Here is a 72,089-nt window from a genome sequence, read left to right as displayed (position 1 = left end):
ACTGACTTCAGCCTGGTCCTTCAGAAAGGGGGAGATGAGCCTTTTCATCTCTCATCTCTTTGTCACTTTTGTCCTTGGTAAGAAGCCTTGAACTGGCAAAAACATACACATCCTGTGTGTTCAACCAGAATCTGAACCCCATGTTTTGACCTGCTGTATTGCACCTATAGTTAGGCATGCAGCCCAGTGGGGAAAGGGAGGATAAACTGCATAAAAAATTGGACATGAGCCAACAGCGTGCACTCACAGCCCATAAGGCCAATCTCATCCTGAGCTGCATCAAAAGAAGTACATTGAAAGAGGTGATTGTCTCTCCTCTGCTCTGGTGAGAGCCCACCTGGGGTACCGCATCCAGCTCTGGGGCCTTCAGCACAAGAAGGACATGGACCTCTTTTGAGCAAGTCCAGAGAAGGGCAACAAAGATGATCGGAGGGCTGGAGCATCTCTCCTATGAAGATAGGAGAAGAAAGGCTCTGGGGACACCTTATAGCAGCCTTCCAGTACCTGAAGGAGGCCTACAGGAAAACTGGAGTGGGACTGTTTCCAAGGACATGTAGTGATAGGATGAGGGACAATGGTTTTAAACTAGAGCAAGGTAGGTTTAGATTAGACATTAGCAAGACATTCTTCACTATGAAAGCGATGAGACACTGAAACAGATTACCCAGAGAGGTGGTGGAGGCCCCATCGCTGGAGACAGTCATGGTCAGACTTGAAGTTCTGAGCAACCTGACCAAGACACAGATGTCCCTGCTTTCTGCAGGGGGATGGAATAGATGGCCTTTAAAGGTCCCTTCCAGTTTAACACAGTCTATCATTCTATGACCTGACCAGCTGTGGTTTGGAGCTGATATGAATGTTAGTCTCTACTCTGGGGTCAACTGATTAGCTGACCAAACCTGAGGTCCTTTATACTGATCCAAAAGGAAACAAGAGATGAGAAAGCCAACAATAGGTTTGCCACAAGTGAGAAGTTATCTAACATAACCAAAACCAGGACACATTTGTACCCTGGGTTTAAGTCTGGAGGTGACATGGAATGTAAGTGCAGACACAATGTTGTGTATCATAAGATTTTGGGTTGTTTAGTGCTAGTCCAGCTGTGGGTTTTGACCACTAGGAACAAATAGTGTTCAGACATATGCAAATAAAAGTTTATTGATGGAGTAATTAGAATTACTACAGCTGTAGAAAAATAAACAAAGCACAGAGGCCCTTTCTCAAGCCAGCATAAGGTCTCTGAATCCAAATTCTATCTTTTTCCAGTATATGAGCTGGTATAATAAAAAGTAGTGTCAGCATCCAAAGATCTTATTCCACTTTGCATATGCACTTTGATTGACATCTTATAAAAATACCCCTAAACCAAACTGTAGGTGTATCTTTGTATCTTTTTTTAAACTATTTGGAAAAGTTCCCACAGTACTTAAAAGCCAAACAGTTAAAGAGGGACCAAATTCACTACTTCGGGGGCATTGTTACCAAAATACTCACAGAGGCCAGAGAAAATAATTCTAGTTTCCAACATGGTAAGTTGAAAGTATGACTACAAACAAGTTATAAACAGTGAATTCTCCTTCCAAACTATATGACTAACTAAAGATGTGATTAAGTCCAAGAGATATGTTAGCTTATTCACTATTCCTGGCTGAAAAACAAGGAGAAAAGTATAAATACATGTTCAGCAACATATTTTCTAAATGTGTGCCCATTTCAGTTAATTGATTTTGATTTGCAGTTTGTTGGGGTTTTTTTAATAGAAAACAAATTATGGTAAAAAGTCAATACATTTCACACTTTCTACTTTTATGTTGCACAATACTTCATTTCAACATTGATTTCAGTATTTTTCTCCTACAGGCTTTAATATTTGGCAACAAAGATGTGTTGTGTTTTCAGATAAGTCAAACACTACACTCGGTTTCTTTTTTGTTTAACTTAAAGTTTCATCAGGGTTTCACTGCAAGTTGATGTTGAATTTATCTGTTATTTTTGCTGTGTTTTCATGTTAACTCTCCAGTTTTGCTGAGCAATTTCTAAATTGTTCATTGTAGTCCTAATGGCATCACTTTTTAAAAAATACAATTAATCAGAATGTCATTTTATGTACCATAAACCACGAAATTATTTGTAGATCTAAAGTAATAAAATATTTGGTAGTTCAGGGCTTGAATAGGTTAAAGGTAATTTGTTTGACCACAATACCAAACAGTGCTGGGATTCCAGTCAAATAAAATGGTGGGTTTATGTTCTAAGCATTCTCTTCACTCTTTTAGTTTCTTTAGGGAAACCAGAAAATGTCTTAGAGATTAGCTGCATGAATCAAGTTATTTAAAGGAAAATGGCATTTCTTTTATAGAGATTTTAAGATTTTCCAGTTAGCCTGTAATTAAAATGAAAAGCAGAAGTGCTCTCTTTGTTCAGAGCAAATTCCAAATCATTAGCATAAAAAGAAGTGAAAGATGTTTCTATTTCTGGTGAAAGAAAACATTTTAACATCTGAAGAAAACTTGCATTCAGTATTTTACTATACTGTTAATAAATCATATTGATATTTTGAGACAAAACATTTTGTTTGCATTCAGATGTTAAAAATGCCTCTGATTAGATTAACAAGACATTATAAATATATCAGAACTGACATTTCCCAGCATATTTTTCACAGTAATATATATTCCAAGTTTGTGTGTGTGTGTGTGTGTGTGTGTGTGTGTGTGTGTGTGTGTGTGTGTGTGTGTGTGTGTGTGTGTGTGAAGAAATTTGGAACAGCTCTCTTATAGCTCTGTTACTTAACCTAGTAGTTAAGTAACATCATCTTTTTACACAGGACAAACAATGCTTTGCATAGATAGTCTTTTCAGTGGTGATAGCTTTTCTACCTTAATGACTGGGAGCAGAAGGATGTTTAAATTTCCTCCTTAACATATCTGTTAAAAAATTGCACAGGTTTCTTCTTCAGATTATACAGAAAATGTCTTCAAAGTTTAACGCAGGCAAATTAAAATATTTAAAATCCTATTGGTGTTACAGACTTGCCAGCTCAATAGCTGCAACTAGAAGAAAGAAGTCACTTGAGAAGTTCTCAACTGGAGAGGTCTACAACCTGATCATCAAACTTGTGCCTAGCAGAGATGAGAACTGCCATTTATGTTTATTCAAGGGCACCATGAAGGACAGAGTACTGCACAGCCAGTTGAGGACTTCCAACAACATTAAAGAGACAAGAAATGAGCAGCAATCATTTCCCTCAGCATGTTTCTTCTCTGTATGCTAGGCACTTTGCTTTGAATGCAAAAGAGCTTGGACGTGAGACTTCTGGATAGATACCAAAGGTTATAAACCTTTCAATTAGAAGAGTTTTCAATTAAGCACTTCCTTTGCCTCCAGTATGTGGCCTTTCATTTATTTTTATTTTTAAGGGCCATTCTATTCTATGAAATAAAAAATAGCTATAGTGGAAGTGTTTTTTCAGAAAGAGATCTCTTTTTCTCTTCCTTCCCCCCCCAAAAAAAAGGTAATTCATATAAAATTTTACAAAGAAAAGTACATACAAAAGGAGTGAACTTGCCTGTATTTGTCTGGTCTGAATGACTACATATTTAAGCCATATTCTAAATTACAGGTGAAAAAAAATAGGCTGCAAAATGAGAGTTTGAAGTTAAATATTGAGTTAAAAAGAAAAATAATTAATTTAAATTTTTAATAGAAAATTTAAAAAGGAAAATTATTTTTCCAGCTCTGTATAGGTATCTATTGAACCTATTGAACAGTAAAAGCAATCATTACAGAAAGTGAAGTTTCTTTAACGCATAGGAAACACTGTGAAAATTGTTATATTTTAGCTATTTGTTTGTAGTGTATAAAGTAAAAATAAAAGCTAAGCATCCCAACCCCCTTTAAAAAAACTAAATCAAACACCACAAACAAATTGGCTAAAATAACAAAAAACAGGCTTTTTTTTTTCCTTTTCCTTCCTTTTAATATTGTACAGATGGATAATTTGCTTAGAACTAAAGTAACTGAGTTGCTAGCATAGCTTGACCTTGCATCACCAGCGGTCTGCATATGGTGATTTGACTCTGTTAAAAGACTCTTTCCTCCATTTTTTCCACCTAGAGCTGCAGTAGAAGTTCTGTACCTAAACCAGTTTCAGTATATTTTAAGAATAAAGATGCCATGCTCCAGGCAAGTCTCCTGTCTTTTCTTCAATATTATGATTTGTAAATATATTTTTTTTTCTCACTATTGTTAGAAAGCTATAGAACTGAATGGGGCTTTCCAAATACTTTACAACATGCATATTTACCCCAGATATCACCCTTCAGTTGGGATTCTTGGCATGCGGTATACCTTTTCATTGTACCATATAGCACGATTTATGTCTATACTTTCTTTTCCCTTGAATTCTCTTGAGAGCTTTATGCTGAGCTTTTTTCCTGAGCTACAAAAAATGAAGCAAGTTATTAATATTACAGCTGCCACAGATGAAAAAACACACTTTGGTATACCCATTAATGAAGGCTGTTTAAAGAATTTCATGTTTAGATAGCGGCACGTCTCCATTTGTCTTACAGATTGTGTTGCAGTGACCTTTTTAGTTCAGAAGCTTATGGTAAGTCTCAGGCGCAGAAGGACACTGGGCTCAAGGAAAGACAAGATAGTTTCTGGCTGTAATTTAAAGTCTGGCAGCTGGCACCCCCTCACATGTTAAATTAAAGCATTTTGGAGTAATGCATCAAGCAGATCCAAGGGCAGAATATGGCCCTAAGGAAGCAGCGGTTTTGAGAAATGGAAGATGCCATCTGCAATTGTTTCCTTGTCTTAAAGACAGAGAGACACTCTGTTTTCCCTTTACTCTCCACAATTTCCCAGCACTTTGTGGTTTTATGAAAGCTCTGAGCATCAGATACATCAAACTCCATTCACTCCAAGCACCCCTAGATAACTCGCTTATTTCCACAGGCTCCAGTCTGACTTCCTGGAGAAGGTCTGCCAGCCCAGCCTGTTCAATAGCCATCTCCGTGAGTCGCAACACAGCGGCTCCAGATGGAAGACAGGGCAAACATCTCCCTCCAGAGTTATCACCCATTCAGTTCCCATCAATCAACCAGCAGCTGGGAGTGAAGAATCCTTCTCTGCTTTGCCTGTCTCATTCATGCCAAAGACTCGGCACATTAGAGCTGCGCTTTCTTGTGCATCCAGTCCTTGGGGAAGGAAAAGCCTGGAGCCTCTCACAGATTCCCCACATGGCTACTCAGCCCCCACTTCCAAGCATCCTGCCAAATTCAGTGTACAAAGGGGATTTTTGCCTTGGCACTTCGACTTGGTGTTTTTAATTCAGAGAATGAAGCTTTCTGGCTTGCCAAGCCAAGCATGTGGTTCACAGGTGAGATCTAGTCAGTCTTGCCTCCAAAAGACAGAGGAGCGTTATATGCATTATTCTAATGGCACCAGAGCAAGGGATTGGCAAGCCAAAGGCACGTCTGGGTTAACATGTGGGAAGCAAGCACACTGAATAAATGTGATTGCTCATGCCCGTTCTGCAGTTGGTAGAAGTAGTAGGAATTGGCTGTTGAACTGTGATAATGGTGAGAATCTAGTCTCTGCTCTGTAGTAGCAGACGTGGCAGGAGGTGGCTGTTCCTTGAGCCAAGACAAAAATGGAGAGTGAACAGTTGGAGCACTCTGGCACCCGAGTTTTGGCACGAAGCTGCACAGCAAATGCTACATCATGCCAGCGTGACCTGCTGAGTGGTGCTCTCAGCCATCACCTGCATGTGTGGATGGCTGCAGAAGCCAATACCTTGGAGGAAATGGAAGAAACAAAACTGCGTGGGAAACAAGCACATAGCCTGGATGGTATCTCCTAATCTCCTGCAAACACAAGCAGTAATCACCAGAGGCTAATTCTCTGTGCAGAACTACATAGGCTGACAGATAGTGTCCTTGGCCTCCTTTGAATTAATAACCTGACACCCCTGAATAAGGATATTTGCTTTTTCAGGAGATCATATGGGCCTGTCTGAGAGGGAATGGGAGCCTGTCTGCAGGGGAATGCCTGATGCCACTCTCAGGAATGCTGTTCCACACCCCAGATTTGCCCCTTTGTACAGTGAGCAGGCCTGGGAGTTGAAAGTTTTCTATTTGGGGATTTTTTTAAAGCATTAACCAAGGCATGTCTGTCATGCATTCAATAACAGTAGGGAGGTGAGACAGATCTATGCCACACATGGCATTTCTGATATTTCCATTTTAGGACCTTTTATTTGATAAAACTCAGTCAAAGACATAGTTCTGATTGTTACTTTTGGCTACCTATGCAACGGCCTTATTTTCCTGCACTTCCTGGACAGAAGTGGGCAGTTTTCATCATTTCAAATGTATTCATCTGTTAAAAATTTGACTGAAATATTATTGGCATTGCATATCTGGGGAAAAAGGAACAGTGAGCAGACAAAAAAGATCATATACTGTGGGACAGAGAGGACCAACAAAACTGATGCGAGAGGGAAAAAGCAGTAAAGAAATAAATTCCACTGGGAAAGGAAATAGTACTATATACAAATCATATATGGAAAGAAAAAGAGAAGAAGGAAATATACTTCTGTAGGGTAGCCTTTTGTGAGCATCACTTTTATCCCCAGCTTCTATATTGGAAGCAGACCTTGCTTTTGCAGAAAAACTCTGCATTAGGAAAAGAAAACTTGAATCACCTACAGGGAAAAAGAGAAAGGCCATAGGGCTAAATCATAGGAGTCAAAGAATTGAAATATTGAACTAAAGGTACAAAGGCAAAAAATACGATGACAAATTCATAAATTCCACATAGTTGCTCCATTCAACATAGCACGATGTACTCTCCCTAGTCCTGGGACATGTTTTATTCCCCTAGAAACCTGTGTGCAGTCTGTCCTAAATAGTATTTTAGTTCTAGAGAAACAGAGATGTCATTAAATACAGGGCATGTGACATTGCCTTAAGGCTTCCCCATTGAAAAAATGCTCTATCAGATGAGGGAATTTGGCATCTTTGTACTGTTACTATCTACTGTGCTTAAACAAAAAAACTATACCTCATTTCCACCTATTGTACTGTGGATTGTCCAGGGAAATCAGGCAGATCACAACTGATATAAGATTCCAAATTTTCAATTGGAAGCAAAAGCAATTTTCAACATTTTAAGTGGGGCGAGTGGATCACTCTTCAATTTTAACCAAAGGAGTGGAATAGCAAAGAAGCCCAGCTGGACTTTGACACTCTGATTTCCCATAGCAGCACTGAACAGATCTCTTGCAACCTATTGACAAGACTCTCTAAGATTTTAATATCCTCTCTTTCACCCTCATTTCCCTTTTTCCCAAACTCATAATCACTGGAAACCTGTCTGCAAGGCAGTGATAAAGCAGGCTTCCTTGTAGTTGTGTTTTTGTTTTGTTTTGCTTTTTTAAAAGTCTTTGTTTCCTTACAACAGTGTTCTGCTCATTCTTAAGCTTTCTTCTCCCAGCCGACCCTTCACATCTCAAAAAATGCCATGTTAATGCTTTATAGGCAGACTCCTCCTGGCTTCTTTGTAGAAACAGCAGTAGCCTTGAATAATTTATATTAGTGTGCTTCTGCTCTACTTTTTTTCCTAGACTTCAGTAAGCTTTCATGATGGAGAGGGAGGAGGAATCAAATAGGCAAATGTTAGCAAGTATCTGCTTCTGTATCCAGCATTTGTCCTCCATCATCCACTCCCAACTTGAAAGACAGGAAAGGAAATTCTTTTCTCAGAAATGTTAAAGGTTGAATTCAAGTTCAAGACTAGCAAGGCTTTCCAATAACAGCTACAAGGATCACAGCAGGTAAAACCAGGTTGAGCAAACACCTGCTTGTCAATATAGTGCTTAGCGTTGTAACCAAGAGATGTTTTAGTGAAATATTTAAAAACAAACCAAAGCAAATCAAAACCACATACACACGAAAGAAAACACATGCTCCCCCCACCAAAAGAAAGGAAAAAGATTAATATAGTCTGAAAAGGCTACAGAACTGCTGGTACATCCCTTCTTAAAGCTGAAACACAGCCTATGAGAAAGGGGGCAGGGAGACAGAGAGGTGGTGGGGCAGGCTGGAACTCCCTGGCAGTAGGCACTGATGGGCAACTGTGGCCTCCTCCAGCTATTTATTAGCCCACCCTAGAAAGTAAAAGCCTTCTCTGCTGGAAGGGAGAGCTGGCTGACCCTTGAGAGCAGCCCAGGCCTGCCACCCAGCCTGTACCACCTTGTACCAGCTGCTTGATGCAAAGCTGGCATCCAGGGCACTCTCCTCCCCAGGGCTAGTGTGTGGCCAGGGCTAGTGTTTGCCCCTGCCTGTTCCCTCAATCCCTGGTGTGCAACCCTCCATGCAAGGGCCCCACTTTGCAGTAACTGTCCTGCTTCTGCCAGGCATTTCTGCAAGGCTGCTGTCAGCACAAGCAGAGAACAGGCCATCTGATCCTGGAGTTTTGGGGTTATGACTGCTCCAAAGGGATGAGCATCTCAGTCACACTTCCTAGTGTGTAGTACAGCTACTTGAACTATATTATTATTTCATATCTTCCTATTTTTTGTAGCAGAAGTAAAGTGGTTAATGCAAGCTGTCAGGGGCTTAGTGACATGGGTCTGGTCCCCCAGCTCTGCCCTGTGCCGAAAAGCCTGGTTGTTCAAAGTGAGGAGGCAGAGGTGGCTCTTTCCAATGCCACATGGGGCACACCACTGCGCTCGCTACAGAGACTAGTCTAGCTAAGCTTAGCTGACCTCAGACACCACATAAACTTTGAAAAAGCCTTTTGTAAAGTTTATACCAGCACTACTATCTCCTTTGCCACACAAGGAAAGGTAGTCAAACAGCCAAAGGAATTTGTGTCTTTTAAAGTGAGATTGGTGGGTTTCTTTGAATTATTTTTTTTTCCTAGCTGAGCTCAACAAATGACATCTAAATCCTACTGGACTCCCGTGGTGTCACAAGGAGACCCAACCTTTTGGCTTCATTGTCATGAAATACCTGGAGGAGGACTCCAGGTATTTTGCTGTCATATATTCTTGACTGCACTGCTGGTTTTTAGACCAGAACACTACCCCTGTAGGCATTCTCCTTCCTTGCCTGTCTATTTATCTCACCTTCCTCCAGTCAAGGCAGATAAATAGTTTTCAGTGTTTTACACTGCAAGTCAAAAGTAGGTTTGCAGTTTTTACTGGCCCTTCCTAATCTACCTGTTATCTGAACCCAGTAACAACACATCCAGAGTAACGCAGGGTAAAAGCATCAGGCTGAACACCCATGACATACTGAACTCTGTTACCTGTGATGGGTAAGAAACAATGGCATTTTAAAAGCTAGTCCAAAGTGCTGCAGGAGGCTATTTATTAAATTTTCATCATTCTCTTTTGAAACCAAAATACTGAGCTTGGATGACTAGGGGATTTAGCCTTCTCCTTATCGGGTTCTCAGAAGCGCAGAGGATGTATCTTCATCGCAGCTGTTGAAACTAATTCTAGCCTAACTGATATATTTTTACCAGCTAGTGCAGGGGTCACTAATGCTAAGGCCAAAACATCACAAAACTGCAGAGACTAACTCTGTGATACATTTCTCCAGCTTTCTCTGTGAGGCTGGAAATAGATTCTAGTTTCCTCCAGCTGCTTGGTAGTGGCACCTAAGTTATCTTGTGATATAAAGCTTGCTCTGCTACATCCATGCAGATTCAAGTCACACCTTTGCCTGAACCATGGAAATACCATAATAAAAATGGCTATTTCCTAATTTCAAAAAGCCTATTTGAAGTACCAGAAGATTTCTGAACTGCCTTCAATAGCCACAAAAATGCATTCATATTGAGAATGTGCAACTATAAATTTTCATTTTAAAGGGACAGAAGTTTAATTTTACTCATAAAATATAGAAGATAATAAAGTAAGGGGTCAGATGTTTTCAGCCTTAAGAAACAGCACTGCTATGATTTAGATATCAGTCGTAAGTTAACTCCAAATCAATATTTGACACTTGCACTATATTTAAGTTACGCTGCTGTAAAGTACATTAAGAATTCACTGTTGAGAATAAAGTTATTCCACAGATCAGGCTAAAGAACAGTCAAAGTAATATACAATTCAAAATTTTGTTTCCCACATTAAAGTCCCCAAATCCTTTCTAAATGAATCTTATGTAAGATCTCATTATAACTCATAATTTAGTTATATGAAGAATTAAAGAAATAAATGATGGTCATTCTCTAATACTTTGCATATTTTATCTCTGCCCTTAAGAATGATTTCACGTGATAATTGACTGCTGGAGCCATATCTCTTATCTCAAGGGTGAATAAGAAGAACTTCACAAAATTATTTTACAGCTTTGGGACCTATAAGAGGATGCAATATGCACTTATAAAACCTCCAGAAACCACAAGTAGAGTGAAATCTTTTATCACCATATGAATCGGGGATTAGCAAATGTACTTCTTTTATTAGCATGACAATTGATTAGTGGAAAATCATAACTACATTGCATGCTCCTGAAGTAGAGTGAGTAAGTGTTTGCAGGGGTCAGACATGCAGTAATACAGCCATGTACCACTGTGGTGCCAGGATGGGGGGAGCTATTGGATCATCCTGAAGCTGTTTCATCCTACCGCTGACCCTACATAGCAATCTGTGGCAGTACTGAGCTGCACAGGGCTAAAGCTACAAGCACTATGGGAAATGAGTTTGGCATAGGAATGCTTCCAACTTTCAGCTAATTCAGTCAGCTTGGCACTAAAAGTTACCCTTGCCAAGCTAAATTAAAATTAACTAGAATGTTCTAGGCATTAGTAATGGCTTTGGTTGGGACTGTTTTCCTGTGAGGCCAAAGAAAACTTAATAAACTTCAAAGTGGACATAGTAAAATGAAACATCCATACAAACCTAAAGATGTAAATGAATACCTGATCCAAAATACAATTGATGTATTGCTCTGAATTCTCTGCCTCTTCCCTCATCTCTTTTAGTTACACACTCCTGAGAAATTGTGATAACTTACCCAGGTCCTTCATCTACTTCTGCTAATACAGAAAGACAACGGCACTAGGAAGGACCTTTCTGTTGCTGCATCCTGAAGCCTTGAAAAATCTCTCAAAGACCATGAGAATGGAGCTGAGGGGGCTATAGATGCTTGCTGAAACAAAGCCTTTCCCTGAAGAATTTCCAGAGCAAGAACACTGTCTTGGTTGTGTGTGAACTCTAACCACTGGAATGTCAGAAATCAGAGGTCTCGTCCACATCAAAAGTCAGGAACTCCTGACAGGAACTGCTGACAGCCAGATGACAGCAGCTGTCCCGTCCTGAAGCTGGTGGAGATGTTCCTACACACATCCACAGTGCACAAACAAATATTTAAAGTTTGTCACCAACGTTTGCTTTAGAGGACTGTAAGCAAAGTCAGAGGTTTTCTTCAAGGTAACTGACAGTGATGAAATTGCCTCTGGGTTTTGATCTCTGATGTGTTTTTGTGTTTTTGAGGCAGCCTGCCTGGGGGAGCAGTTTGCAGACACCCTAGAGTATAGTCATGCCCTGTATCACTGATTTTTTCCTCCACTTAAAGTCTAGTCCATTTTCTACTTCTAGTTTCACAGGAAAATGTCAGATCAATATTAAGACCCGGATGTCAGGAATTTAGGGACCCACTGCAATCTCTTGTTCCTTACCATCAATGAATGTCTCTTCCCACCACCTCTTCCTACAGAAACAGGCCTGTGCTTCTTTTTCAGGAAAAAACTTTTCTGAAGTTTGTGATGTAGCAGCTCTCATACTTTGATTCATCCAAATTCCACCTGACTGTAGTAATATTATTCATTCATAGTTGAGTCATTTCTCATTAACTCATTAACGCCTGTCAGTCTGTCTGCCATAGGAGTCCATTTAACATACGTGCATTTGTAGCAGAGTGACTCTTAAATAAATCAGAGAAGACCTGTGAGCTTCTAACTTGTTACTGAATGTCTCTCTCTGTCCAAAACTGATCTGGTGTCTGGCAGGAATGAGAGTATGGAAGAGAGCCAGGTTGCTAAGGATGACACATCAGCAACACTGATGGTGGGACAACTGGAAGAGGAGAGACAGTTATTATCAAAGAGCTGTCATAAACATGTGTCTTGAGGTGACATTGCTGCCTTTGGATAACTGGTGCCTACAATTAAAAGACGAGATAAAACAAACTTTTGATGTTGGTGCAAAGCAACCCAGAGCCAAGGAGCTCTGGAAGAATATTAGCAAGTTCAGTTTTCATTCTTCTGGCTTCTGAGAGAGATGTGGAACTGAGATGCTGGTGATGCCACAGAGTAGATAGGTAGTTGTCTATAAGAAGAGCTTCATTAAAAAAAAAGCACTGGATGTATTCTGTTCTATTTTTGGTCATTTTAAATATTTGGAAGAATAACAGAGCATGTTGGAATACAAACAGGTTTTGTTGTTTGCAAATGTAAATTAACTAATTACAGTATAAAAACATCTGAATAATTTTTTTCAAAATATCAAAAGGAGAAAAAAATAGTGATAGAAAAAAAAATGCTGAAACCCATGAACAACAACAAAAACTTTAGCATGTTTAGATATTCTAGGCAGAGAGATATAATTATCCAGCTACAGAGACAAGAAATAAATATAAAATTCTTTTGATATTGCTGTATGTATATTTGAATCCTCTACTATATTAAAACATCGAAGTCTAATCAATCGAGTCAGGTATTTGTATCAAAGTAACTAGAGAAAAGAATGCAATGCAATATGCTTTTCTTGAACAGCATAAATAGTTCAATGAACTTATCCAAAGAGTGTGTTTTACATATTCAGCAGCAACTTTCTCTTTGCTCTGAAATGTTTTACCATTGTCTTTTCTAAAGACATGATCAATTGTCGAAGTATGATCAATGCTTCCTACATCTCTTTGTTTTCTTTTTTTGAAGGATATTTTTGAAAATAATCTTCAGGTTTCAACCATTTTTTCAACTTCAGTAAAAGAACTGAAAAAATCTTGTTTCTATGTATAACTGAAAAGTATTTTTTCTCTGTGGGAGTTCTAATCCTCCTGTGATAATATTGGTAAAGAAATGAGGGAAGGGGAAGAAAGAACCTGTATACCTGTCTTCTCACATACCTGCCTAGTCTTAGCAGAATTTACTTTGTTGAACATAGTGGTGGGAATCGAGGTACAATTTACATTGCATTTCTCAATTCTAGTGATGTTTAGATCTAGTAATTCACTAAAATTCATTTCTAGGATACTGAATGCTTCAAACATACATTTGAATTTTCCCTGTATCAAACTGAATTCTTCGGCACAATGTAGCTGTGAAGATTAAAATGCCAAAGTACTTTTCAGTAATTTCCCCAGCTTGCTTATACATGTCATTTCTGATATTGATTTTTTTCTTTTGTATTAGTCATTCCTGAGAAGCCTGAGACTCAAAAAATAAATTGCACAGACCCACTAATAGCAAGCGTGGATAGAATTAAGTCTTTTACATAGAGCCTGGTTCAGTATTTTGCTTGAGAATATGCAGAGTTCTTCCAGGCAAACTTTTGCAGCATGTGACTGAGGCCTGCAGGGGTATGCCACACACTGGAGAACAGACATGGACCAGATGTTGTTGGAACAGAATGGCCACACAGCTTTCCATAATAACATACCACACATCTATATGTGTGTGCAGTTTTGGGCACCGCAGTACCAGAGGGACATAAAACTACTGGAGAGTGTCCAGAGGAGGGCAACAAGGATGGTGAAGGGTCTGGACAGGAAGACATATGAGAAGAGCCTGAAGTCCCTTGGTTTTTTCAGCCTGAGGAAAAGTAGACTGAGGGAAGACCTCATCATGGTCTGTGGCTCCCTGACAAGGGGGAGTGAAGGGGCAGATGCCGATCTCCTCTCTTTGGTGACCAACAATAGAACCCCAAGGGAACAGTATGAAGCTCAGACAAGGGGAGGTTTAGGCTGGGTATTAGGAAGAGGATCTTTACTGAGAGGGTAGTCAGGCACTGGAACAGGTTCCCCAGGTCACAGCCCCAAGTTTGGCTGAGTTCAAGAAGTGTCTGGACGATGTGCTCAGTCACATGCCCTGACTTGGCTGTCCTTGTGTGGAGCCAGGAGTTGAACTCAATGATCCGTACAGGTCACTTCCAACTCAGGATATTCTATGATTCTATGATGTCTCTGACCACAGTGGCACAACTCTTATGTGAAGCATTTTACCTGCTCCAATATCCATACATTGAAAATAGCTGACGAGTGAGTTGCAATGGCATGGGAGCACCGAGAGGACATGATGCCACAGCACTTTTTAAAGGAGCAAGACAGAAGCACACAGAGGAGTGCAAGAGCAATCACTTATTAATGAGTCATGTGCTCCATTTCTATGCATTGATAGTTTGTTGAGTCTGAACCACAATAAAATAATGCACTCCACTGTTTCAGTTCCTTGCTTGCTGCAGGATACAAATTTATACAAAGAAAGTTGCTGCTCATAGCCAAGACATTCAGAGAGCAAGTATGAGATATGGGAGGCAAAGCGCACACACACACATACAAGAAAACTCAAACAGTACAAGTGATTGAAGGTTCCCTGTTGCCCTATCATATGTTTAGTATCCCCGAATATGTTCTTGAAAGCAGATTATGTGAGCAAAGGTTCTCCAATAGGAGTAAAAAATAAACACTAGGGACTTGCTAAATGTTACAGTTCTATTGCAGTACACTCCATAACTTCCTGAAGAATGGAGATTTTAAGAAAAATAGAGGTTCTTTCTTTCTGGTTGGACATTTTTAAGTTCTCTTTTGTAAGACGACATAAAATGATTTAGTTCTTGAAGAATAACTGAATTACATAAATAAAACATTACATAAAAGATGTCTCAGTACAATTTATGTCAAGTGAATTTCACAAGGACCGGTCTATTGTAGAAAATTCAACTTATCTCTTCCTGATCCTTTTATTCTATCTAAACATAGAAATTTATGTCAGTTCAAAAAAAAAATCTATTACTGTTTCTCATAACTGAATCCATTATTTTCCCTCCATGATCCATCAGGTAAAAACAAGTGCAATAGATAGCTCTTGCAAACCTTGAACATAAAAGGCCTAAAGAATAGAATGAAATAAGTTAAACCCATCTCACTGTGCGCTGTAACTGGAAATGATAACCTTGATGTCTAATTTAAATCAAGACATATCAAAGATTTCTGCTATAATTGTTATCTGTCCTATACATAAAATTATTATAAAATGGAAATGTATTTAGAAAGGTATAGTTTTGCCTGTCATACTGCCTGTAAGCAAATTGAACTCTGTGAAGGTTTATCACCCTTTACCACCTTCTTCCTCCACTCTTTCTCAGTAATGGATCCATTTGACTGCAAAAATGTGGAAAGAGCTGAAAACAAATGATTAATCTTCCACATTACTCTCTATTTCCAGAGCATTGCTGATTACTTTGCGTTGCTGATTTTTTCCTCCTTTGTTGCCCTGCCAGCACAGGGAAAAAGACATCCAAAGTTAGAGCTTGTATTAGAGTGACAGCATTTCAAGGGTATAACAGCAATTTATAGACAGGCAAAACAAGGGACCAAGTGCAATTGCATGGATTTAAGCCAGAAAGAGGAACCGCTGGATCTCCTAGCAACATGTGCAGTTCACAAGCTTGGCCTCAGCTGGATTGTTGATAGCTGCAAAGGGGCTCTAGCAGGCATCATACTTCCTCAGAGCAACCCAGAGCAAGGCAAAAATTAACATCTTGGCCTCATAAATGTGCCTGCCTCCCTGCTTTTCCATGCTTTGCACTTCTGCCTAGAAAAGAGGGTGCACTGGCCACAAGACTCATATCAGTGTGGGGGTAAATGGTGTTCAGGCTTGGAAGACAAATGCTGATTGAATCTCTTCACCTTGTTTAGGGGAGGCCAAGTATGCACAGGCTGCCTCAAAGATGAATACAAAAGAAACTAACTTCTTTGATGCAGTGCCTATGGTGAGATGCACCAAAGTGAATCTACCCCCTGTTTTAAGCCAGCAGTGCTACTTGTCTCCCACCCTGGGACAGCTCATACTAGAGGCATCTAGCAGACCCAAACTCCATTACCTACCTGTGGCTGGGGAAACATGCAAGGAGGGAAACACAAGAGATAAAAGTGCAGGATGCAGCAGCAGGGGAACATGCCTGTCGGCAGCAGCCCAGCATGCCAGGCTGTATCACCTGGAGGCCATCACATGCAGCTGTCCCCTCCTCATGCAGCTTGGCAGGGCACAGCTCACTTGCAGCTTCTGCTCCATTCCTCTAAAGGTGGTTCATGAGGCCTCACTTGGTAGAGGGACATTGAAACAGCTAATTCTGGTTTGCAATGTGTGGGTTATTTTACACACCCCTCAGCAGAGTCTCATCTCTCCTGGATACCTTTACAGTAGCGAACAGAAGCTGTCAGGAGAGCTTCAGAGGAGAAACGCAATTTTGATACACTGACTCACCATCCTAAGGAGCTTCTCTCTCCTTTGACTGTAGGAGAATTTAAGGAGAAAAAGTATTCAACTTAGCCAAATGACCAGAACTTCTATTCCCTATGTGAAGCTCAGAGTACCTTGGGCCAGTTGATATAATCTGGAATTCTAAAACTTTGCTATTTTCCTGCTGTCTATGTTCTTTTCCTGACAACTCATGTCCTGTGGACTGCACACATCTGTGCTTTTTAAGATTATATTCTATTTTTTTAGTTGTGCAAACTCAACATATATTTGCAACATTCTTAATTCTGAAGAATCCTGTTAGAAATAGTGCTTGAACATCAAGGCTGCAAGTTTGACGTAGAGATCTTTCCAAATAACAGGATTCCTATTCTTTTTACATAAGTCTACTCTGTGGGATTCACTAACCTCATACCATAACAGTGTTAAACACAGCTCCTAGCCAGATGAGAGACACATGGATTGATGGAGGTTTGATAATCATAAATAACTGCTTGTTGGGGCCATGAGCCAGTAGCTAGCGTGAGCCTCATAACAAACATGGATGGAGGACAGCAGGAGATTTTGATTCCCAATTCCTTCCATGCCAATCCTTATCAGGATGGGTTTGGCAAGGCCATTTAACCTCTTCTACTTTCAGAGTGCATGACTACTTTCCAAAATCACATGGATGCTATGACAGCTGATTAATTATTGCTGCATTGAGCTTCACAAATGTAATTAGTATCAAGAGGGTTAGCAGGGAGAAACATTGCACAGAAAATGAAGGTGAACAACAACAGGATGCTAGAATGACTCTAAGTCTAGTAAGATAGAAAGAGGAGAAAGGCAATAAATAAGGAAAGGAGTTTTGAATAGCAAGTACATAAGAGATGTGTATAAATGAAAAACAAGGTGTGCTGCCTTCCGAAAGGAGAGGAGGGGAAAAGGAAATTAAAAATTAGAAGCAAGGCACTGAGATGAATGGGTTTGAAGTATAAAGAGAAGAAAAGAAAATGAAAAAGATGTAATAAAAGCTGCCTAGCCTTTAAATTAATAAATCTTTTCATTTATTTTTACCCTTTTTTATATTAGAGGAAACTGGTAACACACTTATACTGAGCTCACACTACTTTAACACAGTACAGCTCTTAATTCCTGGATTATGTTGTTAAATAATTAACTGATGAATCATAAGTAAATAATTGAAACTTGGTTCTCTAAGCCTCACAATTGAGAACACAAAACTGTCGCAGTGATATCAGATTTTAGCAGAACTGATATCCTAGTTAATTAGAAAAACTGGAAAAAAATATCTAAAAGCTGTAGCTGTAAAGACTGCTAGCAGAAGCACCTGGGCTCCATTTCCCCATGGAACAAGATAAAATGGGTCATCTATTATTTAAATGTCCTATATTGAAGTTACATCTGGAGAAGATGGAAGCATAGATTGCTAGTTCCTCTGCAAAATACCTAGACCTACCCTCGTCCTTGTCTTGTTGGAAAGGGTCTGTGATTTGGGCAGCAAGATAGGAACTGGCATCACTCTAGAAGGCTAAGTCAGTCTTGAGTTAATGTTCAAATATCTTTTCCTCCAATATTCCTAAAACTAAGAATTACAAACCAAATCCTTACACTTCAATGGACAGTAACTCATCAGTTCCACAGCACTATTTAACAATACTAAGAACAAACAGCTTCAAGAATCTAATACTAATATTGCTTATTCTTATAAAAGAGGAAAAGTAGATAAACTAAAAAGATTACTCTGCATCCACAAAACAAAATAATTTCTTTTCTCCCATGAACATCTGTTTTATTTTCTGATACAGCAAACACATACGTACTTAAAGTCTAAGTGATTAATCTGTGATGGATTCTGCCATCATCACAGTCAAGGGATTACTTTTTTTTTTATTAAGACAGGTCTTTAGAAGCACAGATCCTGCTGTGCAGAGCCATCACATTCCTTCATGAGAACACCTGGGTAGGAATAAAAACCTAAGGAACAGCAAATACTTATTCCAATAAAGAAATTATGAAATTCTACAATGGCTATTGAATAACATTTGATTTGTTCACTCTTGCAATCTGTTATTTAAAAAATAAATAGAAGGTGCTTTATTTCTTAGAAGCCCCCAACCCTCCAGCTTCCTGATGCTCAGTTTTGCAAAACACTTGCCAGCAGCAAACATTTCAAGTGTCTTTGAATATCAGTGTGAGGATGAAAATGTACCACAGTTCCTCAGCACCCCTTTGATAACCCCCACGTTGGTGGTTAGACTGGTTTGACACACACTCTTCATGCATGTCCACTGGCGTCTGTTGCTCAGCCCCATCAGCAGGGTTTATTTCACCACAGCGTCGGTGTGGGCATAGGAAGAGGAGCTGGTCTCAAAGTAACACTCCAGCTGCCCACAGAGTGCCTCGAAGGTGGGTCGTCCGCTCACCTCTGTGCTCCAGCACTGCAGCATCAGCTGGTAGAGTGGTGTCGGGCAGGTATCTGGCTGGGGAAGTCTGTACCCCTTGTCCAGCATCTGAATCACCTGGTGTCCTGGCATACCTGCAAGCCAAAAGAAGCTTGTCAGAGTACTTGGGCTCTACTTAGTGATGCCATATGTTCCCAACTCCTACTGAAATGAGGCAACAGGATGCTGCCCCCACCCCAAGAGGCACACATTGTTCCTGGTACAACTGTGCAGTAGCATCCTGCCTGCTCTGTCACCGCAGGTCATGGAGAAGAAACTCCTCTCCTACCTTTGAAATTGAAAGTGAAAATTCTTTTAAGACTCTCGTCTCACTCACTTTCAATTTTCTACTCTTTAAATTAAATCTGGAATTGCATAATCTTTACTTCTTTTCCCTGGATCTCTGAACAGCATTTCCTCTGTACATTACCCACTGCCATCATGGATGGACATAGCCTCTTCTAACTGATTACTGAGGGAAAACTGAAAGTAATTCTAAGCAGGCAAATACTCATGGGAAAAGGTAAACTATGCCTTTACTAAGCTATAATGCCACGCACATTTTCAGACAATACCAAGAATCATGGTGTTACATATCATTTATATTTTAATAGTTTAATTACCTCCGTGTCTGCATGTGCACACACTTATGGTTTATATAAGAAAGAGTTGAGGTTTTGGCTTTGTTTTATTTCTTTTCTTTTCAGAATGGTTTCATAGGAGATGAGGGTGGGAATGAAAAAGCAAAATCAATTTTTCCTTTTACAGGAAATACCAGTTTGGGACCCTGTGAAATGTAGTTTATGGTGAACAAGCCAACCCTCAGGCCTGTACAGATGCAGCATAACTTTTTTTTTTGCTTTAGTCCTTCCCTTGTGTTCTCCTCACCAGCACAAAATGAGTCACAGTCAATCATTTCACTGATATCTTGTGTTATTGGAGCCACAGTACCTTGAGCATTTCTCACAGTGCCTGGAATAATAGCTGCTCTCATACCATTAAATCTACTTTTCAGTTTGGTAACATTTTATTCCTAATTCCTGTGATCCTTCTCTTTGTGAAGACTCTACACTACACCAGTCAAATACAAGGGAAGAGGGTAAAAACATCCTGATTCATTTTTCAGGCACATTCTTCCTGAAGTGCCTGTGCAGCACTTCGCACAGAATAATTTGTTCTTCCATGAGTATCCTCAGAAAAAAAGAGGGAGGAGGGAAGACAGGATGGGGGGGCAAAGAAACCTTCTTTTTTCTTTTTTTTCCACATTCCAAAAATTAACATTTTTGATCTGATGCTGGAGGGAAAGAGCCAGTTGGCTTAGGTGCCTGTGAAATGCAGGTTGACTCCAGCAAGAGGAAGCTTGAATGTCTGCTAATCACAGCCTTTGGAAAGCTTCCAGGGAGCCTGGGGCAGCCAGAAGGTCTGACCCACTAAACCAGCCTTCTTTCTGTATTTACAGTTTTAACCCTTTACGTGCCCATAGTGCAGGCATTCAGGTTTTTTGTGAGTGTTGTGAAAGCACTTACCAGCATAAGGCATCTTCCCATAGGTGATTATTTCAAACAGAAGTATTCCAAATGACCAGACATCCGACTTAACACTGAATTTGTTGTAGCGGATTGCCTCCGGGGCTGTCCATTTCACTGGGAGTTTAGTTTCAGGCCTAGCTTCGTATATGTTTTCATTTTCTACCTGTCATGGGTAAAACAAAGCAAACCTGACTCAGATCTGCTTCAGCAAAGCACTTTAAGGACCTGGCTAAACTAAGCATGTGCTTAATCTTATCCTCTTTTAGCTGGGCACTTGCCTTTCATGGTATTAAAGCACACACTTACTGAAGTCTATTGTTGAATTGGGCTTCAAGTTGAGAAATGCTACTGTTCATCAGAGGCTTTTCTAAAGCATTTATCATTTCAAGCAAGCACGCAGCGCTGGAGTGGCTTGTGATTAATTATGACCTGCTACTGTGAATTCTGGACCTGGCATGCAAGATTTCAAAAGTCTGTCAGGAGTGGCAGTGTAAGCATCCTGCTGACACTAGAGACCAAATGGCTCCACGTCTGGTCTTCAGTAAACAGAAAAGGCAAGAGCAAGAGCTAATGAATTTTGTAACCTTTCTTCTGTGATTTATTACGTTGCTGAAGGGCCATTGACTTTGATAACAATCACACGGGTTTCAGGGGACCAAAGAACAAACTCCAAGTGATTCAAATTAACATATTACTTTACAGTGGGTCCCATTAATGCATGTAAAGTGAAGATGAAAGACACATAGGAAAAGGAAAATAGTTTACTTGCAAATTTGTAGAGTCGTGTCCTTAATGTTTTATAGCACTGCCATCTAAACTTCACTAACATTTATTCTCTCTTTAATTCCTAAATGTAATTTAGTGTACCTCAATCACATTCAAGCCTCTGTCAGGTTTTTTAGATGTAAATATATATATAACATTTTTTTGTTTGATTTTTAATGGAGTATGTACATTTCCCACCTGTAACACCCTATAGGTTTGAAAAGACTTGTTAGTGTTTTGTATCTATATAATGGCACAGTTGGCATCTTGACCATAATAATAATTTCTAGAAACAAGAAATTATTTCATTATGCTAATTAACACATACAGATTTCATTTCTCACACCTGCTTCTTTGAGATCTTTGCATGTGACTATGTTAGCGCTTTGGCTTAGGAGGAAGAATATCCCTAAGAAAGTCTGCCAAGATGACTCTATGACAGAGTATTTTACTGAAGTTCAATTTTAAAAAGAAATGTCAGCAGTTCTAAGTTATTACCCTCTCTAGTGAGGACAGAGGAGAAATATCCATTGTAAGCATTGCTCATTTAAAAATATATATTTTTCATGTTAAAAAATGTGCAGTAGGAACTTATGCATAACTAGGATAATCAAAATTAAGCAAAAAGCACTTTCAAAGTCTCTTGATGCCATTGTCAAGCCATTATTCTATACTTAGGTATGTAATAAATCTAACTCTGTAATGAACTTCAATTTCTGCTGCTTGAATGAAAAAAAAAACCACCCAACAAGAAGCAGAGGGCTTTTTTCTGCTTTCCTTATCAGTGTAAGAACATAAATCAATAAAAGCAATAATAAGACCTCAGAAATTATGGATTACATATTGAAATCCACAAAATATGGCAAATCAAATCTTTGCAACTCAAAACAAATAATTTACAGAGGTAGGAGATCTCATTTCTAAACCACAGCTCTTTCCTATGGTGATCTTGATGCACATGGGTCAGGTCTATCCCAAGCACAAATACTGGTTGGGTGGAGAATGGATTGAAAGCAGCCCTGAGGAGAAAGGCTTGGAGGTGTTGGCTGATGAGAAGAACAACATGACCTAGCAATGTGTGCTTGCAGCCCAGAAAGCCAACCATATCCTAAGCTGCAGAAAACCCAGCATGACCAGCAGGTCAAGGGAGGTGATTCTGCCCCTCTATTCTGCTCTTTCAAGACCCCACCTGGAGTATTGCATCCAGCTCGGGGGGGCCAAACATAAGAAAGAGATGGACCTGTTGGACTGAGTCCAGAGTAGGGCCACAAAAATGATCAGAGGGCTGGAGCACCACTCCTAAGAAGACAGGCTGAAAGACTTGGTCTTGTTCAGCCTGGAGAAGAGAAGGCTCCAGGGAGACCTTAGAGTGGCCTTCCAGTACCTAAAGGGGCTACAGGGAAGCTGGAGGGGGGCTGTTTACAAAGGCATCTAGTGATAGGAAAAGTGTAATGGGTCTAAAGGAAAAAGGATAGATTTAGATTAGGTATTAGGAAGAAATGCTCTACTGTGAGGGTGGTGAGGCCCTGGCACAGGTGCCCAGAGAAGCTGTGGCTGCCCCACAGAATCACAAGGTTGGAAGAGACCTTTGAAGATCATCAAGTCCAACCATTCCCATCCTATGCTAAACCATATCCCCAAGTACCTCATCTACCCTTGTTTTGAACACATCCAGGGAAGGTGACTCAACCCCCTACCTGGGCAGCCTGTTCCAGGCCCTGACAACTCTTTCAGTAACAAATTTTTTTCTAATATCCAATCTGTCCCTGCCCTGGCACAGCTTCATGCCATTTCCCCTTGTCCTGTCTCCTGTCACCTGGCTGAAGAGACCATCGCCCACCTCTCTACAACCTCCCTTCAGGTAGTTGTAGGTGGTGACCTCAATGTCCTTTTTATGGTGGGGAGCCCAGAACTGCACACAGCACTCGAGGTGTGGCCTCACCAATGCCAAGTACAGGGGCACAATTACCTCCCTAGACCTACTGGACACACTGTTTTTGATAGAAGCCAAGATGCCATTGGCCTTCTTGGCTGCCCAGGCACACTGCTGGTTCATATTCAGCCTGCTGTCAACCAACACTCCCAGGTCATTCTCTTCCTGACAGCTCTCCAGTCAGTCTCCCCCAAGCCTGTAGCACTGCATGGGGTTGTTATGTCCCATGTGCAGCACTCTACACTTGGCCATGTTAAACTTCATCCCGTTGGTCTCAGCCCATTGGTCCAGTCTGTTCAGATCCCTCTGAAGAGCCTCCCTACCTTCAGGCAGATCAACGCTTCCTCCTAGTTTAGTGTCATCTGCAAACTTACTGAGGGAGCATTCAATCCCTTCATCCAGGTCATTGATAAAGATGTTGAACAAGACCGGACCCAGGAGTGAGCCCTGGGGTACTCCACTCCTGACCGGCCTCCATTCACCACCACCCTTTGGGCCTGGCCATCCAGCCAGTTTTTAATCCAGCTGAGGGTCCACCTGTCAGCTGAGGCTGCCACTGTCAGTGGCAGCCAGTTTCTCAGTCAGAATTCTGTGAGAAACCGTGTCAAAGGCTTTACTGAAGTCCAGGTAGACACATCCACAGCCTTCCCCTTGTCCATTAAGCGGGTCACCTTGTCAGAGAAGGTGATCAGGTTAGTTTGACAGGATCTACCTTTTGTAAACCCATGTTGACTAGGCCTGATCCCCTGGCCATCACACATGTGCTGCATGATAGCTCCCAAGATGACCCTCCCCATGATCTTCCCCAGGACTGAGGTCAGACTGACAGGCCTATAGTTCCCTGGATCCTCCTTCTGACCCTTCTTGTATATGGGTGTCATATCTCCCAGCCTCCAGTCGAGTGGAACTTCCCCAGTCTGCCAGGATTTCTGGTAGATGATGGAAAAGGCTTTGGCCAGCACATCTGTCAGTTCTCTAAGCACCCTCGGGTGAATCCCATCAGGTCCCATTGACTTGTTAGTGTCTAACTGGCCAAGTAGGTTGCTAATCATTTCCTCCTTAATCATGGGAATTTTGCTATTCCTCCCCTTTCTGTTAGCCACTTCCTGAGGATGAGTACTCTGGGAATACCCATCTTTACTATTATAGACTGAGGTAATGAAGGAATTAAGGACCTCAGCCTTATCCCTTGTCCTTATTCCTTATCCTTATCCTTTATCCTTGTCCCTTGCCCCTTGCCCCCTCCCTGGCAGTGTTCAAGGCCAGGTTGGATGGAGCTTTGAGATACCTGTTCTAGCAGAGGGTGTCCTTGGTCATTGAAGAGGGCTTGGAACTAAATGATCTTTAAGGTCCTTCCCAGCCCACACCATTCTATGGCTCTGTGATTCTGTGATCTTGGTGTTCTACATGCTCAAGGACTAAAGAATACAAACAGTGCAATGGCAAAGAACTTGAAATTGCATCAGATTTAAAGCTCTGAGAGCTCACTTTATGAACTCAGCTGTTAGTCACAGAGAGAAAAAAGGCCTTTTTATGATTACTACCTGCACTTGCAAGCATCTCATAGGTAGCAGGGAAGTGAACAAGAAGAGAATAGCTGTCAATACATCTTTATATGCCTTCCCTTACAAGTCCAGGAATATAATTTTGAAATAATTCCTGTGATCTGTCTCCATGAGGCAGACACTAGTGTTGTGGATAAAGATTGTGCAGCAAAGGGTATTGCTTTCCAGGCTCCTTATGTGGTGGTTGTGTGGAAAATAAACACCTGGATGTTATCTTCAGACTGACACAAAAGCACAGGCAGCTTCTAACCTTGGATGGGATAACACAGGTAGAGAATGCAAGTGAAAAGCATAAGGCTCTTTTCTCTCTGGGCATGACTTTTGTCTGAACCCAGCAATTCAGAGGCTACAGTTCGCCCCTTAGTTGACTTCTTCCACCTCGTTCCCCGGGGTTGAAGTAGAGCCAACTCACCATCTCACAACCCACCTTAAAAACTCTTGCAAGTCCAAAGTCTGCTACTTTGTAAACACTGTGCTCACCAACAAGAACATTCCTGGCTGCCAGGTCCCGATGGATATAGTTCTGAGATTCAAGGTAAGCCATCCCAGAAGCCACCTGAGCAGCCATGTCAACTTGGTGTGGCAGGAGGATTTGGGAGCCTGCATCTTCTGTTTAAAAATAAAAAAGACAAGAACAACATAATATTTACAGCATTCAGATATAAATAACATAACCAGCTGAGTGGTTCAAACAGCCAATGCAAAGCAACAAAACCATGCAACAGAAAAAAGTAACAGCCTGACCAAGTGACAGAGGTTAGTGAAAGACAGTACTTAAAGCCATGCAGCTAGTTTCATCGTAACCAAGTAGCGATGCCTCTCACATCTTCTCTAAAAGAGTAGATATTAAATGCAGCAGTTGATTTAGGCCTGGAAAAAGCTTCTGGCACAGTCCAAAGAAAAAGGAGTTTATTGACCCACAGGAATGCCAATGTGTGCCTTAGGAAAAGGGCATAACCCCTTCCAGACTGTGGGTAAGAGGTAATATCAGTACTCACTGGGTGTAGTCAAAACTGAATAAAGATGGAAAAGAACAAAATCATGTCTGTTCTCTGTTCCTTCTTACTAGGAAATACACTATCTGCTGTCAAGTGTAACTCTCATTTTCCCTTTCCAGTCCACTTGACTGCTTCACGCTGTTATCTCTGTTGCTGTTACTCAACAGTAGGAGTCCTTCAGCTGCTTTCAAGCCGCCTGCTTCTCTTGCAGAACTTTCTGAAGCAATGTGCATGCCATTCCCACCGCTGTAAGATCACTAAGTCCCAGAAATAGAGATCTGGCAATCAAAGACCAGCTGTTCAAACAAAGTAATGGAAGAACTTTGAGCAACTTGTCTCCACAAATGAAGGAAGTCAGATTCAAGGACTTTATGGTGTGAGATACAGCTATGAGGTACTACGAGGTACAGGTGACCTCATAGCAAAGAATTTATACCCCAAGGTAATCTAGGCAAGCTGAATAACTGTTATATTTAAGCACTTCTGTCACCCAAACTCAAAAGCTGCAGCACTGAAGCATGAGTGCCTACATCTGTGGCCTCTAATACTCAAAACAGTCTCATCTTTCTGTTTCAGACCCATAGCAATATGAAAACGTTGATTGTCTGCCGCTAGTTTTATTGGCAGTTCTCCTGTCCTATTTGAGAATGGTGACTTTTCCTTACTGCCTCTGTGGCAAAGAAATAAAACACTTGTAGCTGGCAGTTTTCTGTTGCTTCTTTTGAATTGCTTCATAGTGAAAGGCTGTCTTAGCATTGTTTGCACAGCCTACTCGGTTCTGGCATGACCCAACCTTGCAATCACCTCTTATGAAAAGTGTGAAATCCCACTGTTTGCTAATCTATACTGCAATCTCCAGGCCTTGAATTTCCTGTTCATCTGGATGTTATGAGATGAAGAGGTAAAATAAATTAATTCTAAATTATTAAATTTGCCCTGTTTGTGTATTGTCCTACTTCCTTTTTGAGGCTAAACTCATTGTCATGATAATCCAGCACCAAGATTATTTACTCCTATTGTTGACTCAGAAAGTCTTTTCCTCTCCCACACATATGTTTAATAGCTGTCTTGACCTTTAAAAGAGAGAGGGAGAAAAATAAGGCTATGTGAAAATCTATGGCTTCACCATCAAGACAATCTATCATCAGGCCACAGAATAATATAACACTCTCAAGTTTTGCAGTTCTGATAACTGGAAGATATCAACATTTATTATTCAGCTTGCTGGACAAAGATATAAATCTGCAAATAATAATTCTGTTGTATTTAACCAGAAAATAGCTAAATATGTACAAGTACCTTCCATGAGTTACCTGGATTTTGGAAACTAGCTTATGTGACTCAGTTTGAAATCCCTCTCTCCATGTCCCCTTTCACATTGTTCCTTCATCTGCACAGACTGTGAACTACCTCCTGGTGAGGTGAAAGCAAACAAGGACGCAGGCAGACTTGGGTACAGGATTGTCATTGCTGGGCTGATGCTCCAGCCTGGCCTGAAACAAGCTTGCTCCAAGAGGCAAAACACAGCAATGTCATCACAAAAATAAAACAGAATGACTCATAAGCTTCATGTTTAATGAGCTGCTTCAGTGCAGAATAGGAGAAAGGGCTAATAAACCCTCCCAGTCTTACTCCCTGCAGGACACGCAGGCACAGACAAGGGCAAGATCTACCTCTAATGGTGGAACTGCAGCTGAAAGACTATTTCTTCCACTGGGGCCTGTTTGGGATCTCAGTCCAGGCTGACCTCCTGCCTTTAGCATCTGGGCTGAGGGAGGGGAAGAGGCCACCATTGCCCTGGCTGCTGCAGTAGTTCTTGGTGGGTTTCCCTCTGCAATCTGGTTCTGCTCTGCTGCCATTCTGGAGCTAAGGAAGGGAAAGGTGTAAGGAGGAGACTCGGCTGATCAGGAGCTGCAAACTATGCAGAAAGATAGAAGATAAAATTATGTCTCTTTAGGATGTGAAATGTAAATCATGGATGGTTGTGTCATAAAGGCTTCTGACTGCATCTCCAAAATCCCAGTGTGGGCCATCCAAAGTACACAAGTTCAAGCACAGCACTACCTTAGTACGACTACAGAGGTTTCTAGCCCAGAGCCTGGATGGTTCAGAGCACGTTGAAAGAGTTTAAAGCTGTATTCATATGGGTATACATGTGCTGTAGTTTGTTTTAAAACATTTTAAAGGAGAAAAAAATGCAAAAAAAACCCCAAAACCCAAAGTTAATAAAACTTTACATTCAAAGCTAGGCACTATCAGTGAATTTATAAGACCTTCTTGGGGCTTATTGTTTATCCTATAAAGAAAAGGTAGTGCCTTCATGTCCTATACACTAATATTTTTTGACAAAACTACCACCCTTATATGAAAAATTTATTAGGGAAAATACTAAAGAAGGCTTAGGGTCTGCACCCTGTTCTAAGCAATCAATCACAATATTTCATACAGGAAAGACAGGAAGATATTCCTATTGACAGATACCTGGCAATGAATAAATAAATAAATAACTACCCACATAAATAAATTAATAAAGCAGAACTTTCCCCAGTTAGAAGCACTGCTTCTGAAATAATTCAACCAACTTCAAGACTGCATCCCCCTAGGTCTATCAGAACTGATAAAAACACTCATACATTTATGACAATTTCATTCATATCTAATAACAAAGGAAAGTTTTCTGTTGCATCCTTCATATATGGTGGGAGCTCAGTAACTCTGTATAGCAGTGCTCATCATGAAGTATCCCAAAGTACATCCACAGGGTGCACAGGGAATTCACATGCCCGTCATTATTAAGTAGCTGTCATTAGGGTGGAATGCAATAGTCACTGTGCATGAAATACTGGGAATTTTTAAAACTGAAAAAATCTACCATGCATTTCTAGGAGGGGAAATTCAACCAGAGAATGATCTCTGGAGTTTCCCTCTATTCCAGCTTGCCTTGCCACATCTACCTGTGATGCACAGAGACTGCAGTCTTTCAGAAATGTTTTCCTGTTTCCTGAAGTGGCTGAGCCTCAAGAACGCTTATCAGGAGCTGTGCACTGACCGCTAGTCGATACACATCACTTCCAGTCACAGAGCTCTACACAAGCTTCAAATCTCTTCCCTTATTACTCTCACTGACAGCAATGACTTCTCTGAGCAGTACCTATCAAAGCACCTGCACCTCTGCCTCTACCTCTTAGTTCTGTTTATCCCGCTGTGCATAGGCCATCAGACAAGGAGAGATACCACCAGGCTGGCTTTCAACTGGCCATTTGTACCGTTATCTTGACAGCTGCCTGGAAACCAGCTGACTTTCCCCTGTCTTCCTGATGCAGGGCTGCAGGAACGAGCACTTAGGCAAAGATCAGGCTGCCTCCATGTCCTGCCCACACCAAGGGCGGCTGGTGTGCATGTGCTGGCAACTGATCTACACACAGGCTATAGCACCAGTGTGTCCTGGACATGTTGTACTCCTTGCACAAACAGGCCAGTTTTCACCTCTGTAATAGCTGTGACTCATCCTGGCTTTCTCAGAGCTGTTTCTCCGGTGCAATAAATGTTTTCACGCACAGCAATCATTTCCTGATGTGCCAGGCTCTTTCAATCAGATAAGGCACAATCTGCCCACAAAGGCCCCAAAGATGAGAATTTAAAGGAAATTTGTGCCTTGCTACCCCTGGCCACTAAATGCCTACAAAACTTTAGATGATCTGGAGCCTCTCTGCATCTTTTTCCCCCGGGGCCGTCCCTCTACCAGAGATTCCTTTAGCTGTAATTATCCCTGGACTGAGCCTCACTTAAAAAATCCTTCCACAAAAAAGATGGGGGAAGGCATGTGTCATGGCAAATACTCTGTGTGGTATTTCATAGGGCTCTGCCTTATGGGCTGGAGACAGAGAAGAAATTTAGCAAGACAATCGCAGCGAACATTTTGTCTCCAAGAGATCGTTATAGCTTTAGAGACATTTAGCATCTCAGAGACATCTGCTAAACCAAAAACGGGTAACAGCACCAGAATCAAGCTTTTCTCAATAGCAGGGGTGAACTTAAAGTGCAATTATTATGCTAGTCTGTTCCAGGCTGTGCAACTTTATTTTTAATTATTATTTGCCTTCAAAAGAGCACTTTGAAGTGCTTCTGATTTAACAGCCCTGATGCGATAGGCAAGGGACAAATTCACAGTGAAAGCCTGTCCCTGCCTAGTAATAGATTTCAAAGCTGTTAAGTACATTTTGTGGAAGTGCCTCTATTTCATGTCAAATATGATGACCTATCCTTCTGTATGCTTATATTTTTATTCTGCCGGTGTATGTTCCCTTCTAGTCATAGAACTGGGTGGAAAAATGTGGGTCATTATAAGGCAAGAATCAAACTGTGAATGTGATTCTCTCCTACTTCTCAAACACTTTGGCACGTCGAAAATTCATAAGCCTCTTCCTTTCCTCTTTTCTCATCCTGCACACAACAAATAATGTAGCTTTTATATTAAACCAGAGTGTTATACTTCTCTCTTTTATGTTGGTGCATTTGCTAAACTGACAGCTGTGACACCCCTTGAAATGAGTTTATAGCCATTTGCTTACTTTGAAGGTATTCTAGAAGACTTCCATATCTCATCAGCTCTGTAATAATATAAATTGGGTCCTCCAGAGTACAAACAGCATAAAGCTGTATAAGCTTTGGATGTCTCAAGTTCTTCATTATTTGTGCTTCCCTCAGAAAGTCCTTTGGATCCATTGAACCTGAAACAACAGCATATAACAAAACATAAGCTGAGGTTATTAAAGGCCTTCCTACCAGCCTGGCAGTCTTAAGGGAATAACTGAGATTGTTTTCTGTCTTTCAAAGTACATTAGCATCTCAAATCTTCACAGTTCCCACAGAAAACAGACAGTGCAGCTGAAATAAACAGTTAATGAGTGAAACATGCCGGTTGCGCAGGGACAGAGAACATATGTGTTCCAGCCACCAGAAATATAGAGGCTAACATTAACCTCCCCCAGGCCTCCCCCAGGCAGAAAAAAAAGTGAGGCTAGAGTGTTAACTGATATAATTTAAGCAAACAATTATGTTACAACTGGTTAACGAAATGGCCAGAAACTGAGCTAAGAGCACCCAGGTAATGAACATAAAATCTCTGACAGAAAAAGAGTGCTGCAATATGAATTTGTTGCACTATTTTTTTCTGCTTCAGCAATCAAAGCCTGAAAGCACTGAAATCACTTTAGCATACAAGGAGTGGATGTGTGCATTTGATATACATAAATACAAATAACTATTTATAATGCTCACATAATATACAAATATATATATACACACACAATCTTATAGTGATTTGGAACAGGCTTATTAGAAATGCCAATGTGTTCACAGGTGTAACTAATTTTACACTCCCATTTTACACTTCTTTAAATGCAGAAGTATTTTAACAGCTAATGAGCCCAACTTTTTAAGTGTTATATAAGGTCCTAGTATCTCTAATTTTATTCATATACACAGTGAGTCAGTGTATAAACTATGGCAAAGAAATTATACAGAACTGGCACAGGGAGGTAAAATCAGTGGCAAAGTTAGGATTAAAGTTCATATGTCCTGAATAGGAGACTGATTAGGTAAAAAAAAAAAAACAAACCAAAACAACAAACATGCACAAACAAGCACAAAAAGCTCTCCCTAAGGATGATCCATTGGTGATCTGATACTCTCCAATCTTTGAGGAAGATGGCAAATACATCTACTACACAATACTTGTTCCAAACGTAAAATTGTCATAGAATCACAATATAGCAGGGTTTTGAAGACACCTCTGCAGATCAAGTTGTACAGGATTGTGTCCAGGCAAGTCTTGAATATCTCAGAGAAGGAGACTTCACAGCCTTTCTGGGCAGCCTGTGCCAGTGCTCTGTCACCCTCACAGTGCAGAAGTTTGTTCTCATGTTCAGACAGAACTTCCTGTGTTCCAGTCTGTGCCCATTGCCCCTTGTCCAGTCACTGGGAACCACTGAGAAGAGTCTGGCCCCATCCTCTAGACCTCCACCCTTTAGATATTTGCAAGCATTGATCAGATCCCTTCTCAGTCTTCTCTTCTCCAGGCTAAAAAGACCCAGCTCTCTCAGCCTTTCCTCATACAAGAGATGCTCCAGTCCCCTCATCATCTTTGTAGCCCTCCACTCCACTGGAGCCACTCTCTCCAGTCATACCCTGTCTTTCTCGAACTGGGGAGCCCAGAGCTGGACACAGAACTCCAGATGTGGCCTCATCAGGGCAAAGGGGAGGGACAGGATAACCCCCCTCAACATGCTGGCCACGCTCTTCTTAATGCACCCCAGGGTCCCATTGTCCTTCTTGGCCACGAGGCCACACTGCTGACTCATGGAGAGCTTCTTGTCCACCAGGACTCCCAGGCCCTTCTCTGCAGAGCTGCTTCCCAGCAGGTCACCCCCTAACCTGTACTGGTGCCTGGGGTTATTCATCCCTAGGTGCAGGACCCTACACTTGCTTTTGTTGAACGTCCAACTACTATCCAACTACTCAAATGTTTCCTTCCTCTCAAATTTAAATAGTTTAATTAAAGCAAGGTTACAGTGATTTGGGGAAAAATAATATACCCAAGTCTAGTCTGTCCTATGCCATGTTTAAAAACAAAGTCTTTTCTTAGCACAAGCATACTGAGTCATTTGATAAGCCAAGGCTGCAAGAGTAAGAGTCTTTGTTTTATGGTTTTTTAACATTAGGTAACTGACAAGGTTAATTTTTGAGTTTGGCTCTGTTCCAAACATGGATGTTTAATTGAAGTGAAATGCTGAGAGGATGCTAAATGGCTCAGCATTAAAATTCCACCAGAAAATCTGTTGTACATAACAAACTGGCAAATCAGCCTGGGCCACCTTCACCCAACACCTCTCTTGCATGTCACCTCCTGAAAAATGACCCAACCTATTTCCCAAAACACAGCAATGATTAAATCAGTGCAAGAAGAAGGACTCAAAATGCTTCTGATATAGACTTTAGGAAAAAAAACCAGGCACTTGACACTGTAACTTGGGAAAGCAAAGATTATTGCAAGGGACAGGTATTCCTCTCTCTGGTGTCCTCATGCTTTCCTTGGCAATCCCACAGGGACCAATTTGACAGTATTTTATAGGATGACTTTAGGAGCTATGGTGAAAGGCAATGGATTTCTATGCCATCAATAAATGGATAGCAGCCAATAATACATTTCCTCAACAGGTACCAGTTATACCCATTTCCTTTTGTAACTGTCAGAGGAAAGTGGGGGCCTGCATGAAAAGTAAATGACTCACACTTGGTCTGGATAAAGCAGTGATTATGACAGCCAGGTGGAAAACCCAAGTACCCATAATGCTAATGCTGTGCCCTTTTCCTGTTTAGAGCAGCACAGTCTTTACAGCTTTATTTGAACTTTCCACTAATCCTAAATTGAAAATATAAAATAATAAAATAGGAAGAAGAAAAAAAGCTAGAGTTATCTTTGGAGGGCTGGGACTCACTTTGACACATATTATATTGTGGTCCATTTGCCTATTCTTTTTAAGATACACACATTTATTGTGGAAATCATCCAAAACTCTACAAAGAAGCTGCCTGACATGAGGTATTCTGGCTGTAAAGGTAAATGCATAAGCATGACTAGTGATGTAGCATTGGTGCCAAAACTTGACATGTTGATCCTAAAAAGGATAAAGTATTTGCTAACTTAGGATCTACCAATCTCTTGCCCTCTATGGATCATTATACAGGATTTCTTCACACCATAGAAAATGACAGTCTGATTTGTTCCCATCATCAAAGTCTGCCTACAAGGAATCTCTCAGTTTAATCATGCTATAAACTTCTTCCAACAAAGTGTAACCTAGGAACATGTTTTTCACATACAACTCCCAATAAATTGATCAGGTGGGAAGTATTCCATTAGCTGAATAGCAGCAAATCCTTCTTTATGTTGCAAATGTAATTAATATTAATGACAAAAATAACAAACCAGTAAGAAAGATCAACAAGTAATTCCTGTGTATTTTAAAAAGCATAGGTAACCTTCAGTTTTACTTAGCTTATATCTTAAAACAGCATAACTAGCATATAGTAACCAAAATCTCCCAGAGCCCTGCAGCTCTTATACTGTAGTTAATAAGTGGATAATTTGATTTGCTTTTTGAATGAAAATTGGTTTGGTAATTGTCAAAGTCCTTCTTAAGAACAAAGTGTTGGAATACATTTCTATGATGTGCTGCTGTGCCAGAAATCACCTCTGTTTTAAGCCTTCTTAAAGCAGGTATATCAGTGCTGATAACTTTATGAAAAAAATTGGTCCAGAGTGGAAGAAGCTTCACATTGTAAGATAAACACTCATAATTTGGACATTGAATTACAGAGAAAGGTCAGGTTATTTTATGTAGTTTCCTCTGGCTTAAATGTAAGTGGCCCTTAAATATTTGATAAGCCCCTCCAGAGACCCTTTATTTGCAACTTGCAATAAACCTTCTCAAATGACTTCAAAGTAACCTTGTACTTCAGAGCAACCTTGTCTTCTGAGTAAGTTTGTAAAAAATGAACTTACTTAGAGAGTACATTGAGCAGATATCATGATCTAAATAAGTGTACGTGTAATACCATTAAAATGTACAAGTTCTTGGTAACACAATAGACTGAGTGTAAACTTCACATTAACAGGAGAATGAGATAGGTACCTGAAAATCCATATGCAGTTTTCTGACCACACACTATTGTTAGTGTAAGGCTATGCACTGAACTAAATAGAACAAAATAATTTCTTTGTTCAGGGAAATTCAGAGACTTTCTTAAGCGTAAAGCTTAAGACACACTGAAGAACTGAAAATATTAAAGCCCCCACTGACAGTACCACCCCAGAGACTATTTTGAGAAAGCCTCCTTAAAAAAAAAGGGAAAAAAAAGCCAAATAAACAACAAAAAAAATCCAAACAAAAAAAAACCTTCAAAACCCACAAAGCAAACCCAAACATCATGCTTGAGCAGATTCCATGCAAGGAGAGAAGGTTTGGAGATGTTTTACAATATGATAATGATAAATGCATCTGTCAACTTGAAGAGGCATAAGGAACCTTCTCTGATAGGATTAATTGGTGATGATAGATGTCTGCTTTACGTGCTGACAGTTGGAGGAGCAAGCTAGCCCAGACAATAGGTTCTAGAGAATCCATCACACTCAGGACAAAGTGCAAATCCCTGCTGCAATGATTTCCACTTAAATAGAAAAAACAATGTCTCAGTGAAGAAATAAAACCAGAAATTTGAAGTGACATGTTCAGGGACCTATAGCAAGACCGTGCTGTGCAGAGCCAAAAAGAGAAATAACAATTGCTGGCTTCTAGACCATTATTCTATCTGCTGATTCCTACACCTTTTTGATGACTGTGGATGAAGAACTCATAAATCAGAGATGTTCCTTAAAGGAAAGACGTTTTGTGTTTTGTTTTTTTTTTAATTCACACATCCATTACTATGTTTTTGGCTGGTAAAATGTCACAGATTTCTCCAAAACAGAGTCAAACACCAGTGAACGAGTGAGAAAATTATCTGAATGAAAGCCTTACATTGTTAGTGCTTTTTGTTTGTACTCACAGCGATCAATGGATTGTTTCTTCAAGTTCTGCAGCTTCTAGCCAAGGAGCCATACATTTTAATCACTGTGGCCTAGAAATACTAACATGCTTCCAGCTTTTAAAGCCTAGCTGGACTGTCTTCAGCACACTATTGAAACATATAAGCAAGTCAGTGCCAGAAGCTCGAAGAAGGCTGCCACTGGTTCATGCAATGAACCAGCACAGGGTGGATGGTTCATGATTGTACACCTGTAAATTCCCTGTGGAAAATTGGGTCCTTCTAGTGCAGTGGACACAGTAACAAACCCACCTTGCTCAGTTTTTTCACTTGGTGTCTAAAGGAACTGTTGTGTACTCAGTCGTACACATAGAAAGGTAGGAACTTATGTTTACTTTGATATTAGGGTTGTTGCATAAGATAAGGGGGTTTATAGACAACTGAAAATGTCTTCATGGGATTCTTCAGACAACTGAAAATGTCTTCATGGAATTCTTCTCTGAAGGAATATTATTTATAACGTAAACACTCATTTGGGATGGCATATAGGGGGAGTATTAAAACAAGACTGCGTGATCAGAGGGCAAGTAGAGATGGAAGTCCATCACAGACACCCTGGGGAGCACCAAACAGATGAAGCAGAGGAGTAGGAACCCTTCAACCTCTCTGCAGCACACAAAAAAAAATATTAAAAAAAGAAAGTGAAAGAGCTGCTGCACAGCTTCTACTTTGGAGATGGCAGGGAGCACAGTAAGAATAATTTTATAGAAGATTAAGGAAGAGGGAAACTCAAATCTTTGGGCATTTATGATTATTGCACAGGGGATGTCAGAGCCACCATGGTTGATATGCTGTTTTACCAATACCAGGGTCTCCTCTTCCACACGACTCTCCCCAAGATGTTTGTAGGATGAGCAATAAGAAAGTGAACTAAACTTGCCAGAAATAATTATTCAGGCACCTAGATCTCAGCTAGTTGTCCAGACGTTACAATCAAGGGAAAGAACCATGCTTTAATAGCATGTTATTCTCTCATCGTAATGCACATTTCTAATTTATAGTACGAATTATCTAACATGTAAGTGCTTGTTTCTTCCCACTAATTATTAAAAAAGCCTAATACATCTAGGATGATAGATGCCTAAAAATAGGGAAAAAATGTAGCTAGTATGCTACACATCAATATTTCTGAAGGAAGCACTTGTGAAATTTCCAGTGTGTGTGCAATATTTGAAAAGCTGGCTCTTACTCCAACTTGGAATGGAAACAGATTTCTGAATATCCTAATTATTCACAAGTCAGGAATCACACATTTTTATCAAGTGATAACTGGCTCTGGGAAAAGTCCATCACTGCCGCCTCACCAGAATTCTGGGGGTTTCATTTTTCCTGCAGGTTGGAAGACCTGCACCTACCAAAATGCAATGATTTTAAGCTTTTTAGCAGTGATTGCTAGAAATTAGTGCAAGTCCTGAAAGATTTTTGAGAAATGAGCACCATATAACAAGAAACTATATTTACCCTTTCTAAAAACAGTTGAAAATTGGTTTAGCTTGTTCTGTATATATATCCAGACTGGGTGAAAAAATAATGCATGAGTAGACTTCTATTTTATTACAAGAAGACATAAAAAGAGTTAAAGAGAAGACATCAGGTAAATCCAGATCAGAAATTAGGCACACATTCTTCCAGGCATAGTGATTTACTACTGATCCAAACTGTCAAAGACAGCAGCAGCAACTTCTCTCTGGGCTTCCATTTCAGGACTGTAAGACTTCTAGCTATTATCTGGTCAAGAACAATGCATGTTTTGATTAAATATAAATACTCTATCTCAGCAGAGATGTGAAATGCAATGGCATATAACAGCAAAATACTCATACTGTACATGACCTAGGGCAGATGTACAAGGCAAAATAATGCTCAGTGGAAAAACTCAAACTAGGAGAAATCCCTTCTGGCCTCCAGACATACTGACTCTTTTATGTTGTTTGCTATGTGATTACCTTACTTGGTTAATCTGCTCCTGCTTGGAAATGAGAGCATGGTTCTAAATCACAGTTTCTTTGGTGATAAAGACATTTAACAGAACCCTCTCTATCTCAATCCCCTATATTTGCCAGATCACTCACAGTTTATCACATCCCTCTGGTGTTCTGATGACTTTCTTTTCCTGTGCGTCTATACTGTAAAGTAGCTTAGGAAAAGGGCTTTGCTTTAAAATATGCCCTCCTTCCCCCAAAGTAAAGACAAGAGATTTATATCTTTAATCCAAGCAACAGGAGAGGGTTACTTCACAGAGAGTCACACTTGAAGTCTGAAATACTGCCTATGCGAATATCGGAAGTTTCACTCATCAATGTATCACATAATCATAGAATCATAGAACCATAGAATGGCATGGGTTGGAAGGGACCCCAAGGATCATAGAGCTCCAACCCCCCTGCCACAGGCAGGGACACCAACCTCAGGCCTGGAGCTACACAAGGTTGCTCAGGGCCTCATCCAACCTGGCCTTGAACACTTCCAGGGACGGGGCATCCACCACCTCTCTGGGTAGCCTGTTCCAGCACCTCACCACTCTTTCTGTAAAAAACTTCCCCCTAATATCTAATCTAAACCTTCCTTCCTTTAGTTTTAAACCGTTCCCCCTTGTCCTGCCATTGTCTATCCTTTTAAAAAGTTGAATCCCCTCCTGCTTATAAGCTCCCTTCAGGTACTGGAAGGCTGCAATGGGGTCCCCCCGCAGCCTTCTCTTCTCCAGGCTGAACAAGCCCAGCTCCCTCAGCTTCTCTTCATAGAGGAGGTGCTCCAGCCCTCTAATCATCTTTGTGGCCTCCTCTGAACCATCTCCAACAGTTCCACATCTTTCTTGTATTGGGGGCCCCAGCTCTGGACACAGGACTCCAGATGGGGCCTCACGAGGGCAGAGTAGAGAGGGACAATCACCTCCCTGTCCCTGCTGGCCACCCCTCTTCTAATGGAGCCCAGGATACCATTGGCCTTGCAAGCTGCACGAGCACACTGCTGGCTCATGTTAAGTTTCTCATCCACCAGAATCCCCAAGTCCTTCTCAGCAGGGCTGCTCTCAAGAAGCTCTTCTCCCAGTCTGTATCTATGTCTGGGATTCTTCAGGCCCAAGTGCAACACCTGACACTTGGCAGTGTTGAACTGGGGGTTTTCTTTAATTATTGAAATGTTATTCCTCTTGATGAGAACAAGCATAGAAAACCAATGAACTAATTTCAATAAGGCATACCAAGTTGTAAGAGACGTTGGTAGAAGAGGGTAATTCGCTAGGGAAGTATACACAAGGTTAAATACTTCCATTTGAGACTGTTTGAACTGCATTTCTAGAATGAGATAGTTCACAAAGCCCAGTCATAACAGATTCAGTATTACCTATATAATTTATCAAGATGGCTTTGAGAATCAAAGTCTTCACTCTGAGTCACACTAAGTCCAATACATCACTTCCTTATCACAGATAAGATCACAAACTCTCTGCTATCCAAGTTTCGCATCCAGGTGGGGCTTGTATCTGCCCTAACTCAACATAACCCACTGCGAAATCAATGACACTACTGCTGTTGACCTTGACAGGAGGCATGCTACAGTGAAAATAAGAGATATGGAAAAATTATTTATTAACCAAGCCCTTTTTCCCAGAAAAACTATGCCACTGCAAAAGTATCACAGTTCCAGGGGCTTCTTCTTCTATACTGTGCTAGTAATAACAAGTTTGAAGTTAATATTATGTGTATTCCAGTGTAAAATTCAATTTTTACCTATAGAAGTTTATATGATGATTCCTTATTGTTTTATGGTATTTTGTAAGTTCATTCTTAGGACACCCTCTTATAGAAAAAACTAAGTTATTTTCCTGCTTATGTCTATCTAGAATGATTGAGTTCTCTGTGTGCTTTACCAGCAAGACATTAAAAGGATAATGAAAAGTAGTCAAAGAACAGATCTTCACAGATCAGTTTGGCCTTAAACACATTAAAATCTGTTTCAGATATAAAATTAACTGACTCTTTTCTTCAAGTAGAGTATTAGAAGGAGTTATTCAGCTCATAAGTGGGGGGGGGGGGGCGGGGAGGAAGGCAAATTGCAGCTAGAACTTTACACTGGTGTTCTGTTTATTTCTGTGTAGCCTTGTCAGTTTTAACTGAATCCACTATTAAAATAAAAGTTTACGTCACAGAAAATTGATCACAGAATCACAGAATCACAAGGTTGGAAGAGACCTTTGAAGATCATCGAGTCCAACCACTCCCATCCTATGCTAAACCATATCCCTAAGTACATCATCTACCCTTTTTTTGAACACACCCAGGGAAGGTGACTCAACCCCCTCCCTGGGCCCTGACAACTCTCTCAGTAACAATTTTTTTTCTAATATCCAATCTAACCCTGCCCTGGCACAGCTTCATGCCATTTCCCCTTGTCCTGTCTCTTGTCACCTGGCTGAAGAGACCATTGCCCACCTCTCTTCAGCCTCCCTTCAGGTAGTTGTAGGTGGTGATAAGGTTTCCCCTCAGCCTCCTCTTCTCCAGCCTAAACATCCCCAGCTCCCTCAACCGTTCCTTATAGGATTTGCCCTCCAGCCCCTTCCCCAGCCTGGTTGCCCTTCTCTGCACTTGCTCAAGGACCTCAATGTCCTTTTTATGGTGGGGAGCCCAGAACTGCACACAGTACTCAAGGTGTGGCCTCACCAATGCTGAGTACAGGGGCACAATTACCTCCCTAGACCTACTGGCCACACTGTTTTTGGTACAAGCCAGGATGCCATTGGCCTTCTTGGCTGCCCGGGCACCCTGCTGGCTCATATTCAGCCTGCAGTCAACCAACACCCCCAGGTCCTTCTCTTCCTGACAATATGTACCATCCCCGTTACACAGGAAGAAAAGCTGAATTAAGAGTTTTGAAATGAGTTATTAAGAGAAGTGGATGAAACATGATTAAGATAGCTTCCCATTTTTGCATATGCAATATGAAATAAATGTCAGATCCATTTTCCCACTAAAGAAAATAAGTAGAAATGCATGCACTGCCATTTGTTCAAAGTCTAATTATTTTGTTTGATGAGAAACAAATCTTTTCCTAGAGTGCTAATTACCACATATTTTCTTAAAGAGGAAAGAAAAGACAATTTCAAAACCAAAATTTAATGTCACAGAAATTTTAAGATAGTAGTCTTGTTCTTCATTTCAGCTTCATTAGTCTCCTTCTTTAAAGACTGTTTAAGAGATTTCATACTTTAGGAAGAACCCATCAGTCTTCTGATATAAAACATGCTTCTCCGTTAAATCACTAAAGGAAAGTAAACTCAGGTGGAAATATGAGGTTCTTGTTGTATGGGAAAGAAATCCATGATGCTGGCCTGTTTAAACAATGGTCTAGCATATCAGAAAGGTGAAGCAAATCCCTCTTTTACACATCTAGACTTGTTCTTTCTTTTAGCATCATACTTGGAAAAAAATATGGTTATGACCTCAAAACAGCCCAGTAAAGGTCCCCTGAAAACAGTGGGACAACTAATGCCTCTGAGCTGAGAATCTGGTTGAGCTCTTTAACATCAAGAAGAGATGATTGAAGAGGACTTTAGTACTACTTTTCTAGTATGTACAAGGCCACTGTAAAGAGGAAGAGGGTAATAGATACTCATTAGTCATGGTGTATAAGGCAAGAGATAACAGGCTTGTACTTCAGAATGAAAGACTTGGGTCAGACACAAGAAGGAAAAGTCTGGTTTCAGACTAGTGATTTCAGAAGTCAATAAAAAAAAGCACATGGATCCCCATCACAAAAGATACAGGCTTAGTGGATGCTGTCTTAGGGAAGTGAAACGAACAAAGAGATTTCAAGATGTTTTCTGTGTCTACTGGGTCACTAGGGAGATGATGCATTAGTTCATTGAAAATTATGATGTCTTTCACATGAATTATAGAAGGCCTTTAGTCTGAGCAGTTTTCTAATTTTAATTAAGCAGAGAAGAAAAGGTTCTTATTTGCTTTCCATTTGCAAGTCTCAAAACACAAATATCCTGATACAAAATAGCCCTACAGCACATATTTAAATTCTTCCCTGTCCTGGAGACCATTCAAGCAAGGCTCAAGTATCTTCAGTTGTTGTTCTGAATCAAAGATCTAAATCTGTTCTGTTTCCTGAAACATGATCATTATGCCCAACACAGGTATTTTCAATTAATGACAAGTTATTATATTGTTCTCTCTTTAAAGAGCATGTATATCACCCAGGATACCTTTCTTACCTATGTGATTCTTGCCATCTGCTGGCAGATATTTTATGTTGCCAATTTAAAACGCACAAATTCCTTGAAGTTAAGGAAAAATATTTCAGAAAACTATTAAAAGCTGTATTAGTAACAAGCCTATATTATATGCAAATATTGGGTATCAATGTTGTGTGTCAAACCTTTGAGAAATTTGCTCAATCACTCTTAAGATTAAAGTACTTCTTAAATGCTAACTTAACATACCACATATTCTATGTTACTACAGAAATCATCATAAAATAGCGTATAATTGCTAGAAGAAACTCCACTGATGATAAACCAGTAGAGGAAATGTAGTCATTCAGTTCCATACAAGCAACATCGTACAAAAGAGATGGCCTTGCTGGGGTTGCCTTTTCATTGTAATATAGGTGTTGAATAAGCATGAGTTCAGTTCATACGGAAACAGAAATACCAAAGAATATCTGGACCTTGAGCTTTACTAACCTTCATGTTTAAGTGCAGGGATTTTAAGAATGGTTGCATATATCCATATGAATAGGTTCTCTTTTTTTCAGTTGCATTTAAAAACTGAAGGAGCACGCTTGCTAACATTTCACATTACTGACATTTAAGAGGAACTCACATACCTGGTTTTAATGTTTTGATTGCCACAGGGGTGGTATTATTCCACCGTCCTTCCCATACCTCACCAAACTGACCAGATCCTAATTTTTTCACCAATTTCAGAGATCGTCGGTCTATCTCCCACTGATCAACAGTTTTATAGGACAAATCAAAAGTAGGAGGAATTTGTAACTGGCAAAAGAAAATAAATAATACAGTAATTGAGACTCTGAATATTTTTTCAACAGCATATGCACGTCTCTGTTAACTATGTCATGTAAAGTCACAACTGATATAAATAATGTTTCCTGAGAGCACACACATGTGATAAGGTAAGCTGAGAACATAAAATACAGCCCACAAACTGTGTACTTTTTGTTAGAAATAAGAAATATTCTAAAGAAAACATTCTGCCATTAAAATTAAAAATTAGAAATCATCCCTACAGCACGTTTTATGAACAATGACATATTGCTTGCCTGAACCTTGTGGTTTTGTCTCAGTAATTACTTATGGACAGCTAGAGTTATGAAGTTGGAGATTTCATCTCCATATACATTTATAAAAAGATATTCATAAATTATGATTTGGCATATTTTCTCCTCCAGCCACACAATGATTTGTTCAAAATGGCATGGTGTTTCATTATTAACATGTCAGCTCCAAGAATGAAACAGCAGCACTACTCAGAATTCCCTGAAAATAAGCAGATCATCACCGTTTTGAAGCAGAGATGGGGTAAACACCTTCTAACTGGTATCTGATGGGTTAGCTTACAAAAAGCATTTTGCACAGTGTAGCATCCACCCTTACCTTTATGCATGGCTTTCCGAGCACCACGCAGAGGCCATCGCTGTTCTTACTGTAATAATCAACCATCTCGTTCAGAGTTTTAAAAGTTTTCCTTCTGGTTAAGAAAAATCCTCCTTCATCCAGCCTTCTGATCCTGTAGTGCTTCACAGACACACCATCAAAAACTAGGAAGATTTAAACATAATAAGTTTCCAGGAATTATAGCAGCGATAAAATATAGCTTATGGCCAAACCTCATAATGTCCCTAAATGCATCTGTGAGGACCTTAAAATAAACTATTTTCATTTCTAATATGACAACAATTAAAAAAAATCTCTTTCAAAACAAAGCCCACTGTTTAGATAGCTTAACATAGATAGTTTACTGGTCTTCAAAGATTCAGGTTTAGAATTCCTTGCTTGCACCATAAGGACTGAGACAAAAATACATAAATAAATCTTCTGTGAGGCAGCTCATATTTTCCATCTTCTAGGACACCAAAACCAGCCAGGAGCATCTTATTCACAGTAACAATTTAATCAGTTTTTAATATTTCATTTATCAGCACTAACATTCAAAATAGCATCTGCTGGGCTGGCAGGCATTTCAGAGCAAACAGATATACTCTCCACATGGCCATGATTCTCTGAAAAGTGCTCACATCTTCTATGGAGTTTATTGAGTTTTTTGTGTGTTTGGAATATGTAAAATTCAGGCTAATAATGCTCTGAATAGCTGATTACTCCCTTTCCAATGAAATATGTTTTATATTAATCTGTTCTTTCCTAATCAACAATATATATTTTATTTTATGTATGTAATCTATATACATCTATATACAATTTACAAATGAATAATTAAATAAGCATACAGGGGGTGAACATTCAAAGATCTTTTTACTGGTGGGGGTGCATAATCAAAAAAGTTTTGATCCTGCTGGCTTAGAGATCTCCTTTATAAAGGAGTATCAGCTGCAGCAATGAGAGGCTGAGCATCAGCAGAGAGAGCAGTTCTGAAGAGGTGGAAAGTGATGTGTTGTCTCATGTGGGATGTTATGTAGCATGACACTCCATGATGGAGACCTCTCTGTCAGTTTTCAGAGTGCAATGGAGAGCTTACATTAGATACTGAAGCGTGCCTTGAGCTCCTATTAGAGTCATATCCCATCCTGCATTTAACAGAACAACACAGTGCTTTTCCATGATGAGTGTGGAGAGAGCTCTCAAGGAGAGGTGGATGCTCCAGTCGTTATCCTGTTCCTCATCCTCCAACATTACATCTTTCCAGAATAGGTGGCTCCTTCTACACCCACCACTTTTGGGCACTACCAACACCATCCCCTTCTCAGCACCCTCACACAAGATGAAAGTCAAAAGTGAGGCCTAGGGGAAAGGCCAAAAGGCCTTTTGCTGTTTAGCTTTCAAGAGGCAAAATTCCAGCACTAGTGGCTACTCTTAGTTAAATAATTCAGTGGAAATAATTTTTAATCCTAGAAGCAGACTCAGTCTAACCAATTTGTTACATCTCTCCCCTGGAGATATTGTGATAGGTCCTCGATACTGTGTGGATTTTGGCAATCACTTTGGTTGTACTAACAGAACACACAGCAGCTTATTCTATGGAAAAAAGGTTATAGAAAAATATGGATTGCGAACCGTTAGCAAAGCTGATAGAAAGCACAATTTCTTTCACTATTTAAGTGATTAAGTTAAAAAGAAAAACCTGCCCTGCTTTAAGTACTGCCACGGTCATTTTCCCTGTGTACCGTGCGATTGTGGTCCCAGGCCACCAGAGGGCAAACAGGAGCTGTTCAAAATACTGGGAGGTTTTGTACCTACCACAGGTAATATTTTGGAGAGACCTTATGTAGCAACTTACGACTCTGCACGAGGACCATAAATAGGACTATTTGTAAATATAACTCCATAGAATAAAGATAATTTCATCATGCTATTCAAATGCCATTTCCTTTTAATTAACACCTCATAATTAATATATTTTAATTATAAAATGCAGCAATATTTTTGTGAAGTATCATTTGGAAATAGCGCTGAAGCAAAATGAAGGGAAGAGTAATTCAAGAACAACAGACTGGAAACGTAATGGCTTTTCCAGAGCTCACAGTTAAGTGCATCTGGCCAAATGAATTGCTATTTATGATTAATAAATGGCCCACAGGATGACTTTGTTAATCCTGTCTCAGTTGTATATCACAAGTGATAGTAGTTTCGCTACCTGCTTTATTTATGAGTAGCGTTATAATTATTACTTGTGAAGCAGCTAATGTTAATGCAAGAGTTGGTTTGAAGGATGTGCTATAATTTCTTAAATGAGTGTTGTATGAAGCCTTATGATTGACAGTATACAGGTCAGGCAGCGATGTGTGTGGAGAATCTGGAGACAATTTCTGCGCTGATACCTTCTTTTCTCGTGATAAACATCTGAGATTAATGCAGTATTTGACAGGGGGCTGTTTACTTGTATCTCAGGGCTGAGTCTTGCTGTACGACTCCTGCACCACACACTCACAGAGCTGCAGCATGGTATGGCTCCAGGACACAGAGCACATGTCACTCAAGGAAGAGCTATCCATAACTCCCTTGGTGCTTCCAGTCATCCCTACATCTATAACAGACTGTTTAACAGGACAGGGTCACTTCACATAGTTTGACAGCAACTAGGTTGGAAGACTGCAGTGGTTTTCTCCTTGACTTGCCCTTCACAAAAGAATCAGCACTCCCCATTGGATTTCGTCAGGGTTTCGCTTTAACAGAGTCATTCCTCTCTCACAGCTTTCCATCTTCATAAGGTTGGGCCATGCAGAAGTAGATTTTGCCAACACAAGGATGAGAATAAAACTATTCACTGCTCCTTTCCCGGGCCAGAAAAATTCCATTTTATAGTGGCATCAAGGGGGTCAACATCTACACCAAATGAATCACGGAGGCACTAAGGTACTGTTACCACCAGTGTCCCAGAATCTCTCCTGTCAGCAGCCCTCACCTAGCACTGCCAGCGGGAGACATGCTCAGTCTCCATGCCCAGGGTAGATGTGGGAGGAGGGTGGCTTATGACATCACCAGCACCAGCACAGAATGGGTGCAGGGGCTGCTCTGAAACTGTTCTCCTCCTACGGCCATGATTGTGCCACTCCTATCAGTCTGCTGCTTTAAACAACTACCTATTTTTCCTACGTTGAAATCCAATCTGGCCTAAAGGAAACCACATAATCTTTTTTAGGAGCAGGGGGGAAAAAATGGAAGAAAACACAAACCATTTACATTGTCATTTAATGCAATCAGTCTTTCAGATACCATTATTCAGTGATGGGGGAAGTAGAGAGCCTCCTGCTAACATTGGCAATGGCACTCAATTAAGCTGAGCACATCTAAATTATGGCTTTTAATTAAAAAGAGGCAATGTCTAAGATGGCACCAACATGTTTAAAATTTAATACATTTCACACCAGATGCTGGAGTCATCAACATAAAAATCTGTCGACAACATGTGCATTTTTAAAATGGGAAAACCTATTTTTAAAATGTCAAACACTTTAAAATGATAGCAACACATCTCAGTGGCCTATCTGGTTTGATGTGCTTTCCATTTAACTCTTCATAGCTCGGAAAAATGTTTCTGAACACAACTTTTTGCTTTTAATTTAAATAACCATTTTTCATCTAAATCTTACAAATTGTGAGTTTTCCCATCAAGGCAAGTTAGAAGTGAAAAGTGTCATTTTAATGAAAGAGTTTGATCCTTTTTCTGTTCTTTTCTTTTTTTCCTAAGGAGATCCATTTGACTCCCTCATTAACGTGAAATCTCTTGTAAATTGCCCATATGGGTATGAAATCAAGCATGAAAGTCATAAAATTAGTTTATGGGTTCTTGGGTAAAATTCTGTCTTCCTTTTCTATTTCTTTTCCTTTTTATCTTTATTACATTTAAATGTTAGGCTGGACAGAGATTTACAGTACTTTCTTAAAGACCTTAATTCTGAAAGCTGGATTGTCACTCTTTTAGTCACTATAATCTACTCTGGAGTGAAACCAAAGCATCAATAGAAGGCAGAGCAAACCAAACCAGCTCTACAGAGAATGGGAGTTTGGGGGTGTAGTCTTCCTTCACTGAAAAAATAAAAGCAAGGAAACTGAAATCAGAGATATATTCTGAAATCTCAGGCTGGGGCTTCTCCCATCAATGTATCAGCTACCATGGAGATAGTAGCCATCCAAGACCTCTTAAAAGAAATACTCCTGAATCACTATCCCTCAAGAAAACACTGCTTTCCTGCCTCAAGTTTGAGTGTCTCACAACTCCTCCAGATGGAACAAAGAGAGACAGAAAAACTGCCTTCTCCATAGCATCTGGAGGACTAAAAACCTTTCTTTCAATTAACTCTCCCCACAGCACAGCCCACTTCATCATTTGCTTTAGAACGCACTAGTTCTCCCAAAAGTAGACATAAGTAATGAGATTATGGACACACCAAGTCTGGACCATTATGTATACTAATAGGTTGGAAGCAAAAAACCTTGCACAATACAAACAGGCACTGTTCAGTCAAGCCTGTTCAGTAAGCAGCAAATAATATTTAGTTCTTCAGGATGAAGTAGCATGTCAACGCTAAACTACGTTCAAGTCTGGGAAGCTGCTAAAAGATCCAGCCACACTGGTAAATCATGTCATTTAATACTCTACAGGCTGGGCTGCTTCCAAGTTTATTCCCTTTCTTTGCCTAAAAGACCACAAATGTTTAATGAAACTGAGCTAATACATATATACCTGCATATATGCTCAGAGGACAACCCACGTTTGTGAATGGAGGGCTGTCTCCTGCAGCTGGAGCCTTGCCCCAATATATATCACATTCTTCAGCACCACTGTTCCCTTCCCTCATCAAACAAACCCACACTGAAGAAATCCACAGTGATGGTTTCATATCTTGCTCGCAGCAGCCATCACCAAATCTCCTGTTCCCAAATTAACTTACACAGAAACCTGAAAAATGTCTACCACAAGCTTTTATAATTGAATTAAACATAGTAAATCAGATTGAATATACTTTCTATCCATAATTTGCAAGGAAAAAATTGAACAGCAGCATCAAAGTATGATCTCATCCTACCACAAATGCTAACCTAATATTTATTTTCATTCTTTTGGGGTTTTATCTGTGGTACTTCATAGTTTAAATAAGGTACTACTGCCTTCCTGCTGGAGAAGTAGCCTGGATGCAGGGTAAAGAATTAAGATTTTGAATCTTTCTTAGAAGCCTACAGTTGGAGAATAATTAAAAGAAATTGCATTTCTATCCCTAGGTGCACAAGCACAAGATTTTTCACTGATTTTTAGTTAGGTGTCGTGTATTCAAGTGCCAGGATTAAGGAGAAGACACAGGTCCATCTGTCCTTCCCTGCATAACACTACGCTGTTATCAGTCCAGCCCACTCCTTGGACGAAATCAGTTCACTGATGAAGAACACTTTAAGGAAGCTGAAACATGTAAGACAGGGATGTTGGCATACAGAGGGAAAGCATTTTGAAAAGTCTGCAGCTATAATGTAATCTTTGGCTAAAAGGGTGTGTGCACACTGAAGGGATCAGTCACAGTTTGGGAGCAGTCTGATTCCTTGCTGATGTTAGTTTTGATATCAGCGCTCCTTGGCTAGAACAAACTTCCTTAGGGGCAAACTGAAGACTGTGGAGTGAATTCTCCCAGAACTGTAAATATCATATTTTTTTCATAAACTTCACCTGTATTTCACGCCAAGGGCAACATGTGTTTCTTTGTCTTGGCAACAAAACACAACCTCCCCCCCATTACCACAAGGTGTTGCAGATATATACCCTCACCTTATGTTTTGGAAAGAGAAACTAAGGGTGCATCAAAAGCCCATTAAGCTGCTTATTCTGTTTCTCTGTAATGCTCAGAAGGTGACTGGTGCATTAACATCCAGGCAAAACAGTAGACACTATGAAAAATCTGTTTATGCACAAGACACCTCTTTTTTACTGACATAGTTCTTCACATGACAATTTAGATTTATTCACAAACATTACTGGCATATGGAATTATAGAGACAGAGCACATTAGGAATTTTGGGTGTATAGCCCTGTTGTTTCAGGGTCAACATTATACTCCTGACTCAGACTTGTTTAACGGGTTTGGAAAACGTTCACAGAAAACAACCAATGACCAATCATGCTCATTATCTAAAACAGCAAATATCTATGACCTGAAAAATATGATATGTGTGAGGAGGTAACATTACTATCAAATAAGTTTCCTTATTTGAGAAGTCTTTTGGATTCAAATAAAGGACTTTAAATACATTTCAAAACCCATCGTCGTCATAAATCTAACTTTCAACTGGTGTTTACAACTAATTTTTCAATGAAATATTACAGATTCAAATGTACAGCTTTGAAGACCTTCCTATCATTTTGCCCCTGAAAACAAGCAAGTACAAACCTATTTGTGCTCTAGCAGTAATCTTATTTTCCTAAATAGCAGATATCTGACAACACGGTTTGATTTTTATTTTGTATACTAATCAGAACCATAAAGTACAATTGTAATGTATTTTGGGGCATTTTAATCATGAAAATAATTTCTATTTTAAGGCATCCAGAGCACTGGAAGTACTAAGGGTAAGAAATTTAATTGTGTTCTGAGCATATTGATAGACAAAGCATATAAATGTTATCAAAACCCAAAATTACTCTTGCCAAGTTTTCTTTATGTATCTTCTGGGAAATAAATATATTATGAAATAAATTTCATTTTCGTGCCCACAGTTTATCATGCTCAAAAATGAAAAAGTCCAGATCACCTGAGAAATATTTAAAAACATTCTTGAAGATGAAAAACTAGACTGTACCTGAAAGAGAGTATTCGCCTTTTAGACTTTCACTTTCTCGGATTAGGAAGGCTCCTGTTTTGTTTCCATCGCATGACAGTTGTCTCTCGGCATCTGCTCGTTTGATTGGGCCAAAAAACCATCTGAACAAATAAAAAACATTAATTTTACCAGTCAGTGAAACATACCAGGAAGACAATTTAGCTTTTATAAACATGCTGCATATTTACTAAAAGATAATCTGTGCCATGCTAATTAAATTCCAATAGCATGGGGAAAAACAGCCAACAAGAACTACACAACAAATTTATTGCTAGAAAATATTGCTTACACATTTGAGTGAAATCTGGATTTTATTGCTGATGGGAAGTCCTACTGATTTCAAGAGAACAAGAATTAAAAAGTTATAGACTGGCCCTGTCCCAGGAAAAAATCATGAATAAATTTTGCCAAGGTGGAAATTGATGCCAAGTCCACCGATGCCACTTGAATTATGCAGAGGTGCAGGTATGTGCTAACATCCTGACATCTTAAAAGTCAAAGGTTCCCAAAACTGCAGAAGGGCTCTCAAATTCCAAGAGATAAAACACCCTGCAGCCTTCCCCATTCCACTGCCACGTCGATATCTCATATGAGTTACGGGTAACTTTTCAGCTCTGCTGCTGTTAGACAAACAAAACCAGTATGACCCTCAAGTCACTGCAAACATCTCAACATCCCTGTTCCGTAACAGCCTACATCTATGTATTCCTTTGAAATACATATTTTTCCTCTCTCACTAAACTCTGTATTTTACAAGGGTTTGATCAAGGAACAGTTGCAGTTTCCTTCTCTGAAGGTACTTCTGCTGCTTTGTGCTGACTGTAAATTAAATGGAAAAAAAGGTTAGGATGTGTCAGCATTTTCAACTGGGGCAGCATTCAGCTTCCATCCAACAAACATACAAACCTCTTTCCAAGATTAGCCCCACCCCTTATTTGGAGTAAATGGTGATAAATACTTATCAGAATCATGCCATATACTCATAGGAGAACTCCTTTTAAATTAATCATAGGTAAACCTATTATGTAAACATTTCAGATAAGTCAGTGTATTGCATCACAAGTTGCCTATTCAGCTAACTACCTGATTTGTCAATTACAAGAGGAAAGTACAGAAGGAGTCATCAACAACCTACTTTAGTATCTGCAAGGCTTGTAATCACCACAAGGAATGGAAGATATAAATGAGAACACTGGGTGACACTTAGGCTGAGCAAGCATGAGGAATGAAAAATGGCTTTGTGTGAATAAAAATGAAATAAAAAGAGGGAAATACAGACAGGGATATGATAAGCTACGCTGAGTATGCTGTGTTAACAAAAGAAAATGAAATTCAGATATTCTGGCCTACATTCCTGTCCTCTGATTCCAAGACGATTTGGAGGCCTTGATACATATTTGGCAAGGAAAGGTATCTCATTGGAAATCTGGAAAGTGTTAATAACAATTTTAATTAATTAAACATGTTGATTAATTCAAGTAATTAATTAAACTAATTCATTAATTATCCTGTAGGAAACTAAGTAATCAATAACTGTTCAAATCCTTGACTGAGGTTCTCATCAAAGGAATGAGAGGACAGAGCACAGGTTCAACACTATTCAAGTCCCAAAGAAAAATTCATCTACCCTAAAAATTGAATTAGAACCTTTCTGAAATTTCTAAAAATAACAGTTTTGAGAATAACAAGTGAAAACTAATAAACTATATGATCTGAAGAGAATTGAACTGACGTTTTTCCATAAATGCATGTTCTTTAGGCACATGCATCTGTTCCTTTTACTTCAAAATACTTCAAATTATCTGTTTATTTTTCTTATGTTGGAAAAACTTCATTTAAATCAATATGAATTTACCATTGAAGATTATGTAGAGGGCATGTAACATGTAGATCTGTCTCCAGATGAAGTTAGCAGTTAAAAAGATCCTGACTTGCAAAATAAGATTATTAGAGCAACAGTATTTGAGAAGGTAAGTGTAACCAAAGCAATTATTATGGAGAGTGAAAAGTGGACACATATTATATATTACCTCATTTGCCTGACTTTGTATTATCTGATTAAAATGTTTCAAAAAGTATAATGAAAATTACTTTTAATGCTTTTGAAGATGGGATTCTTAGTTCAAAGTCATTGAGTTTGCAATAGCAATCATAGAGTACCAAAAGCAATACTGGTTGTGAAAAAAAAAAAAATAACCCTTTAACCTCAAAGCAAATAATTTAATTTATTATTCACTTTTTTAACAAAAGCACACTCAAATTTAAAGTACTATTTCCATTATAAATGGTAGTTTAAATTCCTTTTATAAAGTGTGAAGGGCTTATTTCAATTTCTAGTGATTGACCTTATGCTTTAAATGGCTTAATATTTTACTTGATTCAGAAGTGTGTATTTTAGAGGAAAAAATACTCTAAAGAGGGAATCAAAATACTTGCTCACTGTGAGATATTATGCTGTGGGATAGGAAGGTCAAACCGAAAACAGCACCCAATCTTCAGTAAATCAATTTGGTTTTTATAGCTCAAAGTTAGATGGAGGTTTTGAAACAGAACACTTGGAAAACCAGCACTAAAACGTCAAGCACCATCCACTGCCCAAGTTACCTAACTAGCACTTTCCCTGATATCAGCGTGCAATATTGGCACCAGCCAATCTTCAGGAGAAGGATGAATTAGCAGTTGATAAACACTTTCACTCTGAACTCCAGTTCACGGCCAGATTACTCCGGGTCACAGTTATCAACGCAGGATCAGCAGATTACCAGGTATGGAAGGGCTGAGGGAAGAGTGGCTGGAAAGCTGCCAAACAGAAATGGACCTGGGGATTTTGGTTGATATTCAGCTGAAAATGAGCCAGCAGTGTGCCCAGGTGGCCAACAGCAAGCTGGACTGTATCAGAAATAGTGTGGCCAGCAGGACTAGGGAAGTAGTACTGTATTCTGCACTGGTGAGACTGCACCTCATATAATTGTGTTCAGTTTTGGGTTCCTCACTACATTGAGAAAGACACTGAGGTGCTGGAGCATGTGCAAAGATGAGCAACGATCTGGTGAGGGGTCTGGAGAGCAACTCCTAGGAGAAATAGTTGAGGGAACTGGGGTGAAAAGGAGGCTGAGGGGACACCTTATCACTCTTTACAAGTACTTGACAGGAAGATGTAGTCAGGTGGGTGTTGGTCTCCCAAGTAACAAGTTGTGGCAGGGGAAGTTTAGATTGGATGTTAGGAAAAAGGTCTTTACCTAAAGGGTTACCAAGCATAGGAACATGCTGCCCAGGCAAGCTGTTGATAGATGTGTAGATGGGGTGCTTAGGGACATGATTTAGTGGTAACTTGGTAGTGTTAGGTTAACAGATGGACTCAATGACCTTAAAAAATCTTTCCCAACATAAATAATTATATAGATTATTTGTAGCAGCTTCCTCAGAATCTCTTGTTTCCACCATCATTCATAGATCTCAAAAACCCCTTCATTAACAATTTCAGGCTACTTCCAGGTCAATTCTGTTCAACATATATAGGACAACTTTGGAGACAGAAAAAATAACCCTCTTGTAGGTCCATAATAAAACCAGTCTTTCCTTGCTACAGATAATGCCCAATACTAGAGTACCAGTGAGGTTCATGGTGGTTATTCAGAGTGTAGTGACCCCTTCTGAACTGGTTATCAATTCCACTGGCAGGGTTTTGATCCATGTCAACAGCTGATGGACACATGTCATAACAGGCTTTGTCATGGGATGTTCCCTGACTGTGACAATATCATTGCTGAGACCAATACTTCTATCCTACAATCATTTTCTTCCATCAAAGAAATGATCCATCTTCATCAAAGTGGTTATTCTTGAAGAGCAATTTTTTTAACAGAGATCATCTCACCTATGCTCACCCCTGCCTCCCCATTCAGTCCAGCTTGAATCAAAATGGAGTCATGAGTTCAACACAAGTTGACAGTGCTACTTGGCTCATCACTGCCTTTGGTCAGAAGCCCTCTGTCCTCCACGTTACAATGCACTGCTGACGTCTTTCTGAATGTTAAAGCCCCATTTGCCTGTCTCTGCTTTGTGTCTCCTTGTGCTTTGCTACATAAAAATCTGCTAAAATATAAATAGCTTCTATAAATATACTTCTGCATTTTTTTTTTCTTATAGCAGGAAGATATGCCAGAGACCTTTTATCGGGAAGGTGGAAGATAGGGAAAGTAATATGGGCCAAAGGTATTGGGTGCTACATAGCTGCTGACAGAATCACTAAAGATAAGGAGGCAAAGTTTGGCAATACTGTACCACTGGCAAAGTTTACTGTGCCTGTCAAGGTGTCTAAAAGATAAAACTCTGGTGGAAAAACCAAAACCCCACAAATATCCCCATCCAAAACCCAAAACACATCAACTCCAAGCTCTAATGCAAGGTGTGTACTGATCTTTAACCAACAACCCTCCCCCTCACATCCCCCTGAGTCTTGGGGCAGATAACACTTAATGGGAGATATTTCTTTCTGTAGACATCATTTCTTGAGAAGAGCCTTGCAGTTTTATTCATACTGGAGCTCTAGGTTTTGTCATCCTCCTCACCCTAAGACTCATTCAAGCCCTAATGCTAACTGTAGGCCTGGTTTGAGCTTTAGATAAACCCAGGACTTTGTGGCATGAGGGCACCTCTCTTCTCTTTTCATAAGTGCTTACAACTAGGATTTACCCTCTCATGTTAGTGTAAGTTTCAAGACTGTGAAATCTCAGGCATAGGGAGGGTTTGTGGCAATTCCTGTAGTTCCCATTCAGAACTCTCCACTATGATAGGTTAGCTGGCAGTCTGGTAGATTAACTGGATTGTGTTAACTGTGTCTGTAGTGCTAGGCTATGAGGAGAATAAAAGATTTCCTAGGATAAGAAGAGCAAAGAATTACTGCAATTAGGGCAAAGGTCCTGGGTGATGACAAATAAAATACTTTCATACTGTACTTATTGAAAACAAATATATCCCAGTTTCTTCTGGAATGCAGAAAGGTTGTTAAAACAAATAAAGGAAATCTTTAACAGTTTATAAATCTTACATTGTAAAAACCTCAAAGTCTACATTCATAGAAAGCTGTAGCTGCAAAGTTGAGAACCCCAAACTTCAGAGATGACAATATTAGTATTGCTTTCATGGCATCCACTCAGCTATTTTCAGGAAAATCCAGTGTGATACCATCTTTAATTACATGGCCACATTGACTGTTTCCTACAGCGTTAATACGAATGCTGCTCACTGAATAGTTACCCTCGATTTTGTTTTGCCATTGCGTGGATAGAGTTTATTTACCATACATTGTTTAGCCTCTGCTCTCAATACAAGTTATAAAATTACATGGGTGGCTAATTTCCTAGCAGCCTCTATTATAGTGTTCATGACTATAATATCCGAATGCTTTACAAACACTCATTAATTTCTTTTTGTGGCACTCTTGCCTGTAAAATATTTTTTTCAATGGAGAAACACCACAGAAAGGGACTAAGGCAATAAGACATTATTATAAGCATATTCTACTAATTTTGGACATCCAGTGTGAAATGTCTAGGGCCTACCTTTCAGGGAATTTAGTGTCATATAGTGTGTAGTATATTCAGAGAGCAAAAGCTGCTAACTTCTGCATCACAGAAGTCAAGGAGAGGTGCATGGAAAGTTAAAGAGATGGAGAAAGAGAGAGAAAAAGATCCTCCAGGGTCTTATTCAATTACTTTCATCATGTGATTAGCCTGTGGTCACTGTCCTTACTCAGCACATGGAAACCTGAACAGGCTTGCGTGAGCCACTCTTTGCTGCGGTCATCCATACAGGACAAAGAGGGCTGCTGAGCCAGCTTTTAATCCATGCCAGGTTTGCAGTCTGCTGTGGGTAAACATTAGTGCAGAAGCAGGGACAGAAGTTTACCAAGGGCGCCACCAGCACCTGCACTGAGGGGAAGTCTCCGAACTCCTGCTGAGTTTTCCCAAAATATCAAAAATACAGATCGCAGCTGTGAAATTCCAGTGGATCTGTTTGGTTACCACACCTGGATTGCAAGTTTACTTTCAAAAGCTTGGTTAGTTTGAAGCAAAGGTTTCTTAGATGTCAAAAAGTATGCTTTTTCATATCAAATATCAAGCCCTTCCTCCAAGTACATGCACAAAGGATTTTTCGTATTGTTCTGAGCCATGTTTTTTTGTTTTCAGGGAGAGAAGGAGGCAGCCTGTGCCTGATACCACCCCTGGAAAATTCACATCCCATCAGGTAAAGGCTACAAACATTGTAAGCAACTAAACAAGCTCTTCTGAAAGAAAATATTAGGCTGCCTTAATTATAAGACTAATGAAGTAATATAATTTCTCCAAGAGCTGACATTTCATGAAATTAGGAAATATCACTGCAAAGATGAAAGCCTTCCAGATATAACGTAGTTAAGAAACAGATGTGCTTTACAAATGATGAACTGCGTGTGAGGAGGAGAGCGTGGGAGACGAGCACTGGCTGCTTCAATTTCCCCTTTAGAGCCTGCAGTGAACTCGATGACGGCACTGGGGAAAAAAGGAATTTAAAAATCTGTAGTCAGGCTAAAGGATGAAGATGAAAACTTGCAAATGATTCCTTTCATCAGCCTTTTCAAAAACGCACGCCTTCCCAGGCATGGCACAAGAATCTGCATAGTGAAAGGTCCGGGGTTATTCTAGGGCTTGCAGACTTTACTGGGCAAGGCTGGAAAGCATAAGAGTGGGTTTCAGGTCCTTTGGAAATGGACTCCTTCCTCTTTACTTCCTTCTACAGGCTTGCCTGGGACTGTTTCTAACACTGTCTGTCTCTCACACAGAATACACAGTATTTGAAGGTTGGAAAAGACCTTTAATATCATTGAGTCCAACCGTTCCTGTCCTATGCTAAGCTCCATCCCCTTTTTTTATACACAATCATTGGTCATTTATCATCAGATACTGAAGGATGCATGGGACAAGGACAAAATTTAAGAGGAATGAATTTAAAGCTAATGATAAAAGGATGCATAGGGCACTGCAGGAGGGAAGGAGAAAACAGGACAGGAAAAATTCAAGGCAGAGAAGACCACAGAGTGTTATAAAGCAGATGGGGGAAGAGAAGGCAGAAATTCAGAGCTAACGGTCAACAAGGAAGCGAAAATAAAGACAAGACAAAACTGAGGACTGCATTTATTGCCCAAGGGCTATAACCTGCTGCTGCCTGAGCCACTGCACCTGCTCCACAAATGCTGGTTTGCAGCTCACCCTGCTCCCGCAGGGCATGAGTCTTCAGCAGCAATTTCAGTCCTACCTGGTTAAACGATTTCTCAGGGTATCTCTGGAAACAATTTCACGGACTAACTCTCACTGCAAGGATTGCTCTCTACAGATCTTTTCCCTTTCCCCTTCTTACTCCATCACACCATTTGTGGTAGTACTGGCCGAGAGAATGTTTTCACATTCATTTTCATCCTGCATTTATTGACTAGAGGTCACTGCTAAATGCACTGGTTTAAACATTGCTCATCAAAGCAACAAGTGAGTCATAGAAAGCCTTTAAAAAAAGTATTTACCTAACAACAGCTTTCTGTATCTATGTAAGTTAATCAGTTAAAACCTTAGCACCCTGCAGAAAGTACCTGACTTGGGCGATACTTGAAATAAAGGGTTGTTTAAAATGTAAATGTACAGTGACACAGCTGAGTTCTGATTACTTATTTACCACAATCAGAAACTAGTTTTCTCCAAGAGAAACCAGAATTTCAGGGGTTTGGGAGATGGTTATGCAAGACAGCACGTTTAACCATTTGTAACCACAAATGAATTTGCTTAATATGTAAAGACCTGAGTCGTGTATTACTCGGATCCTTGCTGGTAAATAACCTCTCACAGACTGAAAGACTATCCACTGCATGGTGAATCTGGAGCTTCCGAGTCTTTTTCACAGTGACAGAGGGTGGAATCAGTCTGGTTTTCTTTCCACGGGGGGAAAACACAGAACATGTGAAAAACAAAAGGCTCTCTTACCCTATGCAAGCTGCAGAGATCTAACAAAATGACAGACCAGCATTCATTGATGTTATGTGTATCTATGTAGAAGTCTGACTGCGTGTTTGAAAGCGACAGTCTGTCTGTAGCAACACGCTGTAAGTTCCACTGTATTTTTCCATATTTTGAGATGAACAGCGTTATTTTTCTTTAAATAACCATTACAATGATAAATGCACAGTTCTGGAAAATAACAGATTCCATTTTGCTCTTGTTTTTTTGGATAACATCTTGGTAATGTTCAACAGATTATAACTGACTGGTTGGCATTTTTCCATAAATACTAAATTTATGTTTGACTTGAGAGAGTTTTATTGGTGAGATGGCAGAATGCAAGAGGTGCTAACTGAAGAGACATAGAGGCAAAAGAAAAAAAGGGAAAGTGAAGCTGTACTTCTCCTTATATTTTCTAAACAACCTTATAGAGGTGCTCATAATTGAAAATTTTAAAATTTAAAGAGGTTTCTTAATTTCTGTTTTCTAATGGAGTTCTCAACAAAACATGAGCATTTTTTCTTTGAATTTTATTCAGAAAAGACTAAGTTATCCGAAGACAAGATACAACTAAACAATACCCTTCATTTTGTTTCAGGACACATTTAATATTTTTATTTGATACAAAATGAAAATGAAGGACACTTTTCTTTTTGACACAAATAAAGCTAAATGACCAAAAAGAAAAACATTGCCGCTTCCTTCTTCCAGGAGAAGTGAGCCATGTTTCCTTTCTAGAGAGAAATTCATACCTGTTTGGTCATAAGGTGGGCACTAGAACGCAAGTGACAGATTCATCCATGAAACAGAGGGTTCTTTAGTTCAAACAAGGTGATCTAAACATGTTTATGAAACACACTGTAGTCAATATTTTGCTGGAATACCCAATGTACATGGATGCTTACATATAGGAATTTGCAGGATGTACCACTCTTACAGCTGTGGGAATCCTTTCAGGACTGAACATGCATGGACTACCACCAAAAGCAGGCAGAACCTTTGCTAACATTTATTTTCAGGTAGGTAGGAAATTGCAAGTTATTGCCAGGAAAAAAAAAAAAATCTTTGTACTACTAGACTCAAGGACCAGCTTTGCCACACTTACATTGTGTAACAACTTAAAAAATACAGTGGGTTTAATTTTTCTACTCATTGAAAACCAGACTCTAATGCTGAACTCTAATGCTTACCTGACATGAGCCCTGTGACCGGAATGCAGCCATAGGAAATGCATGAAACACCTGCCTACCCAGGCAGATGGACCTTCTGTACAGCTGAGACCCAAAAGAGGTCCCAGGTTGCGCTAGGAAATGACTGGAGAACCCCAGCTCAAGAAACTGCAGGAGATTGCTAGCTCATACAAGAAGAGGGCAGCAGATGCGTCAAAAAGAAGGACTTTGAGACTCTAAATTCTGTTATGATCTATAAAATAGCTTTGTTTCGTGTTACTCCATTGTTTTTGTTTGAAATAATAAGCCGCACCCTAAAAGAAAGGGCCTATCAGGGCTTTAGGTACTTTTACAGTAATTGCCTGGGTTTGTTTGGATAAAGGTAATGTTCAACAATGAGTAAGCGTGGTGAAATCCACGGCAGAGGTAGGTGTTTCCTCTTATTGTCTGGTACAAATTTATTGTCTCGTAAATGTAAACACAAAGATTACTTGGGCATTAGTCTAAAAAAATCCCTGACACGTTGTGTATAAACCTTTTCAGGAAGTATTTCAGTTGTCCATAACTGTGCTGTTGTAAGGGATTATGCATAATACCCCATTAATTTTTCAATAGTTGATAATAGCAGTTGACTGTGCTGCAAACAGGGAAATGAATTTTCTCTGTGTCTACTTCAGGAAGACAAACCATCACACCTATGGCTACTCCACTCTGTGATGACTGGGAAGCGTCTATTTCCCCTGTAGGGATGGTATTACACCACCAACTGCATGAGCATCGTTGATTAGCATAGCTCACCCAATACAAGCTTCACTGCACAACAGGAACAAGAGATAATAAGACAGCAAACAAATCCCAATCTGATAGAGTTTATGTGAGGAAATGTCCATAAATAAATCTCATCCTGTGAGCCCCCACTTCACTATTGCAAAATTAATTCAAAATTAAATTTGTATATACATATATATATTTATGTATATAAAATCCCTATCACTATATTAATAAACATACTTTGGAACCACTCTGAATTAATTAATTTCACCATTTCCATTCCTTCTCCACAATATTGGTCATCTGTATGCTGTATTATTTAATCTGCTCTGAAGTTCTATATGAGAAAAAAAAAAGGTGAACGTCTATCATATTACTTTTTCTGTGGTGCTTTAACTACATAAGTGCCTGGTATATTTCTCCAGTTTAAGAGAATTAAGTCAAGTACCAAAGTTTGTTCCCAGGAGTGTTTTTGTACTTGGATAAGGGCTTCACTGCATTTAAAACCTTCTAAAATAACTTGCCTTTGAAATCTATGAAAGGTTGCCATTGGCTTTAATGGGCATTGCTTTTGGACATTGGGTGTGAAATATAGCCATATAATCATTCCCTTTTAAAAAAAAAAACAAACCCTTAAAATGTGTTCCCAGACTCTATTTCTGCTGCAGAGTCTTCCAAAGTGCCTTGTAAAATCTTGCATGAAGGCTACTACCTGTATGCATTTTTTTACACATACATGAACAAAAGTACTGATATACTGCCCTAATATACTCTAAAAGTAGCAATAACTCTGCTATTTATAACAACTGAGGAAGAAGGTTGAAACCTTGAGGTAGCCTTAATGCTAACATGGTACAGAGAACACTAATAACATCAATTGATTTAACATTAAGGGAAACTCAAAAGGACAAGAAAATGTTCAATCATACATTCACTTAAACCATTACAGCTTCCCAAAGCACTCAATTGATTTTCTTGAGAAAATCATTGCTGAGAAATTATTTTCTTTTCTCACAGGGAATCTCACCTCAGTACAGGAGTAACACAGAAACCCTTGGAACAAAACAACTCTCCTTGGCTGCACAGGATGCTGGTGGAAGACAAGATTTCTCCATCCATTTTGTGCAGAGTTCCCTCCTGGATGTTTGCTTGGGCACGTACCTCCTCAGCCTACCTCTCACAGGCTGAATAGACTTGTGCCCTCTGTCAGGTCACCTCTCAGCGAACAACCAGGTCATTCTGTTTGCAGGGCCACTTAGAAAGGAACTGTTCACTCTGGTCCCCCCAGGTGACATCAAGCCAGAATGGTTCTTTCACAAAGTTTTTAAGCAAATGGACTCCCTGTTTCCAGGGTAACATTTTAGGATGGAAAGTGTGACACACTAAAGATACCTCTGACTTCCAGTAGCAAAGCTAGAATCACAGAGTCATTTAGGTTGGAAAAGATCCCTAAGATCATAGATTACAACTGTAAACCTAACACTGCTAAGCCCACAGCTAAACCACATCCCTAAGTACCACATTTACATGTATTTTAAATACCTCCAGGGATGGTGACTCAACCACTTCCCCAAGCAGCCTGTTCCAGTGATTGACAACCCTTTTGGGTGAAGAAATTTTTCCTTGACCACACTCAATTCCATGTCAGTGCGAAATCTAGGCATGTTTTCAGCCCAAGACCCACACACATGCTTTGTTTTGTAAGAAATCATACCACCATGTCAGAGAGGTATGTCAGCATCAAAGGAAGTTTCTAGGTGAGTTTTCAAACACTTTAGCTCTGTAATAAGATCTATTTTTTTCTTTTCTCTCCTTGCAAGTATTCAGAAAACTAATAATTATCTTTCCAAGATAATCAAGTTGTCATTCTGGAACAGCAAAAAAAACATCAGGTGACTTTCTATGGATACAGATGATACCGATTCAGTTTCTGAGACTTCCATGTCAGTGGCTGAGAATATACACACACTTCTAAACATTCAGTTTAGAAGTTCTCATCATTTCTGAAATTCATGGTATATATATTCATTCTCACAGGTAAGTCTCAATTTTTTTTCCTCTTCTTTTGAAGTAAGGTTTGGAAAGGTGTGCCACAAAATTGTTTGTGCTATAAATACAGAAAAATTGTATTAATTTTTCAGGAAACTAGCCATATATCTGCACTAGTGAGAGAAAGCTAAGGAAAAATGTTTACCAATGTTACTGTGGATAAATTTATAACATTAAATATTACAGATTATAGAGCAGTTTGCAGAGAAATAATGAAAACGTCAGTTAGTGCAATCCTTTCTGGAACTATTGCTTATTATTTTATTCACAGCTTTGTTTTTCCAGTTTTCATTGTTTAAGATTAGTGTACCAGTATGGAAAAACCCTATGTATTTCTATCTGGTTTAAATGATAAAGAAAAGGAATGCACTCATGATCAATATTTTGTTTGCTCATCTGAAAAGCTATTTCCAGGTGAATTCTAAGCATGTCTGGAGAATTGAAAACGGCAAGGATGTAGATTTCCATTCTGATTTCTTTTAACTTTTACGGTTTTCTTATGCAGTTATTATCAACATTTACAAAACCTCCTGTGAAGAATAAGCTTCTTAACTAAAAAGCATAATCTCTTCTTTTTAAAGATCTAATGCAAGAAAAGTCTTCAAATGTCACATATAGTACTAGTTAAAAATCACTGAAAAGTCTTCTTTCCTCTTACATGTAGTAGTAAATATGAAATAATATTTTGTCTTCTTGAAAATATCACCTAATAAGCTATATTCTTTCTCTGCTATGTGTACTTACATACCTTGAAGAAGGAACCAAATTTTTATTACAGAAAATCATCTGAATCCTGATTTATTGTACCATTTTTTACTAATCTCTTTTACGATTAAAGCACAGGTATAATCCATGTTGTCTAAACTAGGCTACTGGAAGGCTGCATCATTATTATAGTGTTTGTATGAGGCATCTGTGCCGTACCCTCATGTTAGAAGAGAATATCTGGAAGACAACACAGGACAGAATCTGGGTTTAGTTCTGCAACCTTGGTAGGTAAGGAAATAAGTTGGTGCGCAAATCTGTGGGGCAAAGACACTGAGGTCTTCAACCCAGGCTGATGTGAGTGCTGTATGGTAGATTGGGCAGACAGGTGTGGTCTGTAAAGGTCCCCTCCCTGAATGTCACAGGGACCTGTGAGGCACTGCCTTTTCCTTTTGTGCTTGTTTATTTTGAGCGTGGGTTTGTTTGAGTCACTCATGACTATGTAATCACCAACCCGGAACAAAAAAACCTCCACTTGTTTAGTAATATAAAACTTTCTGCAAAGATAAAAGAGGGGTTTGTGAGTTGTTTTTAGTTTGGTTTGGGCTTTGTTTGTTTGGGTTTTTTTTAATTTTTCCAAATAGCTTGGCCTTTGCCTACAGACAGAAAGAATTGTGCAGTGTCAACACCGACTTTTTTGCTAAACAGACTTGACAATAGGTCTGTAATTAGCCATGGCAGTGATGTACCCTCTGACACTGCTTATGCAACAGTTCCAGGCTCTGGTGAAGTACAAAGGGAACAGATCAAAGAAAGTGGATGGGCCTGTGCACTTTTCATGAAATCCTTTCTGAAACAGAGTAACGGAGCTAGAGGGGCCATTGTTTTGACTTTGTAGGGTACTTCTTATGCTTTTATGACTTAATCTCTTCAATACAGATATGATCCTACACAAAGCAAGCCCCAAAGTACTCTATAACCAACAGTGCTTTTTACATGTTACAAAATAATTCTTCAGAGATACATGACCTAGTTTTGTTGGTTTGTTTTTTTTTTTTAAATCAGTCCAGGTTTAGGACTTCTTAGCCTGGCTGAGCTGTTGGTTACTGTATTTCAGTTCTAAACCTGCTCAGACCACTCAGGGTCGCACAGGTCTGCATTGTGCTGCACGGAGAGCCATCAAAGACAGCTCCTGAGGAATCAGTCACCATTGTACAAAATAGCTGGCAAGTGTTTTGCCAACAACGTTACTCAAAACCATCTAATCTAGGCTAGCAAACACAATGCTTATCCCTACTGAGTCTGAATTTTAAAAAAACATCAGACAAACTATTGAGTTATTCTGACCACTACATGTTCTTTGTTTTTCTAAAAGGCACTGTAAATGCCACCTGGGTTTCACTGTGCTGTAAGAAAAGCTAACTGGCTATGTTGGCAGGTTTTAAGGATATTGTTTCTGGTCTTCACATGGTTCATCTTCAATTCTTTAGTAAAAAGGAATCTAGTATATAATGATTATAACGTACAGGCCAGTTTCAAATAAAGGCGAGTCAGGGAGAAATGCCTTCATTTCCCAGTTTGAATAGACAATGTTGTATATTTAGAAAACCACATTGCCAGAAAATAGGTGACCTAAATTAGACAATACTATAATTCCTTCCACCTTTCTGATCAGAGACAAATATTTTCTGGACAGGGGTATACACATGGCTGTGCAAATACTGCCGGCACTTGACAAAACCTGACATTTCACGTTTCTGTAAACCATCTCCCTTTGCACTCAGTGTTATTTATGCATGTTTAAGAAATGAGCAGAAATGAAAGACAAAGTTTGAGATACACTTTAAGACAGCACCACAATGCTCAACCACGACTAAAGCAGTTAAGTGATTAAATTAATGATCTTTTTCTAGTATTCAATCATTTAAATTCAAGAGAGGCACTCCAAAACACGCATGCCAGTTCCAAACTTTGGGCACTTCAGATGCTATGAACAAAACACATCAAAAAACATGAAAAGGATGATCTTCAGGCTTTGCAATACACACCCTGCCTCACAGGGCTGTTTTGGCTGGTCACAGAAGTCTAAGTCTTTTAAACACTGTGTACGTATGCGTGCATCCACACACAAAATCACAAACATACATTTTATTTCTTGAAAGAAAAGATTGAATTTTATATGAGTTCATACACAGATACTTCAGTGACTCATAATAAACACATATTTTCATGAATAAAAGAACTTTTTTCTATTAAAAAACTACACAAGAATAGTTTTTATACTTAACGAAAGGTTCCAAGAACATGAGAACAACCTACTACTACTTTATATAGTCATGCTAGCTGTAAATAGGTTTTTACAAGCTCGTTTCAGTACAAGGATTATTGTACTGGTGGTGTCTTTGGGAGTTTGTACTGTGACACAGAGAGGAATTAGAAGAGGGTAAGAGAGGCAGCACAATAAAACCGCCCCGATTACATTCAGATTTCTGAGGTGTTCAGCAGAATCTAAGGTTTCACTTTAAAAAGAGCCTCTAGACATTTTGGCTCTAAATACTGCTTTGAAAAGTGACCCACATGAACAAAAAAAACCCCACTAGCCTGACACTGCAGAAAGTTTGAAACGGGTCAGCCCAGGGAACACTTCATTGTTCATACATGGCAACTCATATTCCGTCCATGTATGAAATAGTTAATGCTGAGTCAGGTCACAGAAGGTGAAAGAATTGTGGGGACTGACAAAAATAACCTACAATTCACTACTGCTTTTGAAGGGTTGTTTAAAAAGTTCATGTTGGAATTGACTGAGATTTCATTGATTAGGTCTGGGGCTCGTGTTCCACCAACTGGAGAACACCTACATAAGAAATCTCTCTGAAATAAGGAATGTTTCTGAAAGTAATTGCTGTGATCTTCTTTAACCTAAACTACTAGGAGTTTGCATGGTTTTACTTCTCTCAGCACAGCAGTCTTGTGTCAATAATGTTGGGATGACAATATGGAATTAAGTTGACTTTCAATAAACCGTCAACAGGTCCATCACTATGGCAGGAGAGAGCTCCCTTTAAGTACACCCTTACTCTAGAAAAAGGGAACTCGTGTCACTTCAACAGTGTTGGGTTTTCTTTTGTTTTGCTTCATTAAAATCAACACTACAGCTGGGCTGTATTTGTTGTTCATAATAATTTGCACAAAGTCGCTTTCTTGTTTAGTTAAAACAACTGGCAGTAATAAAATAAGGGCAGGTGAATGCGTTGCTATGGTCCCTGTTTATAGTGCAGAATAACAGGCACAGAAAGAGCACTGAGACAGGAAGGTCACCCTCCTCGAGAAGGAAATGTATGTATTTTAATCCAGATTTTGGTGTTAGTTGATTTACCCTTTCTGGTAATCATTTGCTGGACATGCAAGGTAAATTAGGTGACTGTGTCTCAAATTGTATTTTGCATTTTCCTTCTTCTAAATGTTAAGCATCTAAACCCAGAAAGAAAAGCATTCCTAAGTTAGGGGATGCAGCAGATACAGCCTCAGCCAAACTTCTTCAGAAACCTGCCTGGCTTGTGATTCTGACTACTACCTATGATGTGAGAGAAGAAAAGCACTAAGTGTCTTGTCAAAATATAATTATAAATATATTACCAAAGTATAATAGAAGCAAAGTCTCCCTTCAATGTCAGCACACAATTTCTACAAATGAACTTTGGTCTGAGCAAAGCAGTAAAGAAATCTCATCCTTTATCTGTTCTGCTTGAAAATTCTGATAACCAAGGATACGCAAAAATTACTTTTGTTATAAATACTATTTAATATTTGTTTCCCCCAGACATAAGATATTGCACATCCTTTCTTCCCTTTCATCCATTTATTGATCCACCTTATCAGCACTGCCTCTGTGATGAAGAAACTTCCAGGAAGAAAATGGGGACAAGGAAGAAAAGTTCCTCGCTTTCCTTCTTACTTTCCTTCATTCTCTTTCTTAACAAGGAAAAGTTCAAAAAAGCCTTTCTTCCTGAAAAAAATCAGCAAGGAGGCAAAATGGTCTTCTACCTAGCATTATCTCCTGCCAGAAAGGATAACACAGATCCAGATGGACTTTTTTTATCTCTAACTGTTTCTCTAATAAAGACCATGTCAAAATGTGGACAAAAAGGAGCATATATATATTGTTAGTAAACTTGAGGGCTACAGACAATACTGAAATGTTAAGATAAAGAAATTTGACTACTCTGCATGCATATTTAAAGCATACATTGACTAAACTTAGAAGGTGGCCCTGTAATCTCTAAGTCATTCCATGACTTACAGAATTATTCCATGCCACTCTACCCCTTTATTTAAGTGAATTTATGGAGTATCCATGCATGCATATGAATGTCAGTTTTCAGAAGATTACATATATATAATCATACTGAAATAATCTGCAATAGAATACAACCTGTTTGGTGTTCATTCCAAGCTTTTGTTTCCCATAACAGTTTAAACAGTTTGTCTTGATCTAATAAGATGGAGATCAGTCCAGAAATAAGCTAAAATTGCCATTGTCTCTGCAGATACACAGAAACTGGCTGGTGGCAGGGAATGTGCCTTCAACTAGCTCAAAGGCTGTTTTTTTTACAGAATCACAAGGTTGGAAGAGACCTTTGAAGATCATCAAGTCCAACCATTCCCATCCTATGCTAAACCATATCCCTAAGGACATCATCTACCCTTTTTTTGAACACACCCAGGGAAGGTGACTCAACCCCCTCCCTGGGCAGCCTGTTCCAGGCCCTGACAACTCTTTCAGTAACAATTTTTTTTTCTAGTATCTAATCTGACCCTGCCCTGTCACAGCTTCATGCCATTGCCCCTTCTCCTATCTCCTGTCACCTGGCTGAAGAGACCATCACCCACCTCTCTACAACCTGCCTTCAGGTAGTTGTAGGTGGTGATAAGGTCTCCCCTCAGCCTCCTCTTCTCTAAGCTAAACAGCCCCAGCTCCCTCAACTGTTTCTCATATGATTTGGCCTCCAGCCCCTTCACCAGCCTTGTGGGCAAATGTTGATCAACTGTGCCTGACAAACACTGCACAGTCTCAACAATACAGTGCAAATACATGGTGTGTATGCATCTTGGCAGATGAACACGTGATAGAGCTTGTAAGTTTTCCACTCTTTGTCAGTTCTATGCTGGGACCATAAAGGGGTGGTGTAAAGGGTGGAAGGACTCAATAAAAACGTCTCCTATTCCCACAAATGGCCATGAGGAACACCGAAGGAGAAAGCTAATTAAAATCAAAATGGAAAGATGAAAGAAGCTAAATTTAAAGTTCAGGCAGAGAATATAATTAAAGCACTGAATTTTAATTAAAGAAATATTATTTTAATATATTTTTTCACCCTCATACTTTTACTTTAGGGAAAACAACAGTTAGTTCCTTAAAAATTCATTATTATTTTTGCTCTTATTGTTTCACTTCGGTAACAGAAATGTGAAATGTAGAGGGTGGGTGAAAGGGAAGTCTTGGACGAAATTGTGGCAAGGAGGATTCCAGATGGACACAAGGGGGAAAAGAAATATCCTCACCATGACAATGAAAAGCTTAAGGGGAAATACCCATAAGCACATGGCCAGGTTCGAGTTTGGAAAACTAGATCAAATGTCCCTCAGAGGTCTTTTCTAACCTGACTTAATCAGTGGTTGTATGAAAGGATATCTGTGTGGCCTGCTAAAAGGCAGTCTCATATACTTATTTTTGTCTAAGGTGACTAAAGACTTAGGAGGAAACCTGAGAAGAGATATGCTTAGCCAGATAAGGTTTAGTATGAAATTAGAATCTTATCAAACATTTTGGAGGAATGACTTCATCTGAAAACAGTAAAAAGCTCTTCATTTCCTCCTCCCCACTGTTCTATGCATCTATAAAGACAATATTTTGGCCAATATTTGGTCTTTATTAAGAAGGGGAGAAAGGTATATGAAAGGAATAGAATTAAATCCGTTCTGTAACAAGAAAAAGACAGAGGTTATGCAACAATGTACTTGGGCAAAGTTAACTCCATATTTGATGCTGTAGGTGTAGAAAGATAAAAGGGACCTTAAGAGCAGACACTTTGTTGTATAACTGAGCAAAATCACTTTCAAAGTATTAACAGCAAGCAGATATCTTAGATGACTTGTAATAAAAGTAGTTCTTGAAAGAGAGCAAAGGCCAGGCTGAGCTGAATTAGAGCCTACTACCATTTCTCTAGAGGTTCAGAAAAAGCCTTCCCTGCAGATTAATTTCTGCAATTGGAAGAACTCTTTTGAACATGGCCATTGAAAGGGTTTTCTGCCTGAACACAGAAATAGAAACAGACGGTCAGACTCTGGAAATTAAGGTCTTCAGGTTAGAGAGGAATCTTACAGTTGCCCCAAGATGCCTCTAGCTCAAATCCTACAGCTGAAAAAAGACTGGCATAATCATATCTTAGCCAATTTCCCAAGCACTAGGCAGTTCGGTGGGTGGATCAGACTGAATATGATGTTTCAGGTCCAAATGAGATTTAACTGAAAAGCTGCAACATCATCCCTCTAAAGTCAAAATTAATTCTGAGACCAATAACGAATGCCTTTTCTGCTGTCTATCCCCACACTGATAATTTTTGCCAAAACATCCCCTAGAACTGCAGCCAGAGCTATTTTAGCAAATGCTGCTTTTGATTGCAACACACATAAATAACTCTGCGTCACAGACTGACTCAGACCCTACACATCATTGCTAGGGAGCCAAGTAACTGATTTCATGTGATATCTGCTCTAGTTCTGAATATTAAATGAGACTGGACATGTTTTGAGGGGGCAGAAAAACATGGGTTGCATAATTAAACTCAGTGAAACTTTAACAAAGTCAATTTGTACTTCATTGCTATATCCACTCCTTTGGCCTCTGCAGTGCTTAGTCCTGTTAACTTTGTCCTGAGAGTGCAGATTTGCCTCCAGAGACAAAACAAATCTTTTAGAGGAAACCTTGAAGAAGTTATCCATTAGAGACTTACTTATTATTTGTAAAGAAGATTTAAATGTGTAAAGGAAGCTACCTGAAACTCCAATTAATTTTTAACTTTGTGACTGGTCAGGCTGAGTGCTGTTTGGGGCAGAAGTTGTCCTTTCACTCTCAGGGAAACATCTGATACGTACTGTTATACAAAGCAAAATAATTCACCATCACAGTGGTAACCAACATGATATTCCCAGATGCTTCTGAAACAGGTGATCAGAGATCTAAACCAAAAAAAACCCGCTCATCACTCTGCCTTTTGTAATTGATTTTCTTCTGATCACAGTGTCTTCTCCTTGCACATGCTGAGAAGAACTATCACCAGTAGGACCACTGCAGGTTGACTGTAGCAGGGTACCAGTCAGTGAGAGCAAAGGCCTTAACCTTCTGCCCCAAACCCACCTAACCTAACAGAACAGAGTGCACCATGTGGGTTACTCACGGCTCAGCTTCGATGCTCTGGTCAGGAGCGATGTAGTTGGCGGGGATGTAGCCTTGGAGCTTGCGGCCAGGACTGACTGTCCCTTTTGGCAGGAGGAGCCTAGCATACCACCAGCCTTCATGAGATGCATCCAGCACTTGAAGATAATCCCCAGCTTGGAAACTCAAGTCTTCCTCAGTGCGAGCCTCATAGTTGAAGAGTGCCACAAATCTGCAGATATTCACCAGATGCTGGCCTGGCAGAGGAGGTAAAGGTTTCTCTTTTATCTTGCTGTCTCTGTCTTTCTGTCCTGCTTGGAGGTCGTGCCTTACCACAGCAAGGTTGGCGAAGACTTGTCCGCCTTTCTCATCCTGCTCGCTGTCGCTCTCTGAGAATAAGCAAGGGATGTATGGCTCCAAACAGGCACAGTGCTTCTGATAAGAGTTTCCCATCCTGTTTCCTTGTGCCTTCCTCCGTTTCTGCTTTTCTTCTGCTTTTCCCAGTTGTGATACCCTCAGACCAATTCTCGCACCATTAACATTTTAGCTTTTTGCGGCTTTTCTTCTCGACCTCCTCCTTTGGCATAAAATGAAACAACTCCTGGCACAGCTGGAAGCTCCTCTCTGAGCCCCACTGAGAGCTCATTACAGGCAGCTCCTGGATTGGGAATGAAACCTGAGTATCCAAGTGCCAAAGCACATGTGGAGGGAATTTCTTCGCTCCCCCTTTGGAACAGGAAAGCAATAGAACAGCTGCCCTGGGCTGATCTCCAGGTACAACAAGGGAGCGTCGAGCCTCTTCTCCCACAGCAATGCAACGGAGTCAGAACATCTAAGCAGGGAAGAAGGCGTCTCAGCTCTCACTGCTTGGGACGGGTGTTTTCTAATCTCGGATGCGATCCCGTCATATGATCGTCAGTGAATGTCTTTAAAGTCTGTCTTAGCAATGATTAACCAAGCTGACCTGCCTGTTTCCTCAGCAGTCTCTGACACGGACAGCTTGAATATTTCTGTGTGTTTCCTGGTTTGCGGTGGTTTCAGTTCCTGGGGGAAGGTTTTGCTTGCCCCAGGCTGGCAGACGCCCTCACCTGGAGCACACCTGTGGCTTCTGCCCTCCCGCACCTGGTGCTTTCCCCTGCCAAACACCCGCCCTTCAAAACAGTCCTCTGGGAGGGAAATTTTGGGTTGGGTTTGGGGGTTTTTTGAGCTCGATTTGGCACTTCTTGCAAGGAAAAGTAAATATACGGGGCTTATGGTAAGCCAGCAATAGATTTTAATTCATCCTTTATTCTTCATTTTAAGGAAACAAAGGCACTAGCTGCAAAAAAAAAACCCCAAAACCAACAAATTACTCTAGGTGACTGGTTAAATCTATCAGCCACATATAAAAAATAATGGCTGCCTTCCAGTCACCATGCCAGCCAAGGAAACTACACTGACCAGTCTGTTCCCATTTCTAAAGCACCTACAACCTGGCATACAGACAGAGCAGGTGTGTCCTGGGTACTGCTGGGGAAAGCAGCCCGGAGGTGTGCCTGCCACGTCCCAGCAGTGCAGCCCAAGCTGAACAACACCTGAAAATCACCACAGCCAGGGGAGCACACAGTGCTCAGAGAGGGAGCAGGAAGCACGGGAGATAGCCTGTCTGCACTGTGTTGTGGCATTTCAATCAGAAGCAATCTCTTCCAGCTAAGAGGCCTGGACCTATAGCTTCCTGGTGACAAAGAAAACTGGCTTATCTTTTTTCTTTCCTTCTTTATTATTATTTTTTAATTGGTCATGAATAACTCTTGTTTTCCTAAATCATTCACACATGTCTCTCAGTTCCATGTAGAGCTTCTTCTGTTTGCTTTATTTTACTAGAAAGAAAATCTGACTAAATAATTTAGAAAACAAAGTCACTTGTTTTCACCCCATCTCTCAGTCAGGCCTTTGAATAAGGAGGCCAGTGGCACAGGCAGAAGTCTACTGATGGACTAGAGACTACTGTGGGATGACTGAAAGAAGTCTTCACTGAAAGTTTATCACTATCAAGT

The 72,089-nt window shown here is 39.8% G+C and overlaps 1 protein-coding gene across 1 annotated transcript; it reads right to left on the bottom strand.

Annotated features, from left to right (window-relative positions):
• Nucleotides 1–18,830: 18,830 nt before the first annotated feature.
• On the bottom strand, nucleotides 18,831–70,506 carry FRK (fyn related Src family tyrosine kinase; the record flags this gene model as incomplete). Its single annotated transcript, XM_084262294.1, has 8 exons — nucleotides 18,831–19,045; nucleotides 20,477–20,642; nucleotides 25,170–25,351; nucleotides 30,312–30,470; nucleotides 42,220–42,388; nucleotides 43,010–43,173; nucleotides 49,874–49,995; nucleotides 70,076–70,506. 8 exons carry the CDS (start codon nucleotides 70,504–70,506, stop codon nucleotides 18,831–18,833), a joined length of 1,608 nt encoding a protein of 535 aa, XP_084118420.1.
• Nucleotides 70,507–72,089: the final 1,583 nt, after the last annotated feature.

Source organism: Gallinula chloropus, assembly GCF_964237585.1.
Source record: "Gallinula chloropus genome assembly, chromosome: 3".
In the NCBI taxonomy this organism is placed as follows: Eukaryota; Metazoa; Chordata; class Aves; order Gruiformes; family Rallidae; genus Gallinula; species Gallinula chloropus.
Note: the sequence above shows the minus strand (reverse complement) of the source record. Positions and strands in the feature narration are given on the sequence as shown.